At 34.3% G+C, this 72,089-nt stretch overlaps 2 protein-coding genes across 2 annotated transcripts; both read left to right on the top strand.

The window, feature by feature from the left end:
• The first annotated feature begins 18,779 nt into the window (after positions 1-18,779).
• LOC139897769 (uridine kinase-like protein 4) lies at positions 18,780-23,600 on the top strand. Its single transcript, XM_071880463.1, has 9 exons — positions 18,780-18,876; positions 20,968-21,134; positions 21,650-21,741; positions 21,914-21,983; positions 22,195-22,307; positions 22,757-22,861; positions 22,940-23,012; positions 23,095-23,177; positions 23,256-23,600. The coding sequence occupies exons 2-9, from the start codon at positions 20,981-20,983 to the stop codon at positions 23,403-23,405; spliced, it is 840 nt and encodes a 279-aa protein (XP_071736564.1). The 5' UTR covers positions 18,780-18,876; positions 20,968-20,980; the 3' UTR covers positions 23,406-23,600.
• Positions 23,601-38,620: 15,020 nt separating this feature from the next.
• On the top strand, positions 38,621-43,738 carry LOC139901390 (uncharacterized). Its single transcript, XM_071884111.1, has 3 exons — positions 38,621-38,893; positions 39,075-39,473; positions 43,061-43,738. The coding sequence occupies exons 1-3, from the start codon at positions 38,621-38,623 to the stop codon at positions 43,736-43,738; spliced, it is 1,350 nt and encodes a 449-aa protein (XP_071740212.1).
• The last annotated feature ends 28,351 nt before the right edge of the window (positions 43,739-72,089 follow it).

Below are 72,089 nucleotides of genomic sequence, written 5' to 3'. Positions count from 1 at the left end.
CTGCGAAATATTAATTATTATTTTATAATAATAATTACCTGGGTTTTTGGATGCTTAATTTTATTTAATTATTTACTAGATCACAATAGTTAGTCTTGTTGGACTTTCTACCTTGTTGGACTTAAGCCCACCCTACACTAACTAGTGGCCCAATTAATTAGCCCAAGTATTATTACTAGTGACCCATAATAAATAAAATAAATTAATTAGTGAGTCATACAAGCATTTGGATAAGGATTATCCATATTGTTACATGGGATTCTAGCATAAGTACATGCTTTAGACAACTACTAACCAAAAAGCAAAATGGTGTCTCCCCCTCCCCCCTTTGAAAATCACGGCCAAGAGGCCCTTCTACCTCATCAATCCATGTCAAAATTTTGCTTATAAATACTAGCCATTTACCTCTCATTCAACCATTTGCTCATTTGATTTTCACACACACTTGCGCTCTTCTTTCTTTCCTTTCTAGTATTCTTGTAAGTTTTCTTTTCTTCCTCTTTTTCTTTTTAAATTCGTGGCACATCATCATCATTATATGGAGATCAAGTTCCTTTAACTTTGATCTTGATTATATCTTGTTGATTCAAACATGAATCCTTCAAGAACATGGAAGATTCAAGCTTTCTAGCTTTGAATCTTCACCAACTTTGTAGATCTATATTTTTCTTACTTTAATCTTGTTGTTTTGTTAAAAAGATTCAAACTTTTGTTTGTTATCTTCATATATCTTAAAGATCCAAGCTTTATGCTTCAAGATCTTCAAGAACAACCAAGATGCAAGCTTTCTAACTTGAATCTTCATATCTTGTTGTTGGATCTAAGTTTTCTAGCTTATGATCTTGATGTTTTGTTATAAAGATCAAAACTTGTGTTTATGGTCTTCATGAAACTTAAAGATCAAAGCTTTATGCTTCAAGATCTTCAAGAATAATAAAGGTTCAAGCTTTCTAGCTTTGCAACCTTGTAACTTGTGTGAATAGGATCCAAGCTCTCTAGCTTAGGGTTCCATCACTTCATTTGACTTAGATCATATTCTTACTTGTTTGATTGATGTAAAGTTTGTAACTTTGTTGTAAATAGGACTTGTAATTGTGTTAAGACTAAGGATATGATGTAACCTTGGTTCATCATCCATCTAAGACTCTTAAATGAGTTGTGTTACCACTTGGTCTTAACATATTGTGTATTGATGGTAGAATCTTGGTCAAAAGTGATGCTAAACCATCAACGAGTTGTACACTTGAAGCTACAAGCATCAAGGATGAGAACCGTGATGAGCATCAAGCACCAAGAACCCCACCGGAGCACTTGTCCACTGATTTTCGTATCTGATCAGGCCACCTGGGCTACTGGAAAGTTTATTTTAAGTTACTTCGGTTCGAGTAGATGATTTTACATTTAGGCCTCGTCTTAACCCGAGTTACGGTTTAGGATTTATGGCCCTCCGAGAGTCACTACACCCTATTAACGTTGTGCTGAAATTTCTGACCTACTCGCACTTAAACCATCGCCACGGTCAAACGAAGACGAGTTAGGTTCTGAAAATTTGTCAGCTGTTAGGGAACTCATATACGGAACCATAGCCACTGACTATGCATCCTTTCGATTTACGTAGAGGTCGTAACAGCTGACCGAAGTCAGCCTATTGTTTCGATCTCTATTCTTGTCGAACTTACTTAGCTTTTATGATGATGAATGATGATGATGATCACACTTAAACTTATTTTATACACTATTAGAATTTATAAAAACAACCTACTGACCTAGTAACCCTTGATTTAGGTTGAAGACCTTTCGGACCGACTTACTACTTGCGTACTTTCATTACCGACTTTACCGCTTTTATCACTGTGAGTTATAGCATCCCTTTTTACTTTAACTATTTTGGGACTGAGAATACATGCGCTTTTACGTTTTACATACTAGGCATGAGTACTTAAACTTTATATGTGTGTGGGTTATACAACGGCATAAACATTCCCCTTAGCACGGTAACGTTTAGTCATTGGTTTTTGAACCGGTGAACGCGAATCTTGGATATGGATCCATAGGGTTTGACATCCCCACTCGGGCTAGTCGCGCTAGCATTTATTGGGTGTTTAATACTTCGTGAACATACGCACTCGCTAAGTGTACTTTCAGGGGGTTATAAACGTTAAATCTAGTTACCGGGTGCCCACGATTATACATATACTTTTCATACTGTTTGTTACACTGAAATCTCGTGGCCTACCTTACGTTACTGTTACAACTTAAACTATAGCTCACCAACATTCGTGTTGACTTTTAAGCGTGTATTTCTCAGGTGCCTAGAGGTTTCTTGCTTCCACTGTTAGATTTGCTGTCTTGCTGTTAAGGACCTGCTGTATTAGTTATCCGCTGCATTACTAGAGATGTCTCATTCATGGAACTTTTCTGTTGCATTCGTAGTTTATGTTAATTTCAAACAATGTCTTTGTAACGACCTTAGGGTCAAATACTTATGTTTATGCTCCTATTCGTAGGATGCACGTTATCTTTTGTAAAACGCTATCTTTTTATGAATGTAAACTGGTTTTCAAACAGCATGTAGTATTCAACCGTGTAAAGATCCTGTTGTTTACGAATCGTACACGATGGTTTTGTACGGGGCGTCACAAATTACATCATTTAAAATGACCAAATCCTCGTCGAATGATCGTTAAAAGTTCATCACTAAAGTTTCAAGTTTGTAAAACGTATTTCATGATTCGGGAATCCAATTTGCGCATACGATATGCCGTTTCGAAGGTAATTAAACATACAATACAACTAAATACTTACAAATAATGTCTCATAGAATTCCATGCATCAAAAGTTCGCTTTAAAATCTATCAAACCCTAACCAAGAATCACAAAATCAATAATCATGTTAATGCAAGGTTTTCATGTCATCCAACATACCAAAACGAAGCTAACGATGCTAGTAACACTTTTAACACACAAGGTTTAACATCTAAACGCATTTCATCATCCAAAATCAAAGAGTTAACTAACCCATTTCAAGTGTTCATGCTAGTTACACCAAATAACAAGATCGAGCATACAAATTACATACACGACATCACAATGAGCCATAGACACTAACTAACACTATTTCAAGTCAAAAACACTAAGAACATGAAATCTAGAGTTTTAGCAAAGTTACCCAAACGAGATGAATTTAGTATCAAGTTGTAGAGGAAGATGCAAGTATTCCAAATATGCAATTTGTTTTGATGTTAGCTTCTTGATTTGGATTTAGATGATGAATTAAAGATTTGGGTGAAATGGGTGTTCTTGCAACTAGAGAGAAAAGAGATAAAGATGGGTGAATGGAATGAGTGGTGGTGGTGGTGGGTTGACTAGTTGACCTAGTCAACTAGTTTGCCCACTTGGCAAGTTTAGTCCCTCGAGTTCAAAAACGGGTGCGTGAATTAACCAAACGAAATATTTTAAATACGCTAGGGTAACGAGAGATGTTACAATTAAATAACGGAAAAATATTAAAACGCTAGTCAACAGAAGATACGAATTTAAATAACGAAGGTATTATCTAAAAAAAAGACGGCGTTAAAATAAATTAACGGAAAAATGCGGGATGCTACAATAATTCAACAACATAAAAAAGTAGCCCATAGATAGACACATTAGTGGATAAATATATTGTCTATAAATGATTAATAGTGAAAGTAACATTACAACGATATTGAAGACGAATTCCACCTGATAAATTAGGTACACGAACAATATTTTCAGGCAAAATATATCCATTATTTCCCAAATAACAAAATAATTCAGATAACAAACCAACTTAATAAATGAAGCCACACAGTTCTGTATAGCCAAAAAAAATAAAAAAAAATAAAGTCAACATGATTCGTAAAGTAGTAACATTTTAATGCTATAAAAAATAATACTATTAGTACTTTAACATAATTTGAATATATATATATATATATATATATATATATATATATATATATATATATATATATATATATATATTAACAAAGAACAATTTGATCATTACCAGACATCACGCTCTTTTCTCAAAGCTTTTAGAAGCAAGCTAATTAGAATCACCTTATTAAGATCACCTTATTTAAAATATAACCTTAACATTTACAGAATATATAACAATGTATGTAAAATCAAAAATTAATGAATTCATAACTCTCATGTGACTAACACATCACTTACAGAACACTAAAAAATTCATCCACCATACCCAATATGTAATCCTAACAAAAAAAAAAGCATGAATACTTAGCAGACCAAATATATAGTGCATTGAGAATGTCTAGAGTCATAAACATAAATACCAAACATCAACAATAATATGTTAAAAAAGAGTACCAGTAGCTACAAAGGCTGGAGAGGCAGCACCAGTAAACCATGTTTGCATTGCCAATTTTGCTTGTATATTTCGCCTACTTACGTCTTTTTATCACTCGATCTAATATAATGCCAAATCACAACACTTTTATCAGTACCTAATGATCGTAGTAAGCTGTTAAAAACGGAATAAATGTGTGTTTAAATGAAATATATTTACTGAATTACTTGCTAGCTTTAAACAAAAGACTAAAGCTCATTGACACCTGTTAAAAAAATGATGCAGTAAACATTAGTTTTTGTTGCTAAGAAAAAAGAAATTCAAAAAATATAAGGACTCATGTAATGCAGGAAGATAAAATAGACCGATAGAAGATTACAATAACAAAAAAGATATTCATAAATTACGTGAGACACGTAAGAAAAAGCAAGTCGATTTAATGTGACAAACACCTTGTGACGACCCGGAAATTTCCGAACAAATTTAAACATTAATCTTTATATGTTTCCGACACGATAAGCAAAGTTTGTTGAGTTGAATCTCAAGGATTTTAAAAGATGTTCATACATTCATTTAACCTCGACCAAATTCCAATGATTCGCGAACCATTATATGAACGGATATGATTTTATATGTATATGTGTATATATTATAACTTGAAAACGTTAACAAAGTATTAGACGTATAATACTTTACAAGAACGTAATTGTTTTAAAATATATTCAAATGATTATCGATGGAATTAGAAGATGATATCAAATGATTGATTTATCAGATACATTGATTACGAGTCTCTGTTAAGAGGTCCACTTTGATTTAGAAAACCTTTCTTTTTTAACGATATTCGGAATAAATGGTAAAGTGATCTTCGAGTAAGGACAAAGTGTCAAGTAGTGAGAGCAAGTCAGATTGGTGGAAATTTCTGTTAAATTCCAATACATGCCTTACAATAATTGCCGCATGACTTTTGATAAGATAAATTAATTAACCTTCATATTAAGTATTGTGTAAGTGAAATTAGAGAATAGATATTGACAAGTTAAATAGATCAACATTTTACATTAAGATGATTCCTTACGTTTGATTTTCCTTTAGACTTAATTCTACGAGTCATGATTAAATTGGAAGTTAAAACCTTGAAACCTGATATGATTTATATATTATTTTTACTTTCATAAACGAAAACGTCATTTCGATATAATAGACTTTTTAAGAACGTCTTATGACATAACAACTTCTACTAATATAACCTTTGTGTTAAAATGATTTGGAATATTAAGTAATTGGAATATTAAAATGTCTTTGTAAACATTTTTTTATATAAATAAAGTATAACAATTTTAAACTTTAAAAATACAAATGTTACGAAATAATATTTCTTATTACTTAAATGATTTCAAGATATATAAATTTGAATATTATTAGTTTTGAAAAACTATATATTATATATTGTCCCAAATTTATATTTCGAAATGAAAATATAAAAATATATATATATTTTAAATTAGTCATAAAACGTCCTGATTTAAAATAATATATTTTGATAAACAACGAGTCACTGATTTATAGAAGCAAATGACCACAACGCTCAATTTTATAAATTACATTTTTATAAGGTAATTTATTGATGAGTACGTCAAATTATTAATAAGGGTACACGTTGAAATGTCCCGTTCTTATTAATTAAAAATGTTCCATATTAATTAATTTCGTTGCGAGGTTTTGACCTCTATATGAGACGTTTTTCAAAGACTGCATTCATTTTAAAACAAACCATAACCTTTATTTCATCAATAAAGGTTTAAAAAGCTTTACGTAGATTATCAAATAATGATAATCTAAAATATCCTGTTTACACACAACCATTACATAATGGTTTACAATACAAATATGTTACAACAAAATAAGTTTCTTGAATGCAGTTTTTACACAATATCATACAAGCATGGACTCCAAATCTCGTCCTTATTTAAGTATGCGACAGCGGAAGCTCTTAATAATCACCTGAGAATAAACATGCTTAAAACGTCAACAAAAATGTTGGTGAGTTATAGGTTTAACCTATATATATCAAATCATAATAATAGACCACAAGATTTCATATTTCAATACACATCCCATACATAGAGATAAAAATCATTCATATGGTGAACACCTGGTAACCGACATTAACAAGATGCATATATAAGAATATCCCCATCATTCCGGGACACCCTTCGGATATGATATAAATTTCGAAGTACTAAAGCATCCGGTACTTTGGATGGGGTTTGTTAAGCCCAATAGATCTATCTTTAGGATTCGCGTCAATTAGGGTGTCTGTTCCCTAATTCTTAGATTACCAGACTTAATAAAAAGGGGCATATTCGATTTCGATAATTCAACCATAGAATGTAGTTTCACGTACTTGTGTCTATTTTGTAAATCATTTATAAAACCTGCATGTATTCTCATCCCAAAAATATTAGATTTTAAAAGTGGGACTATAACTCACTTTCACAGATTTTTACTTCGTCGGGAAGTAATACTTGGCCACTGGTTGATTCACGAACCTATAACAATATATACATATATATCAAAGTATGTTCAAAATATATTTACAACACTTTTAATATATTTTGATGTTTTAAGTTTATTAAGTCAGCTGTCCTCGTTAGTAACCTACAACTAGTTGTCGACAGTTAGATGTACAGAAATAAATCAATAAATATTATCTTGAATCAATCCACGACCCAGTGTATGCGTATCTCAGTATTGATCACAACTCAAACTATATATATTAATCAACCTCAACCTTGTATAGCTAACTCCAACATTCACATATAGAGTGTCTATGGTTGTTCTGAAATATATATAGATGTGTCGACATGATAGGTCGAAACATTGTATACGTGTCTATGGTATCTCAAGATTACATAATATACAATACAAGTTGATTAAGTTATGGTTGGAATAGATTTGTTACCAATTTTCACGTAGCTAAAATGAGAAAAATTATCCAATCTTGTTTTACCCATAACTTCTTCATTTTAAATCCGTTTTGAGTGAATCAAATTGCTATGGTTTCATATTTAACTCTATTTTATGAATCTAAACAGAAAAAGTATAGGTTTATAGTCGGAAAAATAAGTTACAAGTCATTTTTGTAAAGGTAGTCATTTCAGTCGAAAGAACGATGTCTAGATGACCATTTTAGAAAACATACTTCCACTTTGAGTTTAACCATAATTTTTGGATATAGTTTCATGTTCATAATAAAAATCATTTTCTCAGAATAACAACTTTTAAATCAAAGTTTATCATAGTTTTTAATTAACTAACCCAAAACAGCCCGCGGTGTTACTACGACGGCGTAAATCCAATTTTACGGTGTTTTTCGTGTTTCCAGGTTTTAAATCATTAAGTTAGCATATCATATAGATATAGAACATGTGTTTAGTTGATTTTAAAAGTCAAGTTAGAAAGATTAACTTTTGTTTGCGAACAAGTTTAGAATTAACTAAACTTTGTTCTAGTGATTACAAGTTTAAACCTTCGAATAAGATAGCTTTATATGTATGAATCGAATGATGTTATGAACATCATTACTACCTTAAGTTCCTTGGATAAACCTACTGGAAAAGAGAAAAATGGATCTAGCTTCAACGGATCCTTGGATGGCTCGAAGTTCTTGAAGCAGAATCATGACACGAAAACAAGTTCAAGTAAGATCATCACTTGAAATAAGATTGTTATAGTTATAGAAATTGAACCAAAGTTTGAATATGATTATTACCTTGTATTAGAATGATAACCTACTGTAAGAAACAAAGATTTCTTGAGGTTGGATGATCACCTTACAAGATTGGAAGTGAGCTAGCAAACTTGAAAGTATTCTTGATTTTATGTAACTAGAACTTGTAGAATATATGAAGAACACTTAGAACTTGAAGATAGAACTTGAGAGAGATCAATTAGATGAATAAAATTGAAGAATGAAAGTGTTTGTAGGTGTTTTTGGTCGTTGGTGTATGGATTAGATATAAAGGATATGTAATTTTGTTTTCATGTAAATAAGTCATGAATGATTACTCATATTTTTGTAATTTTATGAGATATTTCATGCTAGTTGCCAAATGATGGTTCCCACATGTGTTAGGTGACTCACATGGGCTGCTAAGAGCTGATCATTGGAGTGTATATACCAATAGTACATACATCTAAAAGCTGTGTATTGTACGAGTACGAATACGGGTGCATACGAGTAGAATTGTTGATGAAACTGAACGAGGATGTAATTGTAAGCATTTTTGTTAAGTAGAAGTATTTTTATAAGTGTATTGAAGTCTTTCAAAAGTGTATAAATACATATTAAAACACTACATGTATATACATTTTAACTGAGTCGTTAAGTCATCGTTAGTCGTTACATGTAAGTGTTGTTTTGAAACCAACGATCTTGTTAAATGTTGTTAACCCAATGTTTATAATATCAAATGAGATTTTAAATTATTATATTATCATGATATTATCATGTATGAATATTTCTTAATATGATATATATCCATTAAATGTCTTTACAACGATAATCGTTACATATATGTCTCGTTTAAAAATCATTAAGTTAGTAGTCTTGTTTTTACATATGTAGTTCATTGTTAATATACTTAATGATATGTTTACTTATCATAGTATCATGTTAAATATATATATATCCATATATATGTCATCATATAGTTTTTACAAGTTTTAACTTTCGTGAATCACCGGTCAACTTGGGTGGTCAATTGTCTATATGAAACATATTTCAATTAATCAAGTCTTAACAAGTTTGATTGCTTAACATGTTGGAAACATTTAATCATGTAAATATCAATCTCAATTAATATATATAAACATGGAAAAGTTCGGGTCACTACACACGTCGCGTAACGTAAAAGGCTAGTTTTCTAAACGTACGAAAGTGCGTTCGAAAAACCGAAAGTGGTACATAAGTCGAGTGACAACATACGACTCATTGGAACTAAAATTACAAATTAACTATGTACGAGAATATAATATAATAATATTTAATTAATTCTAAAGATTAAATATATTATTTATTAAATAATATATATATTAAACATAAGAGAGTGTCGGAATACATGATTGATCGATGTGAGCTGTAGAAGACTCTCATACGATCGCATAGTATCTTCTACACCAAGCCATGCAATCGCATGATGAACAGGTACCAGAATTATTGAGTTCATTTCGCACGATGCAGTGTTTGTGTGTGTGTGTGTGTGTGTGTGTGTATATATATATATATATATATATATATATATATATATATATATATCCTTCTGCTATCGAATTCTCACACACATACATAGATAATCAATTACTCTGTAATACATATTATCATTGATCATTCCTTTTATTATTTTTAGTACTAGTATTATTAATGAGTGTTATTATTAGTATTATACATAAAATATTACGACGGAGTGCTGACCGAGTGATTTCAAAAAATGGTTTTTTGAGTGGGATAGGGCTAAGGAAATTATGGGTTATAGCTATGGAGGTTATGGGTAATGTTCGAGGGCATGCTCGTGAGGTCAACCTAGTGTTTATCATCTCCGTTGCGGTTACATACCTTTCCTGCAATATTGAATCTCAATATTGATACGTGAGTACTCATAATTTAATTTTTACATACTAATAGTGTATCCCTGACTAGTGCTCGAGTATATAGGATTATGCATGCTTGTACTTTTGATATTGCCATTAGATGTGACGACCCGGAAATTTCCGACCAAATTTAAACTTAATCTTTATATGATTTCGATACGATAAGCAAAGTATGTAATGTTGAGTCTAGTAAATTTTGAAACGAGGTTCATAGATTCAGGTAACCTTTGACTATCCCCAACGATTCACGAACAATTTATTTGTAAATAAATATGTAATTAAACATATATATATATATATATATATATATATATATATATATATATATATATATATATATATATATATATATATATATATATGTAAGTATATATGTTAATTTAAAATGAATCTATGTAAAATGACATATGAGATCTATGTATAATATATATATATATATATATATATATATATATATATATATATATATATATATATATATATATATATATAACTAAATAATAAAGAATCAGTAATAGTATTTTAGTTATTTTTGCTAGTGCTTTTTACTTGGTTAAAATTTCATTAATGTTATCTCTGTCCATTTTATTAGTACTATTAAATTCGAATCATGATTCATCTTTTTTACATCATATAATAATTTAATGAATACGGATTTCTACATTTATGTCTATTCTAGATGAAGATAATAATAATTTAAAATACATTTACATATATGATGATATGCATGACCATCATACAATGACACCACACTTCTTAACTTACTACTACTACTACTACTCGTTCCTCTTTATTTTTAGTGGCCATCCATTCAATTATTGTCATAAATTATAACCCATCATCACCTACAACTTGCAAATTCATATTCATATATATAAGTATATATAATACTCCTTTCCAGTTTAATTAAATCCTGGTGGGTCAATGAAGGAAATAATGCACATAAAAAATATCATCATCTCACCACTTGTTTTGCTACTTTAACTTGTATTAACTTGTATTTCCACTTTCCCTGATTCAATTATTCTTAGTCCGTGATTTTAATTATAGAGATTGATGATTGATTGTATTACTGTGGATAATGTTGTTTTGTCTCGCAACATGATAAGTATATATTATATATATATACACATGAAATGTGTATTAACACTCACAAACCTAAACCATCATTGATGAACATCACTAACGATCTTCACCACGAACGATCACACCTCTTTCACCGTAAACCACCATCATAAGTCACCCTCCTTGAAACCCACAACAACCCATTGCTTTTCTCTTCATCACTACAAACACCATCAAATTTCTTACGCTTCTGCCACTAGTGCAATTTTGTTTAAAACCATTAACAACATGCTGCTTGTTTGCTTCGTTTTAAACCCACCAACACGCACACACTTGTTTAGGTTCGATTTATTTCGGTTCAGTTGTTACTTTGTTTGAGGACCATCAAACATCACCACAACCTGTTATCAAACCCACCAAGAACAAACCCAAACCTCCACTTATTTCTGTTACTGTTCCGGCTACAAGATAATGATGATACTGTGTATAATGATCATATTATGATGTCGATGGTGATGATGAACATACGAAAATGATGATGATAATCATGACACTCCTGCTGTAACTACTACTGTTTGACGAGAAGAAGGTAATTACGAATTATGATGATGATGAGCGGAGTAGATGATGATCATGGGATCATGATGATACTGAATGTTTGAGAAGATAGGATGCCGGCCTGTGTATTTATTTTCCTTTTGATTGCTGCTCTTAATTTCGTTCCAAGGAAATCAAACCAAACCCAATTGCAGGTTGTTGCTATACCTGCGTTTACTTTTCTTTCTTTCTTCTGTTTCTATTAGAATCTCAAACAACACCATCATTGAATCACCTTCCTGCTACATATGTCGATCTTTCTGTTTCACAATAAACAAAACCCGGGCCCTTTTTTATTTTTGCCATTCCCGTTTTCAACAACCCAAGTGGTAGAGTCAATCAAACTACCAAAAACTAGTGCTTCCTTTTCTTTTCTTTTTGTTTTATTGTCGTGTGTACCAGACAAAAAGAAACCGACACCTTTTGTATTATAAAATGGATCGACTGATTTGATTTCTTGGATCGTTTTATTTTTTTTTCCCTTCTGGCTGAACCTCTTTCAATTGATTGGGCCACCATTCTCCTTTTCCTTTAATTAAGCAGTGATTGTGGAGCCACTATTGGATATCATGAATCATATATTTTTTTATTTTATCGAGCACCATATCGATTAGGAGGATCATGGTTATGATTTTATTATGAAAACTGTGAGATCATTTATGATGATGATAAGAAGTAATGATGATGATGACATAATGAGTATGATGAATCAAAGTCGGATTGGTGGCTCTTCGCTGTTACAGTAGCGGTTCGATGATGTATGATCAAATATATAAATCAATTAACGAAACCCTTATGGATCGCTAGTGGGCTATGTTTTGATGTAATTGTACTTGGGTATTAAACAGACTGGGTCAGGCTAGATAAGTAGAAGATGGGCCGAGACCCAACAGATTAATGGTTGGGCCGAAACAGTTAAAGTTTAATTTTATGGGATAAATAAATAAGGGGTATAGAATGAATCAGAAAAGTAGCGAGCAGAGGGTGGGATTAGGGGTGTTTCGTGTAAGCGAGGGGTCCTGGGTTCCAGCCCAGGCAGTGGCGTTTTGTTTTTAAGAGCTTGTCTTCAAAGGTTGTACTTTGTTATTTTATTACCAATACTATTATTGTTATTATTATTAGTTATCATTTATTATTATTAACATGATTATAATTACAATTATGATTATTATTATTATTATTATTATTATTATTATTATTATTATTATTATTATTATTATTATTATTATTATTATTATTATTATTATTATTATTATTATTATTATTATTATTATTATTATGACTAATATTATTATCATTACTAGTAATATCATGTTTATTGATATTATTATTATTATCACGTCATTATTATTAATATAAGTATTGTTATAATTAATATTATCATTATTAGGGATTTAATCATTATTATTATTATTATTATTATTAGGAGTATCATTATTAGAAAAATTATCATTTGTATTAAAAGTAACATTAATATTTAAAATCATCATTTTTATTATTATTATTAATATTATTAAAGTTAGTATTATTATTAAAATTATCATTTTCATTAAGTTTATCATTTTTATTAAAATTATCATTATTTTATCATTATTATTATTATTATCATTATTTTATTAATATCATAATAAACAAATGGTATTTATATAAAAAAATATATTTTTACATATATCCTAACTATATTAATATTACATATTGATTTAAATAAAATGTTATTATTATAAAATATTAACTAAGTTATATATAATAGATAAATACCTTTTAATATAATCATATATATAATTATCTAAAATATATAAAATAGGTATAATTAAACTATTTATTAATATAACATACAAATTATAAAGTATATTAATATTAATATATAAAACTTATTTAATTGTTATTATATGTGTTAATATATATATATATATATATATATATATATATATATATATATATATATATATATATATATATATATATATATATATATATATATATATATATATATATATATATATATATATATATATATATATATATATATATATATATATATAAATGATATAGGTTCGTGAATCCAAGGCCAACCCTGCATTGTTCAATATAGTCATATGTATTTTTACTACAAAATACATTATGTGAGTTTCATTTGCTCCCTTTTTAAATGCTTTTTCAATATATATTTTTGAGACTGAGAATACATGCGCTGCTTTATAAATGTTTGACGAAATAGACACAAGTACTTAAAACTACATTCTATGGCTGGATTATTAAACCGAATATGCCCCTTTTTAGTCTGGTAATCTAAGAATTAGAGAACAGACACCCTAATTGACGCGAATCCTAGAGATAGATCTATTGGGCCCAACAAGCCCCATCCAAAGTACCGGATGCTTTAGTACTTCGAATTTATCATGTCCGAAGGGAGTCCCGGAATGATGGGGATATTCTATATGCATCTTGTTAAGGTCGGCTACCAGGTGTTCAATCCATATGAATGATTTTTGTCTCTATGCATGGGATGTATATTTATGAGTATCTTGTGGTCTATTATATTATTAAAAATGAATGATTATGATAAACTAATGAACTCACCAACTTTTTGGTTGACACTTGAAAGTATGTTTATTCTCAGGTATGAAAGAAATCTTCTGCTGTGCATTTGCTCATTTTAGAGACATTACTTGGAGTCATTCATGACATATTTTAAAAGACGTTGCATTCGAGTCGTTGAGTTCATCAAGATTATTATTAAGTCAATTATAGTTGGATATATTATGAAATGGTATGCATTCCGTCAACTTTCAATGAAATGAAAGTTTGTCTTTTAAAAACGAATGCAGTGTTTGTAAAATGTATCATATAGAGGTCAAGTACCTCGCGATGTAACCAATTGTAATGTATTCGTCCAAATGGATTAGGACGGGTCGTTAAATTAGATAGGTTATGTTGAATCCTGAATTAGTTACATATGCGGTTAAGATAAGGTATAAGATATGCATGTTGTTGGAAAGCTAGCGAAAAATTAAGAACTTTTCATTTAGATATCGAATGGTTTCGATGAACGAATTAGAAGTTATAGTCAATTGAATTTTTGTATTATTATTAAAAATGATTATTATTATTGTCGTTATTATCGTCGTTTATAGTTTTTATCTAATTATTATTATTATTATTATTATTATTATTATTATTATTATTATTATTATTATTATTATTATCATCATTATCCATAAAAAGTATTATCATTAAAAATTGTTATTTTATTATTATTACTATCGTTATTATCGTTAAAGTTATAATTAATATTATCATCGTAATATTTATTACCATTAGTACTATTATAACTAGAAACTAATATTATTAACACCTAATTATTATAATTACCATTATTATCATTAATATAAACGTGATATAAAAGACGATTAAAAGTTATTAAATGAATCAATTAGGAAATAGTGAGTATGAGTATCATGATGAAATTAAAATATTGTAGGATATGAAATTAGATAAAATTATCGTTCTTAATATTTTTATCATTACTATTATTATTAAAAGTATCGTTAGTATTAAAACTATCATTTAACAAAAATTATCATTTTAATAAAAATATCATTGTTATTATTATTATCATTTTAAATAAAATTATTATTTTAAAGTCAATATTAAAAATTATCGTAAATATTAAAGTTATCATAATTAGAATTATCATTTTATCATAATATCCTTTTTAGTAAATATTGATATTCTTATTAATAGAATAATAATAATTATTATTAAAAAATAATACAACCTTTACTTATTATTATTATCAATGTTATTTTATCAAATAAATATGTAATACAAATAATATAATTACCTTAATAAAACCTATCATAATATATTATGATATTAAATGAACTTTATAAATTTTATTACTTAAGATATATAAAAGTATATTTTTATATAAAGTTTTATTTATCAATAAATGAATTGTATTATTTACTCTAATAAATCTTTTAAAAATAATTAAAGATATATAATGACGATATTTAAACTATATAATAATCATGTATAAATTTTGAAAATCATTTTGAGTCAAATTAACTTTTGTTGACTTTTGCATATTAGTCTCGAGCATTAGGATTGTGGTACACTATGACTTGACCTAATTTTTTAAGACAAATATTGACCAACATATAAATATATATACTTAATTTAGGTTCGTGAATCCGAGGCCAACCTTGCACTTGTTCAGTGCCGTCATATGCATTATTGCTACGAAATACAGTTTTATGAGTTTCATTTGCTCCCTTTTTAAATGTTTTTGCAATATATATTTTTGGGACTGAGAATATATGCGCTGCTTTTATAAATGTTTTACGAAATAGATACAAGTAATCGAAACTACATTATATGGTTGAATGGATTGAAGCCGAATATCGCCCTTTTTAGCTTGGTAACCAAAGAATTAGGGAACAGTACCCCTAATTGACGCGAATCCTAAAGATAGATCTATGGGCCTAACAAACCCCATCTGAGGTACAGATGCTTTAGTTCTTCAATTTTTATACAGACGAGAGGATTCTGTTATACAGACGAGAGGATTCTGTTTTGGGGATATTCTATATGCATCTTGTTAATGTCGGTTACCGGGTGTTCACCATATGAATGATTTTACCTTAATGCAGACGAGAGGATTCTGCTTGAGGATTATGTTTATAAAAAATGAAAATCTTGTGGTCTATTATATTATTGAAAATGATTTTACCTTTATGCGGACTAGATGATTCTGCTATTGGAATTATGTTTAATAAAAATCTTGTGGTTTATTAAAATAATAGAAATGAATGATTATGATAAACTAATGAACTCACCAACCTTTTGGTTGACACTTGAAAGCATGTCTATTCTCAGGATTGAAAGAAATCTTTCGCTGTACATTTGCTCAATTTAAAGATATTACTTGGAGTCATTCATGACATATTTCAAAAGACGTTGCATTCAAGTCGTTGAATTCAGTAAAGATTATGATTAAGTAAATGACAGATTAAATCAATTATAGATGGATATTATGAAATGGTATGCATTTTGTCAACTTTCGATGTAATGAAAGTTGGCCTTTCAAAAAGAATGCAATGTTTGTAAAATGTATCATATAGAGGTCAAATACCTCGCAATGTAATCATATGTTATTGTATTTGTTCTTATGGATTAGGACGGGTCTTTACACACCTCAGCATCAATTTCTCTAGCTTCCATTTAAACCTGCGTTTTTTTGTCCCAAAATGGCTGGCTGCGGCTGCGGCTGTAGCTTATGTCTGTTTGAACACAAATACACGAATATCATTCGTGTATATTTTTTTATAATTAGAGTTAACTAAAAACCCTGACAACAATATGATTTAGGTTCCGAAATTAAAACCTACAAATCGTAAAACAATAAATCCCTAAATTAAAGTAGAAAAAAAAAATCTGACTTTACCGATTCTAGGAAAAAGGACCCGATCAAAAGAGTTTGGCGTAAGCCGGTGAACGTTTTCAGTGGTAGCAACAACGGTGAACGTTGTCGCTGGTAGAAGCAGCTTCAAAGGTGGAGGAGGAGGAGACGGTAGCTACGGTGTTGAAGGCAGGAGCAGAAGAGACGACGAAATTGGTGGTTGCAGCAACGACAATTGGCGCCGTTGATGGTCTCTCCGCAAAGCATTTATGTGATGAGTAAATCAACCGGCGGGAAAAATCACGGAGGCGATGGAGATAGGGAAAAATCGCCAGAAGCTTCTAATTGAAGCTGGTGATGGAGAAATGAAAAGATAAGAAGAAACCTGGGGTGATAAAAATCTAATGGTGTCAATTGACTAAAATACCCTTTTTATTGAAAAAATGGAGTCTACAGTTAAAGGTTTGGTCTCAATTGTAATAATAATAATAAGACCATTGGTTAATAGTTGTTAAGGACTAGTGACGCAAAGTTAAATTTAGGACTTCCATTATGATAGTTATGGTGGGGAGGGATTGATTGTGTTAAGTGGGGAAAGAGGACCCATACTTAGACTAAATAATGTAACACATTTTAGTTCACCTTTAAAACAAAGAAAACACAGCTAGTGTGTGTATGTGTGTGTGTAAAAATAGACCAAGGAGAAGATGAGAGAGATTCAAGCCTTAAGATACATACAATAGTTGAATCTAAGACCTTGCTATCTCCAATTTTCAAGGGTGCGAAGTTATTCCATCAAATTTCATTCTTTCTAGCTAAAGTTAGGGTTTTTGAAAGAAAATTAAGGTATGAACTCTATACTTGAAGTTGGCTTAAATTTATGTTGTAAATGTGTATAGAACATGATTTAACACAAAGTGCATGCTTATTGGAAATTTAATTTCGAATTTAAGAGTTCATGTGCAAGTTCTAGTTGATTTTGGATATATGTTATTATGGGGTTTTGTTCTAACATGAATTTTGGTTAGATTACACTTAAATTAGATTTGTATGATGGGTGATGTATAGATTATGCACAAACTTGTGCAAGAAGAAGACTTGTGAATTCAACTTTTAAGTTGAGATCCAATGGACCAATCAGAGTGCGACATGTGGCGCGACAATCACATGTGATTGAATTTATTTTTTCAATTTTTTTTTCAATCACATGTGATTGAATTTGACATGTTAAATTTTTTAAAAATATTATTTTCAATCACATGTAATTATCGCGTCACATGTCACGCTCTGATTGATCCGTTAAATTTCAAGCAAATTGCTGGTTCTAAGGGATTACACTATATAGATTAGAGAGATTATTTAATTAATTATTTATAGAAAATGATAAACGTAGCTCTAAGGGCTACGTTTAAACATACCATAGATAGTATAAATTTCTTTTTATAATTCAGACCTGTCATGATTAATATTATTGCTAAAATTATATAAGAAAAGTTGATATTAAAAAGAATAATTATACTTTGTAATTAGTTAATAGAGTTTACAAATCTAATTATAATTATAGTAAGCTAAAAGTAGCCCTCTTTAGCATTGTTCATTATTTATTTATTAAATATTATTAGGTTCATCACTGTAATTACATCCAACTTTATGCCCTAATTTCAATTCACTCCAAAACTCCCCCTTCTGTAAATTCAATGTTTCCGTATCTCGCGTAAGAAACTGTGTTGTTTACATTTCTATATTTCATTTTGTTTTTCTCAATTATTAAATCAAATCGAGAATCTCAAAAGTATCTAATCGAGATATACATATATAGGTAGGTATATTCGTGAATCTACACATTATTGAATCTTACTTATAGATTAATATGTTTTGTGTTTCTGTATTTCGCATTTTATGTTATTGTTTGTTTTTTTGCATGTTTTGATCCTTGAATCTAAATTTACTTAGATATTGTTTGTGTAGTTTTTAAATTGTTGCTGAATAGATCAAGATTAAAAGTTTGATTATGTTTAGCTCGTTAATATATTATGTACCAGACTCATGTTTTTATTACATTTCGATATCAAGAATAATGTAATGTAATTGTTGTTTTGTTAGCAGTGGATATAGTGCTGGATCATTGAATTTTTTTTCACCGGGGCGAAATTTTTTTGGCAAAATATAGAGTTTTGGGGCAAAATATAGAGTTTTTTAGCAAAATTTGGAGGTTTTTTGGGCAAAATATGTTGGAGGTTTTATAAGATTTCGTGTAGGGTAATATAATCGATGACCGGATAAATCACTGAATCGTGGTATCACTTTCTGAAAGTAATTATTCGACCCTTATTGCCTGGGTTACACGAATATCACTTTGAGATAAGACAGAGATTAATTCTTGTTTTTGGCACAAAACAAGAATCCTTTTTGCTTAAGAGTATTAAGGTGTTTTCTTTGTATGTGTGTATTACTTCTTCTCTTCACCCCTTCTCATGAATGATAATCATCTATATATATAGGCACCCACAATTATTGGTAAAGATATATACAATATCAATTGGCCTATTGATAATATATATTTTTCATAACTTTAACAAGTGGTTTCATGAACAATAATATCATTTCCATTATCAAAGAAAAGGTTGTCACTATTACATAAGATATGTTATACTTTTCATTATCAAACAAGAGTGATTACAAGTATTATCCATTTCACTTATTAAAGCAAAAGTGGTTACATGAATAATACTTTCATGATATGATTACAAGTATTATTCATTCCACTTATTAAAGCAAAAGTAGTTAGAAGAATAATACTTCCATGAATCACTCAACCTTTTAGATAACACACCAAATCATAAATTTCATGCTAAATGTTTTATGTAGCTTCTTGTGCTTCCTCTTCAAAGGTAGCACCAAAACACTTAGTGAAATTTAACATGAAAATGTCGTGCTGCCTCTTCATGTGTAGCACGAAAATGTCGTGCTGCCTCTTCATGGTTAGCATGAGAACACTTAGTCAAATCTCGTGCTGACTAAGAAGACATAGCACGAGAACACTTAGTCAAATCTCGTGCTGACTAAGAATACCTAGCACGAAAACATTTCGTGCTTACTAAGAAGACTAAGCACCACAACTCGTGCTTACTAAGAAGACTAAGCACGAAAACACTTAGTCAAATTTCGAGCTGACTAAGTCATTATAGTGACTAAAGGAAAACCACTTGGGTCCGGGTAATCTATCACTTAATGGGTGTACACTCCGTACCTCCTAACCCATTTACAAGTGTAGACTAAATCCCTCAATTACACTAAATTTCCAACAAAATACGGAGTCTTTGGGGCAAAATACGAAGGTTTTGGGCAATATATGAAGGGCTTGGGTAAAAAAAAATTCCACCGAGGGCAAAATCGAAAAACTGAAAAAATTTGCACTCAAAATTGAAAATCCACTGGGGGCGGGTGCCCCACCCTGCCCCTTCTTTGGTCAGCCCCTGGCAGTGTGAGTTGATTTTAGATAAATTGGATTATGATTGAATCAAAGGTTGAACTTAATTAGGATTTTCAAAGTGAATTTTGAACCTGGTAGGGTTGATTTGCTAGATTCATATATGGAATGGAGCCTGATCTGTACTTATTTATTTATTTATTTTCTTACTGAAGATTATTAGATGAACTTGCATCAACTTTTGGCTTTGTGCTATAGTTGCAGCATAAGGTTGAGCTGCATTGCTTAATAAAGGTCTAAAAGTTGCCATTAATTTAGGATTTACAAATTTTTAGGATTACAAATGTCTAAAAGCTGTACAATGGCAATTTAACTACGAAGCCATGCACAACTAACATGGATCCTTTATATTATTATTGGTATTATGATATGATTAGTTTATCGCGTGGATTCATATTTCTTCTCAACTTGGCATTGCAGACTGTAATTGCAAATGGGGTCAAAGCCAGTAGAGTATTTGATAGAGGCTTCATCAGGGGCCCATTTTTCTGGCTTCCACATGGATGGGATGCAGGGAAGAAATTCAGAGGCCGGACAGGCAACGACGTCAGTGACTGAAAATGTGCATAAGCAACCCTTTATCATTGGTATGTATTGCAGCATGAACACATTCAAATTGCACTTGATCAATTGTATATTGTACAGTATCTGCAAAACTAGGAACATATTGTTGTTAGGCTCAATTTAGTATATTGATTATGTTCTTTTTGCATCAAAATATAGCTGTAAGCAAGCAACAGTTGTGCATGTTGCTAGTGCCTCTACTAAATATACATATTATATATGTATATTTATATGCAAGTTTTCATTCAGGTTCATCTCTTTGTCATGAGGTATATGCAACTCAAACAAGATTATTAATTGTTTGGCTGTATTGCTTTTCACGTGTATGAGAAGGATGTTTTGGTTTACTGCCTAATAAGTGGCTATTTTTCTTTGTTATGGAATTCGGTTGCTCCTTTTCTTAAATATATTTCATGCATGTATGCATTGTATGTATAGTCTCTTTGTTCTTTGAAAGGCTTGATATGGTCATTTTGTATATGTTATGCTTTACGATTATAAGTTTACATTATTATTAAGTGTTTCGTTCAACAACCAGGGGTTGCTGGAGGTGCAGCTTCAGGAAAGACAACTGTTTGTGATATGATTATTGAGCAGCTTCATGATCAGCGTGTCGTACTTGTCAATCAGGTATCTTTTTCTTTCTTGACAATATTCATAATTTAATCATTTTTTTAATCTTCTTGTTTATTGTTATATGTTATATTGTTATTCCATAACTTAGTCTATTGATACAGCTATCCTATTTACCATTTTTATAACACAAAACCTGAATTTTTAGCTGATATGGTTGTGTTTGCAGGACTCATTCTATCATAGTTTGACAAATGAAGAACTTACAAGGGTTCATGAGTACAACTTCGATCATCCTGGCGAGTTTTGTTACTTTACCTTTCTATTTTTAAAATAGTTTTTGAAATCAAAAGGGTTTATTTGTCTCTCTTTTGGTTTTAGGCAAGTATCATTTGGTACCTCATACATGTAAAGCTTTTGCTATTTGCATTTTGACATCTGTTGTAAATTTTGTTTCAATTCTTGCAACCGTTTGTTTTCGTTTTTCTTATGGCCTTTCCCAATTTTCAGATGCTTTCGAAAATGAAAAGTTATTGTCAGTTGTAGAGATGTTGAGGCAGGGGAAAGCTGTGGATATTCCAAAATATGATTTCAGAAGTTATAAAAACAGCATTTCTCGAAGGGTTAGTTTCTATATCATAGTTTAAAAAGGTCTAAATGTGAATCTTACAATAAACATTTTTATGGTTATAGTTTTTTAGGGTACATTGGTACATTTTTATGGTTGTAGTTTTTTAGTTTCTATATCAATCTGGGTCATCAAACCATCATACAAAAGAGAAAACAAAAAGAAAAAAATATATTAGTTTGACCTGTGTAAATGGTTTAGTGCCTTTATCAGTTGATAAACCACTATAAAACTTTTAATCATAAATTTATTGTACTATTAAAATATGATTTCAGTGTCCAGTAATAATTCCGTTGTCAAGCAGATATGTTGAACACAAACCACTGTGTTGATTTAGATGCATCAAAATGTTTCTGATGTGACAATATTGTTGTCTCCTGTTGTTTGTGTAATTAAGAGTATTACATGACTGAACACTACGAAACCTATGTCATGATTTGTAAGTCTGTTTACAGTGGTGAGAGTATGGAAAATGCATTGCGCGCATGTTGTAAAGGTATCAAGATCGGAAAGATTTTAATTCATAGAGAAGGTGATAACGGTCAACAGGTGTGTGATTACTTAAAAAACTTTAAATGTACGGTTTAAACTAAATATTCAATTATTCTCACACTTTATCGGGTGCAGTTAATATACGAAAAGTTGCCACAACACATGTCTGATAGGCATGTATTGTTATTAGATCCAATACTTGGAACAGGTGAGTTTAAGAGATTTTTCACAAATCACTTGTTGGAATATGTGAACATGCTATTAATTGCAAGTAATTTGAATATGTTCAGGCAATTCAGCTGTTCAAGCTATTTCGTTGCTTCTAAAGAAAGGCGTACCAGAGGCTAATATCATATTCCTGAATCTGATCTCTGTAAGCTATTCATAATTGGTCAATGTTTCTACCAAATAAATTTGACTAACTATGAGCCAAATTATGACGTTTAACCAGGCACCACAAGGAGTCCATGTAGTCTGCAAACGGTTCCCGAGAATTAAGATAGTAACATCAGAAATAGAAACAGGTTTAAACCAAGAGTATCGTGTTCTTCCTGGGATGGGAGAGTTCGGAGATAGGTATTTTGGGACAGATGACGAATGAAGTCAACCCAAGTACAAAAAGATGGAATCAAGTTATTGCTCATGAAATTGTTAACAATTTTGAGTTGAGTTGAGACTTGTTAGTCGTGTTCTTTGTGGACTTGTATGGGACTCGAGTCATGGATGAATTGGAGTAATATACACATGATAATAATGATGATGATGATGATGATGATATGTTATTTTAACAGGCTATATGATGTGTTTAATGGTAGAGCTTTTTCTTGACATACTTCTATATTTTTCTGCTTGGTAATCTATTCATCAACAGATTAGTTTCTTGTTTTGCTTTAAAAAACAAAAGCTTTTCCAGTCTACCAAAATTTGGTGTGTTTTTCGTGTAACAGTATATTACTTGTTAGCATGGATCCAAACTTTTTATCACACTACTCTGTCTCAAATTTTGCTTACTAACACCCAAACTTTTAATCACACTACTCTGTCTCGAATCTTGATTAATAACACACAATTTTAAGTAATATATAAACATGTAAAGGAAAGCAACCTTGTCTATTTCCTTTGATGTACGAGCATGCAGTCGAGCTAGGAATAGTTAAGCTAGCTTGACTTTGTAATTGACCGAGGTTTATGGGTTTCAAGATCACTATTCTTGCTCTGATTTCTGAACACCGTTAATTGTAGCTGACGTTTCTTTCGTACTATGTATTGTGGCAAATTCCTCCGAAGTAAACTGCGAAGCTGGTAAACGAACCGGGGGTGGGGGTACACTATCAACTAACACACAATTTTAAGTAATATATAAACCTGTAAAGATTCAAATATGTATTTTACTCTTTGTATTCGATATAAATTTTAAGAGAAACTAATCACACCAAATCCCGATTGGTCCCAAGTAATTCAGCATTGCTAAGCAAGAGACTTCGGCCCAAATTCTACCGAAGGAACAGAATCCAAAATCAACCTACAAGATACTACTTTATTAGACCCACATACTTTATTAGACCCATCCAATGAAACAACAGTCAATACCTCCTACTCACGTGAGACTTCAACATAATTAATGACCGAGAATCTGAATTTGAGTTCCCAACTTTGCCCTTATTGTCCACCTAATGCAAAGAGAAGATTACCTCTTTTTCATGTGATAATATTTTGACAGGACCACCATTAGCTTTGCAAACATTTATCCTACACGCTAATTGTCAAGCAAAATTTTGCCGTTTTGCCATTCCAAGTTACCTCCTCAATTGAGACTTGCCACAGTAACACATGAATCAAAGCAACAAAACCCTGATCTTCCCAATATCTTCAATCCATCAACAACCGATCCATCAACAACCGATCCAGGCAACTGATTCTCGACCATCACATGTTTTCTGGTGGACTGATATCCAGTGACTGGATCATTCCCATTTTGACTAAAATCAGACGTGTAATTTGTAACACAATGTAACCCAGTGAGTATTATGCTTTATTCATTCAATATTTATAGCATATATAAAACCCTAATAACTTTAACCCTAACGGACACAAGCCTACGTATTGAACTTGAGCCTAACCTATTATCTAACACTCCCCGCAGTCCGAACGGCGAATTCAAAATCTATATTCTATATATCTATCTATATCTATCTATATTCTACTCTATATTATTATTATTATTATTATATTATATTATATTATTATATATAATAACAAAGTCACTTTTACCTAATCATCCTAATAAATAGCTTAGGTGGCAAAGAAATAACCATTAGATGTATATCCTACTTTTAATCTCAGCCCTTAGATTAGTTGATTAGTGAACAATTGTATCTCTCATCTTATTTTTACATCAAACTCCTAAAATACCCTTGAAAATACATTGGAGTCTTACGGAAGTACCCATCAAAACCAATTAGGGTTCCTTACATAAAAACCAATTAGCGATTGGGATCACTCGAGGGGGACTAAACCACCTGTTGCGATCATCTCCCGTTTCGACTATGCCGATTCAGTGATAATAACCCCGCCCCATCGCTGACGGGAGCGTTCCTAAACAATAATTAGCGTTCCATCAAATCGAATCTATACCCTTTTTCAGGAATCCTTATCAACAGCAATTTAAACAATGTCAATTTCAATAACGAAAAAATTAGAGCTCAAACCTATTCAACAACGAATTATGCTCCAACAACGAATTAGGGTTCCAAAACTCATAATCGTCTGAATAGGGTTCAAGCCTAATCGTCTATGCGAAAATATAATATGTAAGTCACGATATATTCTTGTGTTAACTGATTGTGATTAGATATAATATAAATACAATTCCATAGTCAATATTATGTACATAAATCTTGAATTTGAATTTATACTTTCCACTAATTCAATGGATTTTTTTAGTATTTCAAATAATTATGTTAATATGAATAATTGGAGGGTTTGATCAGTTCAAATCAATAGGTTTGACATATGTTTACATCAAGTATCAAGCGTATAAACTACATAATTTGAAGTGAAGACTATTTTCTTGCTTAATTCAATTTATTTATACCAAATTCTATATGCTGCTCCTAATTGTGTTTGTTCAAGAAGCATAATAGAAGTTGCATCAATAGGTAAAAGATAACAAATGGAGCTAACAATGTTAAGGCCCATGTAATATATATACATCAATTTCAAATTAGGGTTCTTTATTGTCGAAGCATTCATCCAAATACAATTAGGGTTCATGTAATATGTATACATCAATTTCTTCCCATTCAGTTCCATCTCTAAGGAAGAAAAAAATTCAATCTTTTTTCGTTTTTGATTTCAATTTTACGGTTTCTTGACTTCTTGCTTATCTTAATTGTGTTATGAGTTTCAGAAGAAATTTATGGTGACGATGAATACAGGTATAATTTCGATCGACCTAGATGGTTAATGATTTAATAATGTGGAGTGATGATGCAAAATCAACACTTTGGTTTGGGTTTGGTTCACTTTGTTTCATATCTTCCTGTTTCACAAAAGGCATTCACTTTAGGTGTATGGTGATGATTATTACACTCTTTCAATTTCTACTAAATATCATGATTATATATTTAAATTAAAGGTTTGATCTTTTTATTCAGCATGATTTCTTTGATATCTCAACTCCCTCTTCTATGTTTGGGTGTTTCGTTCTTCTCAAACATAATCCCTCGGAGGTAAGAAACAAACCTTGCTGACTTTAAAATCGTGTGATGTCATAATATACAATTACTGGTTTTTGTTTAACTTGTAGGAGTCACAAATTTACAGAAATGGTATTCAGAGCAACGGATAAATTATGCTTCAAGAAGATGACATATCAAAGGATATAAGAGTTGTACTTCCTACACTAAATTTTGCAATCTCGAAATCTCGATAATTGTTTCAGGCCAACCGGCGATGATTAATTTGGTACTTATCTTGCATTTCGATTAAAATGTGTAGGTACATGTTGAAAGTAGGGTCTTTCGTCAACACAAATATTTGATATTACATCTGAAAGTATGATTGTGTTTGTGACAAGAAAGAGTACACTTTTGAAGTATTCTTTTTCTACACGAAGTACAACTGTAATAATTTTGGTTGTATACTTGTATGGTATAACTTAAAAAAGTTTTAATTGCTTTTCCTTGTCTATAAATGTGTTAAGTTAATAGAATATAAGATCAAAAGTTCTAATTTCTTTTCACTTTCTCTTATTTAAATTGGTTGATGGTGCAAGATGCTAGATTACCTCTATCGTAACCATATTCAGTTTGCAAATACGATAAAAGGTAACATACTTATATTTACAATAATGATTTGGCGCAATTTGTGGTTTCATATGTATCTTCTGAGTTGATTGATCATAATGAAGTAACACTACCCTCTTTAGTACGTATTTTTTACTAGGCTTCCTACATTTACAATTTGAATCGCATTTACAAAAATGCTGATATCACCGTTTCTTCGTATTCCTATCCTTCATCGGGTGCTTTGGGTTGTATTCACTAATAAACTTTAACAGACGATACCATATATTAGGTGCTTTGGGTGCACTTATTGCACGTAAAAACACATTATGCTGTCAATAACTTGGATGTGATAATGGGTCGAAATGAGTAATTTTTATTTTCAGGTTAACTGGTTAATATGGGTTGGGTTTGGTTCAGCTTATCCACCACTAGTATTTTAGTAGTTGTAATGTGTGATCTTTGTAATCCTATCCTTCATCTATCTCGATCTATCTTGATGTATATTGGCTTGAGTCGCGTTAATTTTGTTTCATATTTCTATGATTAGTAGCTTTTAGTTTCATATTTACAATAGCTATTCTATGACCCTAATTTTTTTTGAAGGTACCCATTTAATTGCCTACCAAAAATATTTTTGAAGGTACGATCATGGCAACTATTTTTTTTATGTGTAGCACTAGGATTGCCATGTCACTGTTAGCATTTCTAAGGATGACAGGCCAAAGCGAATATTTTTTGGGTAATAAAGATATGTGTTGTTCTTTTGACTTTTTTGAATAAACATTTAAGATATATTGTTGTTTTTAAATTTCAAATTGTCTAAGTTTTGCAGACCGAAAGTTATTCATCATGTTGAGGTAGCTGCATCTGCACTGGCCCATGCTGAGCAAATGGACATCATGACTACATTGCAACTTGTGTTGAATAAGAGATCAAAATCTAATTAATGAAACACAGTTGGTATGTACTTTCTTGGTCTAATGTGTAAATTTCAAACTTATTTTGATTGCATTAGTATCAGAACTTGAGAGCATATAATCAGGAAAAAAATAATAGCACCACCAATTTACTCTCCAAATATGTCCTCTTGACTATTCGAACACAACCCTTCGTTAGCATAGTTAATTAGTAAAATACATGCCAATTAAGCATTTAAATATTTCCACTGCATTTTTAATAAGTTCGGTTTAAATGTTGGTAGTCCATGTTACTCTGCAAATGTTTGAGTAGTTCTACTAAACATGCGCTAATATCAGTGACCTTATTGGGACTTTATTGTTTGATAGAGCCTTGTCATTGTACAGATATTAAATTGACATGAAATTTTAAACCAATATTTTGTTAAGTAATATATTAATTTTTATTAGCGGCAACCAGAAGTGATTGTAGAATGAGCCGAATAGAAACGAGAAGTGATACGAAAAATATGTTTTTCACTCGCTCATTACCGATATGGATGTCAAATGTTGAGACAAGCTTTCTTGGGTTATAATAAACGGCGCATCAAGTCATGACGTTATAGAAGATAGATACTAAATGGGTCAAAGAAGCAATGACAGATCATAATAAGGAACACCAGTTGAAAATGGGTATCGAGTGCATCATTGTTTTATCGTTTTGTGTTGTTAAACATGGTTACTTTTTGATTTTGCAAGTAAATGATTGAATGTTTGATGTATCCTAATAGAAACCACTGGTCTGTAGTATATCTCATCTTTATCTTTAATTTATACGTTCTCTTGTATGCTTTCCTTTTTTATTATTATTATTATTATTTTTTTTTTTTACTATTTTTCGTGCAAGAATGAAATAAGGAATGAAAATGGAAATCAACTTTTAGCCTATAATAAGTTACATTTTCATAAGATTCAAGTTTTAACATCCTTTGATATCTCTTCTTTTATATGTGACATTAATCGAGCTAACCAAAAGATTAGTTAGTTACCCTTTTACCCCTTTTTAGATGCTTGAAAGAAATACACACAGAAAAGGTTTTGGTAGTCAAATCATGGGTTCAACATGTAACTAACATCTATAAGTTAACTTTTATTTTATAACCCTCCGAATTCGCGGGTTATAAGCTAGTTTATTTATAATTTTAGCATTAATAAAGTCATTATTGACTTGAACATATCTAATTGGTTCAAGATTTAACAACAGGTTCCGATATTTAGAACAAGTTTGAAGTCGAGAACTATGTCAATCGAGTCTGTCGAAGATTCTTTGCTGGTAATTTCTTTGTAATTTTCTTCATTATTTCATACAATTTGAGTTATTTTGTTCCTTCCAAAAGTTATATCTTATAAAAAAATCCCGGGTGCATATATGTTGAACTGTCATTTATAAAAGTGTTTTCAAATAATAAGATCATACACCTTTTTTTTTTTTTTTTTTTTTGAAAAGCAAGTAAAACTTTCATTGATAAATGGAATATTTACAAAGCCCTATAAACTATACATTATGATGTGTCATAAATATGGATAAAAAAGAAAAAAATGAACCTCGAATCATAAAAACATGAACGATGAGACACTAAACCCCGCGGCACTTGAGTGAATTCGAGCTGAGCTGGAGCGGCCAGACAGTACCGCTGATGCGATGACAAAGTTGACCACTACAGCCCATTTAACCAAGTGAATAGTGTGATCTACGACATGACTTCATGACCGGTTTCGAGACCGTACGAGAGCTTTGTATCCAATTAGCCGATGCCCGTGCTATGAGTGTTCAAGGATGTGTAGAACGAGGGATTGATGAGCCACTGATGCCATTCGATTGTTGATTTCTTTGATCTTTTAGATATCCATGAAAATGATTGTGTTTGGATCTCGGAAAGTATAGTGGCAGGACACCAATCTTTCTTACTAAATACTTTGGCATTTCGGTATTTCCATAATATGTAAATTGTGGTCCATTTTGTTGCTTGCCAAATGTATTTACCAGAGGATGATGTGGTGAATGTTTGATCCGCTGAAGTAATGTCTTGGAGGTTGGAAAGCGAGTTTGTGGAAAGATTCCACCAAGATAAGATTGCGTTCCAGATCGTTTGGGTTGAAGTGCATTGGAGTAGAATATGTTCTATGGTTTCGACATGTGAGTTACATAGTGGGCAAAGAACGGTATCGAGATCAATGCTTCGCTTATCTAATTCTACTCTAGTTGGGATTCAACCAAGTAAGATCCTCCAAATGAAGATGTTAATCTTTTGTGGTATGAGTTTGTTTCTGGGCGTATTGAAGGTGTTGGAAGGTATTTCGAGTTTGAGGTTGTCTAAAATGGTTGAGAGGGATTTTGTAGTGAAGAATCCGGAATTATCTAAGTTCCATATCCAAGTATCGGGTTTTTCAGAAAGGTTAATGGAAGAAAGCAGGTTGTTTAGTTCCGATAGTTCATTAAGTGTTCGTCCGTATGGTTCACGAGACCAATTCCAAGTTCCGAAAGTGAGCGAATTGGTGGAAGAAATGCGTTCCGATACTAATGCATTTTTATTTGATTCAAGCATGTAGAGTCTTCTGAATTGGTTGCTAAGAGCTTCTGTTCCGAACCATTTTTCCAGCCAAAATTTAGTGTTGTTGCCATTCCCTATTCTTTTTGTTATTGAGGTGGTGAAATTAGCTCCAAGATTGTCAGCAATTTTTCCGGCCTTGATGATTTCATTCCATATTGTGGTACCTGAAACATTTCTAGAGAAGACATTAGTATTAACCCCCCCTCCCTCCCCGTAAATGCTCGATATGACTTTGGTCCACAGTGCGTTTTTTTCATTATAAAATCGCCACCACCATTTACATAGTAGGGAAATATTTTTGCAGAAAAGAGACCCGATGTTCAACCCGCCTTTGTCGTAAGGTAAGAGGATGTGTTCCCATTTAATCCAGTTTATTTTATTTTCTGTGTCCGAACCTCCCCAAAAAAATTTTCTTCTTTTTGATTCAAGTACGTTGATTATTTTTACGGGTGCATGGAATAAGGAAAAGTAGTATAAAGGTATACTGGATAAGACGGATTTAATTAAGGTGAGGCGGCCGCCTTATGACATGGACTTGGCTTTCCAGTCGGAAAGACGTTTGTCGAACTTATCAATAATCGGTTGCCAAGATGAAGCCCGATTGGAAGGGACCCCAATCGGAAGTCCAATGTATGTGAAGGGTGTTGATCCGGCCGAGCAATCGATATATTTGGCCATCTCCTCGACGTCGTTTTTTGACACACCAATCCCGTAAAGATTGCTTTTTTTGAGATTTACTTTTAGGCCAGATATGTTTTCGAAGCATTTTAATAGTTTAGATATGTTTTTCGCATTACGTTTGCTCCATTCGCCAAAGAAGATTGTATCATCCGCATATTGGAGATGAGATACTACAATCTTGTCATGACCGACACAAATACCACGAAATTGGTCATTTGCAATGGCCCGTTTGGCGAGAATGTTGAGGCCTTCCGCCGCGATTATGAATAGGAAAGGTGATATTGGGTCACCTTGGCGGATGCCTCTACCAGGGGAGAACTCCGTGGTCGGGGAACCATTGATGAGGATGGAAATTGAAGAGGAGGAGAGGCATGCGTGGATGAAACTGATCCATTTGGGGCCGAATCCCATACTTTTCATGGTATCAAAAAGGAAATCCCACTCGATGCAATCGAATGCCTTTTCGAAATCCACTTTGAATATGAGACCCTTTTGTTTTTTTCTTTTTAGTTCATCAATTAGTTCGTTTGCTATAAGGACATTGTCAAGGATATATCTACCTTTGAGGAAGGCGGTCTGATCTATTCCAATAATTTTGTGGATAACTTTTGAAAGTCTATTGGACAAGATTTTTGTGAGTATTTTGTAGTAGCTTCCGATTAGGCAGATAGGACGATATTCGTTAAAACCGATAGGATTGGATTTTTTGGGATTAGTGTGAAGAAGGAAGCATTGCAGCCCTTAGAGATTTCGGAATTGGTCCAAAACCAGTCGAGAGCTTTAATGAGATCCTCTTTTATCAACCACCAATATTTTTTGAAAAATTTCATATTGAAGCCATCTGGACCAGGAGCTTTAGAGCTGTCGCAGTCAAGGAGTGCATCCCGCACTTCGTTTTCAGCAAATCGGGCTTCAAGTATGAGATTGTCGGTATCGTTTATATAATTATGATTAGGCTCGTTTTCGAATGGACAATTACCTTTGCGTTTTTTGGATCATACACCTTACTAATCGTACCTTCAGGATACAGTCGCAAGTCTGGATAAATAATACATATGTTTGGGACAATACTAATCATGATTTGTATAACGAGTTTGATGTAAACTAGTATTTGTGTCATGGTATGTATGAGCTTCTTCATGTCGAAGTAATGCGAGTTTGAAAGTCCTTAAAATTTGGTCCGTGATTCGTTTCTTAATCTGTTAACAAGGTACTGACATCAACTTATCTCCTTTTATTCTTTTTATATATGTAAACATCGATAACTCTTGCAGGAAATCCCAAGTTAACAAAGGCTGCGATGATCGGTTCTATTATCTTGGAAAGGCAACACCCGGATGGCATGGAATCTGTACAAACGTGTGTGTTTGCAGCCATGGCGGATTTCAGATCTTTTCTCCCTAATCATGTATTCGTATTCGAGATATGAGCCTTTATATCTGTTCTGAAAAATACTGCTTTAAATATAACTGAAAGTCACAGGTTTTCATGTAAGCTTTCGATTAAGCTGATCTCCTAAACTCCGGGAGTAAATTGATGAGTTATTAGGCAAAACGGATAAGAAATCCTTAAGAGAGGAGTACCGAGGTTCAGAATATGCGTTAAAGGATTTGGAATATGGCTAGAAAAAAGGCCAGTTAGTTAATTTAACATTTATTTTAATGTTAAGCATATGACCCAATAGAGTGTGTTGAAGTCCTTTATGTTAATCTAATAACCTTTGCATCCGTTTGTTGACTATTACTTTAATTGATGTGCTACATAATGATTCAATATTTTGATGATATGTTTCAGAGTTTAATTTTGTTCATGGCACTGACAAGCGAGTCTAGAGGTGTGAATAAATGGTATTCTGATTATGTTGACATCTCCCCGAGTAAAAGTGTGGCTAATAAATCGAGACGTGAGTTTAGCTTATTTAGTGAATCGTTTTCCTTTTCATGAATGATAGTGCACCCCATCTTCGACCTACGCTTGAAGATACTTCATAGAATATAATGCTCCACGAAGCAGGTAGAAGCTTTGGGCCACACACGAAGAATCCTCTTTGGAGATAATGCTCCACGAAGCAGGTACGAAGCTTTGGGCCACACACGAAGATACCTCTTCGGAGATAATTCTCCACAAAGCGATCTCCCCTAGCTTTGAGCCATATCTTTGTTTACCAAAATACCAAAGAAAGGAACAACCTTACTTTCCCTAGCTCAGTAGATAGAAAGAGAAAGTCTACTAATGCTTCCAAGACTTCCTTGAAATATGCTATAGGAGGAAAGAAACATTATTGCTTTCCAAAAGCATAATAGACATTTTTAGAATGTCAATGCTCTCTTTACAAAGCATTTTTACAGAGCACATTTTTTAGAGCCTTGGGAACTGATGTTTCAGAGCGTTAGGAATATGATATACAGAGAAAGGAACAGCTTTACTTTCTTAAAGTAAGTATGCAATTTGGGAAGTCCACTAATACTTTCAAGACTACCTCGGGAACATGTTAAACCCAAAAGGAGCCTTTCCGTCCTATAAATAAGCAAGTATAAGCTCTAAAGAAGGGGCTCTCATACTATGCATCACTCTCACTCCATACTCAATCACATATAACTCTCTATGTTGTACCTTCGTATCTTGGTGGCGTAAAGTATGATACCTTCGTACTACCTTCGGGGAAACGCCAACAAGAACACACACATCACAAATTTCCTAAAATACCTTGGTGGCGTAAAGCAAGTCCTCTTGTTACCTTCGGGGAATCGCCAACAAGAGTATAATCCACTCTCATTTACCTTTCTCATTCACACTTTTGTTTAGAGCTAATCGGTATCATCTCTTCAACAAGAATTCACCGGAAAGTGTACAAACAATGAACATAATAAAGTAGGTGTCCCGGTTATGCTAAAATTTTTGTGAATTTTTTAGTTAATGTAGGCATGAACAACAAGTTATTGAACTGAAATTTTAGTGTTAGAACCAAAATTTTAGGGGTTGGCTCAAAAAGTTATTGAACTGAAATTTTAGTGTTGATTATGCATAAAGTTGAAATTTTAGGGGTTAAGTATACATGTTCATATTTCGGCCCATCAACATTTTACAATGCTGTGATTTTTCAAGCGTAAACACTTGTTATATTAATATGTAGCCAATACAGAACGTATCTACAATGCACCAAATACCTTAACTTGAAATAAATCAAACATTATTCAAACTAATTTAGTAAGCATTCACCCAATATTATTGGGCACCACTAAATTAACTATCTAAAATGTGCAGGCTAACAATTTGCATATCAATGAGCAGAGCACGAACACAACAAATTCACAGATGTTAATTGGTTGTGATAGTGTATCTCCCCGTCAAGATAATAAACGAAGATAAGCTAACGGAGATATCGCGCTTAACGAGGGTAGATGACATGAGATTGGATCACAAGAACACATATGTCAAGTAGTACAAACCATGAGCGGGATATCCTCAAACTCAAATAATGGCTCCCAAATGATAAAAGAAGAATGCTCCCAAAGTATAATCCTAATATTCAGAATTGGTAAGAAACCACATCCGTTATACGAAGCAATGGTAACGAAGGAACGTGGTGACGAAGGTATCACGGTTACCAATGGACAAAGACTCATCCTAAAGTCACAAGATTGCCTAGACTGAAGGAGAGAAGTAAGCGGGTTGACCAAACTCGCTTCCACTAGCATCCAAATGACAAAAGAGGAACGTTGCAGGATAACTTTCTTGAACCAGCAGGAATTGCAGTCGGCCGAAGGGAAAGTCCCATTTCTCTCATCAGAGATCGCCTTGGAGACTGATCCCACCTAGAAAGCTGGTGATAGAGCTATTGCCTAACCCTATAAAAGGAGAACATGATCTCTGGAGTTGGCATTCACTCTAAGTCACAATTACTCACACATAATACTCTCTATGAGTTACCTTCGTTCTTGGTGGCGTAAAATTCGATACCTTCATACTACCTTCAGGGAATCGCCAACAAGCATACATTCATTATCATACCTTATAATATCATCCGCTTAGTGATCAGATCTCAATATCCTTGTTCCCTTAACAAGGGTTGCCAAGAATTGTACAAACAGTTGGCGCCATCCGTGGAACTCCACATCAATATTCACTTTGTTTGAGAAAAAACACAAGATCATGGCAGATCCTGATCACCCACCACCCGGTTTATCATTACCATCTGAGGTAAACCAAGACAAAACTGGGACACGAACGCCTATCACTCCTGCTATGCCAATAACCGCAGATCGGAGTGATTCTGAACCACCACCATTAATCGACAAAACCTTCATACTCAATAACTATGATAACATACGCGCCGTCATAAAAAAGTTACGAGAAGAGGGGCATCCGCACAGTCGACGAATCCTCACGTACGACAGCGAGGATGTCGACGAAGAAATGGAAATGGAGGCGAGGCCAACGAGAAGTCTCCCACTTACCAGCCAGCCCCCAATATCACAACCATCAATCCCTCCAAATATCATTCCTCAGCCGGTGCTCTCTCAGCCGGTTCATTCAATGATTACTACCAGCATCCCGTTGAGCAACTCCGGAGGACCGATTACACAGCAGTATGCCTTCGGGAGTCCCTTCCCCGTTGTTTCACAGAACATGCCGAACACCAGCGCTGTCTTACCAGCCACGGGGATAATCCCTATGATAAATCATCAAAACGCTTCGTTGCCTGCGGGGTCACAAGTATGGAACAGATGGAATCAGTGGGTTGGCTTACCCTATCAGAATGTGTATGCCGGAGGTATCCCTGCAGTAAACAACCTTCACCACGAAGCTAATGTAAACGCTAGCGGATGCGCAGACCAGTCCTAGTCCTGAAAGAGCCAGAAGACTCCCTTCATATCTTCGATACAAAACCACCCGCTACCCATCGGGATGAAGATACCTTCCCACCTGGGATACTATGAGGGAAAGGATGACCCAGACGATTTTATAAATATCTTCGAAGGTGCAGCTCAAATGTCGAGATGGGACATGGCCGTAGCCTGCCATGCATTCTCATGTGTGCTTATAAGCGATGCAAGGATCTGGTTTGACTCTTTGGCAAAGGATTCCATCTCGAGTTTTGAGGATCTTAAACGATTTTTTTGGTCAAAATTCAGTCAGCAAAAGAAACACAAGAAGAATCATGTCGCTGCCCACAGCATCAAGCAAAAAGATAACGAAGCTTCGAGAGCTTCTCTTGGCCGGTATACGGATGAGACCCAACAGATCCCAGGACTCTCGGAGTCACAAAGAATCTCGGGACTCCTGTACGGCTGTAGGACCCGAGCGCTAGTGGAGCATCTTAGCCGAGATCTCCCAGACACTTACGAAGCTTTGCTAGACAAGGCGTATGTTTGGTTAGACGCGAAAGACACCGCCAACAGCTTCGTATACGAAGAATCGCAGAGCTTCAAACAAAAGGAAAAAGTAAGTCACCACGAAGATAAATCTGGAAGAAAGAACGAGCGGAACAGATTCTCCACCTACAGGAGAGAAAAAACCTCCGGTATCCTCGGGACTTTGATAAAGTCACCTAAGGAAATTCTCGCTCCGAAAGGGCTGCCCAAGCTTTTAAAGCTCCACCAAAGCTGAACAACAAAGGGAAGCTGAGGGATACGAGCAATTTTGTGACTTCCACAATGATTTCGGGCACGAGACAGACGACTGCATACAGCTGAGGCAAGCCATAGAGGAGGTCGTTAGATCTGGGAAATTGTCACATCTAGCAAAAGGCATACACAACCTGAAGGTATCAAATCAAGAGGACAAGCCCGAAGAAAAAAGGCCAAACACAGACAATGCCATATTGACGGTCACAGAATGCTTCGCCGTCGAGAAGCTAAGAACCTACAAAAGGGAGAGAAAAATTAGGGTGATAGATTGGGAAGAGATCTCTTTCCCAGCACTCGATACCATCACTCCCTCTGATAAGCCTGTCACAGTCAATGGTCGAATCTTTGATACGTGCACCGAGTTTACTTAGATAGCGGGAGTGCATGTGACATCATGTACGAACATTGCTTCGATCAACTTAGCCCTTCCATCAAAGCTCGCCTAAGTCCACCAAGGGTACCTCTAGTCGGATTCTCCAGAGAAAGATGTTGGCCTATCAGAGAGATAGACCTTGATTTCACCATCGGAGAGCCTCCGTTATCCAGGACTGAAACACTTGACTTCGTAGTAGTGCGATCCACCTTGTAGCATAACATTTTGCTAGGAAGAGTGGCTATGATGAAAATGGGAATAATTGTATCTACTGTACATCAACTGGTAAAGTTCTACACACCCGAAGGGATCGGTACCCTAGCATCAACTTGTGATCGGGAGAAGGTGATCATGGATATTAGGAAAACGGAGGAAAGGCCATAGGAATGTATCCTCGAAACTAGAGAGGAAGATTCGAGTGAATAGAAAATCTCCATCAACCCTCTATTCCCCGAGCAACAAGTAACTATCGGAGGTTCCCTACCTACGAAAATGAAGAGGAGGCTTCGTAAGTTGCTACAGGCCAACATCGATAATGTCACTTGAGAATACAGAGATATGACTGGCATCCCTCGAACACTCAGTATCGATGGAACAATGTTCTCTACAGAGCATAAGCTTAATGAATACAAGCACCTAGAGCCAATACATCAGAAGAAAAGAAACCTCGTTAATGAAAGGGATGAAGCTGCTTGTAAAGAGGTAGAGGAATTACTCCAAGATGGTATAATCCGAGAAGCAAAATACCCTACTTAGGTTGCGAATCCTGTCATGGTAAAAAAGTCAGACGGAGGCTGGAGAATGTGTGTTGATTTTACGAATATCAACAAAGCTTGCCCGAAGGATTACTACCCTCTGCCAGAAATTGATTGGAAGGTGGAATCCCTAACCGGATACAAATATAAGTGTTTTCTTGATGCTTACAAAGGTTACCATCAGATTCAAATGGCCAAAGAGGACGAAGAAAATACATCATTCTTCATAAGCAAGGGGATCTATCGCTATAAGAAGATGCCCTTCGGACTAAAAAATGCCGGAGCTACATACCAAAGGCTGGTAGACAAAGTGTTCCGTAAGCAGCTTGGAAGAAACCTAGAATCCTATGTCGACGATATGGTAATCAAAAGCGTCGAGGAAAGCACTTTATTGAAAGAAATTTAAGAAACCTTCGACACCCTAAGGACAGTCAACATGAAGCTTAATCTTAAGAAGTGCTCGTTCGGGGTAGAAGAAGGAAGGTTCCTGGGGTACTACATCACAAAGAAAGGAATCTTAGCAAACTCATAGAAAGTGGACAAGCTACAGCAACTCAAAACTCTAACCACGGTCAAAGAAATGCAGAGCTTAAATGGGAAGCTAGCGTCATTGAGCCGTTTTCTTTCCAGGGGTGCTGAGAAGCAGTTACCTTTCCTTAAAGTTTTAAAAGGATGTTTAGGAGCGAAAAAGATAGTATGGACAGAAGAAGCGGAACAAGCTTTTGCAGATATGAAGGCACACATAGCTAATCTGCCAACCCTCACGTCTCCGAAGGTAGGGGAAACACTCTATCTCTACCTACCAACCTCCAAAGAATGCATCAGCGCGGTACTTGTAGCAGAACGAGAAAGGGTACATGTCCACATATACTTCGTAAGTCGGGTTCTACAAGGTGCGGAAGTTAACTACCCAGAGCTATAAAAGCTCACACTCGCCTTAGTTCACACTGCCAGGAAACTACGAAGGTACTTTCAAGCTCATCCTGTCATTGTGTTAACTAATAAGCAAATCAGGCAGGTACTTATGAAGTCAGAAAAGTTGGGTCGAATGGGCCATAGAACTAGGAGAACATGACATAGATTTCCAAGCCCGTCATTCAATCAAGGCCCAAGTGCTAGCAGACTTCATGGCAGAAATGACAGAGACAAACGAAGAGAGTGACTCCACCTTCGCACAAATTATCACTCCGTCTGTCGAAACGGAGGAATGGAAATTGTTCACTGACGGAGCTACTAGCTCTGACGGCTCAGGGGCAGGGCTTATGTTAATTAACCCAGAGGGACAAGAGTTCACATACGCGCTACGCTTCGAATTCAACACGACCAACAACGAAGCAGAATATGAAGCTCTGCTCGCCGGACTTAGGATAGCCAAAGAAATGAAAATTGAGCATTTGCAAGCCTTTGTGGATTCCCAACTCATTGCCAACCAGGTTCTAGGTGTCTTCGATGTAGTGACCCGAACTTTTCCGAACTTTTCCATGATTATATATTAAATGAAAACTATATTTGCATGATTAAATGTTTTCAACATGTTAAGCAATCAAACTTGTTAAGACTTGGTTAATTGAAACAGGAATTATATAGACGTTTGACCACCCAGTTTGACCGATGATTCACGAACGTTATAATTTGTATATGACATGTTGATATATATTTGGATATATATATATATATATATATATATATATATATATATATATATATATATATATATATATATATATATATATATATATATATATATATATATATATATATATATATATATATATATATATATATATGTTTAACATGATAAAATGATAATCAAGTATCTCATTAAGTATATTAACAATGAGTGTATACATAAAAATGAGACTATTGACGTAAGAAACTCGAAATGATATATATAACGATTATCGTTATAACAACGTCTTATTAAATATATATGAAACATATTAAGATATTGTTACACTATTTTTAAAATGATAAAATGATAATTAAATATATCATTAAGTGTGTTAACAATGAACTACATAAGTAAAAACAAGACTACTAACTCAAGGATTTCGAAACGAGACATATACGTAACGATTATCGTTGTAACGACATTTTAATGTATATATATCATATTAAGATATATTCATACATCATGTTAGCATGATAATATAATAATTTAACATCTCATTAGATATAATAAACAATGGATTAACAACATTAAATGAGATCGTTAACTTAAAGGTTTCAAAACAACACTTATATGTAACGACTATCGATGACTAAACGACTTCATTAAAATGTATATACATGTAATGTATTTAAATGTATTTGAACACTTTTTTAAGACTTCAAGACACATATCAAAGTACTTCCAGTTAACAAAAATACTTACAATTACATTCTCATTCAGTTTCATCAACAATTCTAATCGTATGCACCCGTATACGTACTCGTACAATACATAGCTTCTAGATGTATTTACTATTGGTATATACACATAAAAATCTGCTCCTTAACAGCCCATGTGAGTTACCTAACCATGTGGGAACCATCATTTGGCAAACAGTATGAATGATTACACAAAATTACAAACTAATGGTGGCTATATGATTGACTCCTAAATCACGTTTTTGGAGACTCTTCATAACACTTTCATTTTTCAATTTTTATGCATCAAATTACTCTCTCTCATTGTTCTAAGTGTTCTTCATCATCCTCATCAAAAACTAGCTCAATCTAGCTCATAAATCCATACTTAAAACAACTTACAAAACAACAACTGAAGAACACACCAAGAATACTTTCAAGTTTGCTAGCTTACTTCCAATCTTGCAAATCCATTCCAAGTAATCATACAAGATCAAGAAACCTTTGTTACTTACAGTAGGTTATCTTTCTAATTCAAGGTATTACTCATATTCAAACTTTGATTAAATTTATATAACTATAACAATCTTATTTCGAGTAGAAATCTTACTTGAATTAGTTTTCGTGTCATGATTCTGCTTCAAGAACTTTCAAGCCATCCAAGGATCCTTTGAAGCTAGATCCATTTTTCTCATTTCCAGTAGGTTTAACTACTAAAATTAAGGTAGTAATGATGTTCATAATATCATTCGATTCATATATATAAAACTATCTTATTCGAAGATTATAACTTGTAATCACTAGAACATAGTTTAGTTAATTCTAAACTTGTTCGCAAACAAAGTTAATCCTTCTAACTCAACTTTTAAAATCAACTAAACACATGTTCTATATCTATATGATATGCTAACTTAATGATTTAAAACTTGGAAACACGATGAACACCGTGAAACCGGACATACGCCGTCGTAGTAACACCGGGGGCTGTTTTGGTTTGGATAATTAAAAGCTATGAAAAACTTTGATTTAAAAGCTATACTTCTGGAGAAATTATTTTTCTTATGAACATGAAACTATATCCAAAAATCATGGTTAAACTCAAAGTGAAAGTATGTTTTTCAAAATAGTCATCAAGATGTCGTTCTTTCGACGGAAATGACTACCTCTTTCAAATATGACTTGTAACCTGTATTTACGACTATAAAACTATACTTATTATGTTTATTTTCATAAATTTTAGTTCATTATGAAACCATAGCAACTTGAATCACTCAAAACGGATTTGAAACGAAGAAATGACGGGTAAAACAAAATTGGTAAAAATTACTCATTTTAGCTACGTGAAAAATTGTAACAAATCTATTCCAACCATAACTTAATCAACTTATATTGTATATTATGTAATCTTGAGATACCATAGACACGTATACAATGTTTCGACATATCATATCGACCCATCTATATATATGTTTTGGAACAACCATAGGCACTCTATATGCAAATGATGGAGTTAGCTATACAGGGTTGAGGTTGATTCCAATATATATATATAGTTTGAGTCGTGATCAATACTGAGATATGTATACACTGGTTTGTGGATTGATTCAAGATATATATATTAAATTATTCATGTACAATTAATTGTGGACTACTAACTGGACAACTTAAATCATCAACACGTAATAAAGAAAATGTTGCGAATATATTTCGATCATACTTTGATATATATGTATATATTTGTTATAGGTTCGTAAATAAACCCGTGACCAAGTCTAATTCTCGACGAATTGATAATCGGTTAAAGTGAGTTATAGTCCCACTTTTAAAATCTAATATTTTTGGGATGAGAATACATGCAGTTTTATAAATGTTTTACAAAATAGACACAAGTACATGAAACTACATTCTATGGATGAATTATTAAACCGAATATGCCCCTTTTAGTCTGGTAATCTAAGAATTAGGGAACAGACACCCTAATTGACGCGAATCCTAAAGATAGATCTATTGGGCCCAACAAGCCCCATCCAAAGTACCAGATGCTTTAGTACTTCGAATTTATCATGTTCGAAGGGAGTCCCGGAATGATGGGAATATTCTATATGCATCTTGTTAAGGTCGGTTACCAGGTGTTCACCATATGAATGATTTTTGTCTCTATGTATGGGACGTATGTTTATGAGAAATGGAAATATGAAATCTTGTGGTCTATTAATTTGATATATATAGATTAAACCTATAACTCACCAACATTTTTGTTGACGTTTAAAGCATGTTTATTCTCAGGTGATTATTAAGAGCTTCCGCTATTGCATATTAAAATAAGGACAAGATTTGGAGTCCATGCTTGTATGATATTGTGTAAAAACTGCATTCAAGAAACTTAATTCGATGTAACATATTTTTATTGTAAACCATTATGTAATGGTCATGTGTAAATGGAATATTTTAGATTATCATTATTTGATAATCTACATAATGCTTTTTAAACCTTTATTTATAAAATAAAGGTTATGGTTGTTTTAAAAATGAATGCAGTCTTTGAAAAATGTCTCATATAGAGGTCAAAACCTCGCGACGAAATCAATTAATATGGAACGTTTATAATCAATATGAACGGGACATTTCATTCGAAGCAAGACAACCCACCATACAACTCTACTTGTCAAAGGTCAGGGAATTAGTGGAAAGCTTCAGAAGCTTCACCATCGAACATGTGAGAAGAAGTCAGAACACGAAAGCAGATGCTTTGAGCAAGCTAACCTCCATCACCTTCGCACACTTAGCAAAAGAAGCATTGGTCGAAGTGTTAGAAAAAAGGTCCATTGAAGTACAGGAGGTTCATGACTTAATCACAGAAGAAGAAAACACATGGATGAAGCCACTAAAGGAATACTTGGAACTCGGAATCCAATCCGAAGACAAGAAGGAAGCACGAAAGGTCCGGATCAAAGCACCGTCATACAAAATAATGAACGGAGACCTGTATAGAAAATCTTCCCTTACCCATTGGCTCCGATGTGTCGGACCAAATCAAGCTTCGATGATCATAAGAGAAATGCATGAAGGTATATGTGGGCGTCATTCCGGACCAAGGTCAATCGTGGCAAAAATACTAAGGATGGGGTACTATTGGCCAACCATGCTCGAAGATACGGTCACACTCTTAAGAACCTGTGAGCCATGTCAAATCCATGCTAAAGTTCAAAAGCAGCCAAAGCAAGAGTTGATATCGGTGCTTTCAGCATGGCCTTTCTCAAAATGGGGCATAGATATAGTAGGTCCGCTCACTGAAGCACCAGGAGGCTATAAATGGTTGGTAGTCGTAATAGACTACTTCACAAAGTGAGCGGAAGCAAAACCACTGAGCACCTTGACTGGGAAACATATAGAAAAGTTTGTCTGGGAGCATATCATATGTTGGTTCGGGATACCCTAAGAGATCGTTTCGAACAATGGGAAATAATTCACCGAAGGCATCTTCCCAGGGTTTTGTGAGAAACTACAGATAAAGCAAACCTTCACCTCCGTTTACCACCTACAAGGGAACGGACAGGTTGAAGTGACCAACAGGGATATCTTGAAAGGCCTCGAGAAGCGGTTGGGTAAATGCCACCAAGGATGGATGGAAGAACTCCCCCTAGTTCTATGGGCTCACCGAACCACACCAAAAAGGAGTAACGGAGAAACCCCTATAGCTTGGTTTACGGCACTGAGGCGGTTCTGCCCGCTGAAATACAGGTATTAACCAACAGAACCGCGAACCTTGAGGAGAACGAGGAAAACCTTCGTCTTAACCATGACCTCATGGAGGAGAGAAGGGAAGTTGCACTAATTCGAGAAGCAACCTACAAGAAAACCATTGAGAAGTATTACAACAAGCGAGTCAAACCATCGGTGTACAAGGTCGGCGACTATGTCCTGAGGCTCAACAGCACTAGCAAGGTGGAATACAAAGGGAAGATGGGTCCAACTTGGGAAGGCCCATACATAATCTTAGAAGCTTTTGGAAATGGCTCATACAAACTTGAAACTACAGAAGGAAAACAAGTCCCAAGAACCTGGAACAGGGTAAACCTACGAAAGTTCTACTTCTAGATTTTTAGTTGTATTGTAATGGGTAGTTGAAACTTATACGTTTCCTACCACAAGAAATTTGAAATGCAATCCTACTATCTTTTGGAAACACTAAGATTAATGTCGTAATACTTCCTATACTTAAGCAATATGCAAGAGGTAACCCAAGATGTATACCAAAGCTATTGCAGAGTATTCCCAAGAGCATACTTCCTATACTCAAGCAATATGCAAGAGGTAACCCAAAAGGTATACCGAAGCTATTGCGAAGTATTCCCAAGAGGAATACTTCTTATACTTAAGCAATATGCAAGAGGTAACCTCTTTGCAAGAGGTAACCCAATAGGTATACCGAAGTATTGCAGAGTATTCCCAAGAGGAATACTTCTTATACTTAAGCAATATGCAAGAGGTAATTCAAGAGATATACCAAAGCTATTGCAGAATATTCCCAAGAGGAATACTTCTTATACTTAAGCAATATGCAAGAGGTAACCCAAAAGGTATACCGAAGCTATTGCGGAATATTCCCAAGAGAAATACTCCTTATACTTAAGCAATATGCAAGAGGTAACCCAAGAGGTATACCAAAGCTATTGCAGAGTATTCCCAAGAAGAATACTTCTTATACTTAAGCAATATGCAAGAGGTAACCCAAGAGGTATACTGAAGCTATTGCAGAGTATTCCCAAGAGGAATACTTCTTATACTTAAGCAATATGAGAGAGGTAACCCAAGAGGTATACCGAATATATTGCGGAATATTCCCAAGAGGAATACTCCTTATACCAAAATAGTATACAATAGGTAACCCAATGGGTGTACCGAAGCTACTATAAAAGCATCTCTAAGGGCAATGCTACTTGTAATAGGTAAAGGGTGTCCCAAGAGGCATACCTTAGCTATTTCAAAAAAAAAAAAAATCCATAGAAAATAGTGCACATATATTGGCACATCAGGGTCACACCTAGACGATCAAAAGATAACCAAAGAGTTCAAGGCGTGACCTGCTTTGTCTTAAAAGCTAACATAAGATACAGAGTAACAATACATAGATGGGCGTGATAACCCAGAAAATATAGAATACGAATTGTTTTCATGCAACAAAGCCTCAAATCAACAGGCACACAGGCCTGGTAAAAGGGTATCAAACATAAGATAGCTAGCATAAAGATCACCACAACAAAAAAAAAAGGATCAAAAGATAAATCACCCACAAAGATCATTCCTCTGCAACCAAGGCAAGAAGTTCCACAGGCTTAGCGTCAGAGTGAGCAGTGACAGAGGCAATGATATCGGTTAAAAAGTCACGTTTTCACCCCAGTATTAAGGCCCAAAAACAAGAAAGATTCGAACTTTGTCAGAAAAATACCCACTTCATTAGTTAGAATTGAAGAACAATTAATTACGAAGGTGGTGCAAAAAGAATCAGGAGAATCGGAGCTAAAACGAAGATTCTAGAGCGAAAACGGTGAAAGACAAGAAATTAAGTTACGATCCAGTGAATCAAGGCTGACCAGGCACAAAAACGGCCTGTCATATGGCTTGCCAGTATGGCAAATGGCCTGCCAAACGGTCAAGTAAACGGGCTCGATAAACGGCTTGCCTAGCAAACGGCTTGCCAAATACGGCCTGCCAAACGGCTTGCCAGCCGTTTGCAGGAAAATTCTTGTTTATTTAAATGGTCTTTGTCATTCATTCCAACACACACTTCAATTCACATCTTTCTCTCTCTTGTACAATATTAGTTATACTCTCAAGGCCTTCGACTCCGTGCGGGAAACCTAGTACCCGGAGAAGAACGCCGAAGATTGTATTAGGAGCGGTCTGGAGTCTTGAAGTTGTCACTTTTGTATTCGGAACTCGTTTAATCTACTGGTACTTCTATCCTTTATCTTTATATAATGTCTTCTATCATTATGTTATGTGATATTGTTTCCATGATTAGCGAGTAGTTATCTTTAGTGTATGCTATGATGTAAGCAGTTATAATATTATGGTCTGTGTATGCTGTTGAAATGCTTTCCGATTATGCTTTAAACTCAATCGCTTTTCCAACTAATAGAACGTAGTTATAGGCTCTGTTATTGGGAAGTCGTGAACTGAAATGTCCCGTTCTTATTGATTAAAAACGTTCCATATTAATTGATTTCGTTGCGAGGTTTTGACCTCTATATGAGACGTTTTTCAAAGACTGCATTCATTTTAAAACAAACCATAACCTTTATTTCATCAATAAAGGTTTAAAAAGCTTTACGTAGATTATCAAATAATGATAATCTAAAATATCCTATTTACACACGACTATTACATAATGGTTTACAATACAAATATGTTACAACAAAATAAGTTTCTTGAATGCAGTTTTTACACAATATCATACAAGCATGGACTCCAAATCTCGTCCTTATTTAAGTATGCGACAGCAGAAGCTCTTAATAATCACCTGAGAATAAACATGCTTAAAACGTCAACAAAAATGTTGGTGAGTTATAGGTTTAACCTATATATATCAAATCATAATAATAGACCACAAGATTTCATATTTCAATACACATCCCGTATATAGAGATAAAAATCATTCATATGGTGAACACCTGGTAACCGACATTAACAAGATGCATATATAAGAATATCCCCATCATTCCGGGACACCCTTCGGATATGATATAAATTTCGAAGTACTAAAGCATCCGGTACTTTGGATGGGGTTTGTTAGGCCCAATAGATCTATCTTTAGGATTCGCGTCAATTAGGGTGTCTGTTCCCTAATTCTTAGATTACCAGACTTAATAAAAAGGGGCATATTCGATTTCGATAATTCAACCATAGAATGTAGTTTCACATACTTGTGTCTATTTTGTAAATCATTTATAAAACCTGCATGTATTCTCATCCCAAAAATATTAGATTTTAAAAGTGGGACTATAACTCACTTTCACAGATTTTTACTTCGTCGGGAAGTAAGACTTGGCCACTGGTTGATTCACGAACCTATAACAATATATACATATATATCAAAGTATGTTCAAAATATATTTACAACACTTTTAATATATTTTGATGTTTTAAGTTTATTAAGTCAGCTGTCCTCGTTAGTAACCTACAACTAGTTGTCCACAGTTAGATGTACAGAAATAAATCGATAAATATTATCTTGAATCAATCCACGACCCAGTGTATACGTATCTCATTATTGATCACAACTTAAACTATATATATTTTGGAATCAACCTCAACCCTGTATAGCTAACTCCAACATTCACATATAGAGCGTCTATGGTTGTTCCGAAATATATATAGATGTGTCGACATGATAGGTCGAAACATTGTATACGTGTCTATGGTATCTCAAGATTACATAATATACAATACAAGTTGATTAAGTTATGGTTGGAATAGATTTGTTACCAATTTTCACGTAGCTAAAATGAGAAAAATTATCCAATCTTGTTTTACCCATAACTTCTTCATTTTAAATCCGTTTTGAGTGAATCAAATTGATATGGTTTCATATTGAACTCTATTTTATAAATCTAAACAGAAAAAGTATAGGTTTATAGTCGGAAAAATAAGTTACAAGTCAGTTTTGTAAAAGTAGTCATTTCAGTCGAAAGAACGACGTCTAGATGACCATTTTAGAAAACATACTTCCACTTTGAGTTTAACCATAATTTTTGGATATAGTTTCATGTTCATAATAAAAATCATTTTCTCAGAATAACAACTTTTAAATCAAAGTTTATCATAGTTTTTAATTAACTAACCCAAAACAGCCCGCTGTGTTACTACGACGGCGTAAATCCGGTTTTACGGTGTTTTTCGTGTTTCCAGGTTTTAAATCATTAAGTTAGCATATCATATAGATATAGAACATGTGTTTAGTTGATTTTAAAAGTCAAGTTAGAAGGATTAACTTTTGTTTGCGAACAAGTTTAGAATTAACTAAACTATGTTCTAGTGATTACAAGTTTAAAACTTCGAATAAGATAGCTTTATATGTATGAATCGAATGATGTTATGAACATCATTACTACCTTAAGTTCCTTGGATAAACCTACTGGAAAATAGAAAAATGGATCTAGCTTCAACGGATCCTTGGATGGCTCGAAGTTCTTGAAGCAGAATCATGATACGAAAACAAGTTCAAGTAAGATCATCACTTGAAATAAGATTGTTATAGTTATAGAAATTGAACCAAAGTTTGAATATGATTATTACCTTGTATTAGAATGATAACTTACTGTAAGAAACAAAGATTTCTTGAGGTTGGATGATCACCTTACAAGATTGGAAGTGAGCTAGCAAACTTGAAAGTACTCTTGATTTTATGTAACTAGAACTTGTAGAATATATGAAGAACACTTAGAACTTGAAGATAGAACTTGAGAGAGATCAATTAGATGAAGAAAATTGAAGAATGAAAGTGTTTGTAGGTGTTTTTGGTCGTTGGTGTATGGATTAGATATAAAGGATATGTAATTTTGTTTTCATGTAAATAAGTCATGAATGATTACTCATATTTTTGTAATTTTATGAGATATTTCATGCTAGTTGCCAAATGATGGTTCCCACATGCATTAGGTGACTCACATGGGCTGCTAAGAGCTGATCATTGGAGTGTATATACCAATAGTACATACATCTAAAAGCTGTGTATTGTACGAGTACGAATACGGGTGCATACGAGTAGAATTGTTGATGAAACTGAACGAGGATGTAATTGTAAGCATTTTTTTTAAGTAGAAGTATTTTGATAAGTGTATTGAAGTCTTTCAAAAGTGTATAAATACATATTAAAACACTATATGTATATACATTTTAACTGAGTCGTTAAGTCATCGTTAGTCGTTACATGTAAGTGTTGTTTTGAAACCTTTAGGTTAACGATCTTGTTAAATGTTGTTAACCCAATGTTTATAATATCAAATGAGATTTTAAATTATTATATTATCATGATATTATCATGTATGAATATCTCTTAATATGATATATATACATTAAATGTCTTTACAACGATAATCGTTACATATATGTCTCGTTTAAAAATCATTAAGTTAGTAGTCTTGTTTTTACATATGTAGTTCATTGTTAATATACTTAATGATATGTTTACTTATCATAGTGTCATGTTAACTATATATATATCCATATATATGTCATCATATAGTTTTTACAAGTTTTAACGTTCGTGAATCACCGGTCAACTTGGGTGGTCAATTGTCTATATGAAACATATTTCAATTAATCAAGTCTTAACAAGTTTGATTGCTTAACATGTTAGAAACATTTAATCATGTAAATATCAATCTCAATTAATATATATAAACATGGAAAAGTTCGGGTCACTACAGTACCTACCCGTTAAATAAATTTCGTCCCGAAATTTTAAGCTGTTGAAGGTGTTGACGAATCTTCTGGAAATAGATGCGGGTATCTTGTTTTGAAGCTATTAAGATGAAATCGGGTCCTCTACGAGCATTCCATCGAACCTTAACAATTGGTATCTTGTTTTACTTAAGTCTTTTAACCTCACGATCCATTATTTCGACGGGTTCTTCGATGATTTGAAGTTTTTCGTTGATTTGGATTTCATCTAACGGAATAGTGAGATCTTCTTTAGCAAAACATTTATTCAAATTCGAGACGTGGAAAGTGTTATGTACAGCCGCGAGTTGTTGAGGTAACTCAAGTCGGTAAACTACTGGTCCGACACGATCAATAATCTTGAATGGTCCAATATACCTTGGATTTAATTTCCCTCGTTTACCAAATCGAACAACGCCTTTCCAAGGTGCAACTTTAAGCATGACCATCTCTCCAATTTCAAATTCTATATCTTTTCTTTTAATGTCAGCGTAGCTCTTTTGTCGACTTTGGGCGGTTTTCAACTGTTGTTGAATTTGGATGATCTTCTCGGTAGTTTCTTGTATAATCTCCGGACCCGTAATCTGTCTATCCCCCACTTCACTCCAATAAATCAGAGACCTGCACTTTCTACCATAAAGTGCTTCAAACGGCGCCATCTGAATGCTTGAATGGTAGCTGTTGTTGTAGGAAAATTCTGCTAACGGTAGATGTCGATCCCAACTGTTTCCGAAATCAATAACACATGCTCGTAGCATGTCTTCAAGTGTTTGTATCGTCCTTTCGCTCTGCCCATCAGTTTGTGGATGATAGGCAGTACTCATGTCTAGACGAGTTCCTAATGCTTGCTGTAATGTCTGCCAGAATCTTGAAATAAATCTGCCATCCCTATCAGAGATAATAGAGATTGGTATTCCATGTCTGGAGACGACCTCCTTCAAATACAGTCGTGCTAACTTCTCCATCATGTCATCTTCTCTTATAGGCAGGAAGTGTGCTGATTTGGTGAGACGATCAGCTATTACCCAAATAGTATCAAAACCACTTGCAGTCCTTGGCAATTTAGTGATGAAATCCATGGTAATGTTTTCCCATTTCCATTCCGGGATTTCGGGTTATTGAAGTAGACCTGATGGTTTATGATGCTCAGCTTTGACCTTAGAACACGTCAAACATTCTCCTACGTATTTAGCAACATCGGCTTTCATACCCGGCCACCAAAAATGTTTCTTGAGATCCTTGTACATCTTCCCCGTTCCAGGATGTATTGAGTATCTGGTTTTATGAGCTTCTCTAAGTACCATTTCTCTCATATCTCCAAATTTTGGTACCCAAATCCTTTCAGCCCTATACCGGGTTCCGTCTTCCCGAATATTAAGATGCTTCTCCGATCCTTTGGGTATTTCATCCTTTAAATTTCCCTCTTTTAAAACTCCTTGTTGCGCCTCCTTTATTTGAGTAGTAAGGTTATTATGAATCATTATATTCATAGATTTTACTCGAATGGGTTCTCTGTCCTTCCTGCTCAAGGCATCGGCTACCACATTTGCCTTCCCCGGGTGGTAACGAATCTCAAAGTCGTAATCATTCAATAATTCAATCCACCTACGCTGCCTCATATTCAGTTGTTTCTGATTAAATATGTGTTGAAGACTTTTGTGGTCGGTATATATAATACTTTTGACCCCATATAAGTAGTGCCTCCAAGTCTTTAATGTAAAAACAACCGCGCCTAATTCCAAATCATGCGTCGTATAATTTTGTTCGTGAATCTTCAATTGTCTAGACGCATAAGAAATCACCTTCGTTCGTTGCATTAATACACAACCGAGACCTTGCTTTGATGCATCACAATAAATCACAAAATCATCATTCCCTTCAGGCAATGACAATATAGGTGCCGTAGTTAGCTTTTTCTTCAATAACAGAAACGCTTTCTCTTGTTCATCATTCCATTCAAATTTCTTCCCTTTATGCGTTAATGCAGTCAAGGGTTTTGCTATTCTGGAAAAGTCTTGGATGAACCTTCTGTAGTAACCAGCTAGTCCTAAAAACTGGCGTATGTGTTTCGGAGTTTTCGGGGTTTCCCAATTTTCAACAGTTTCTATCTTTGCCGGATCCACCTTAATACCTTCTTTGTTCACTATGTGACCGAGGAATTGAACTTCTTCCAACCAAAATGCACACTTTGAAAACTTAGCGTACAATTCTTCCTTCCTCAATACTTCTAACACCTTTCTCAAATGTTCACCGTGTTCTTGGTCATTCTTTGAGTAAATAAGTATGTCATCAATGAAAACAATGACAAACTTGTCAAGGTATGGTCCACACACTCGGTTCATAAGGTCCATGAACACAGCTGGTGCATTAGTTAAACCAAACGGCATGACCATAAACTCGTAATGACCGTAACGTGTTCTAAAAGCAGTCTTTGGAATATCATCTTCTTTCACCCGCATTTGATGATACCCGAAACGTAAGTCAATCTTTGAATAAACAGACGAGCCTTGTAGTTGATCAAATAAGTCGTCGATTCTCGGTAGTGGGTAGCGGTTCTTGATGGTAAGTTTGTTCAACTCTCGGTAGTCGATACACAACCTGAATGTACCATCTTTCTTCTTGACAAACAAAACAGGAGCTCCCCACGGTGATGTGCTTGGTCGAATGAAACCACGCTCTAAAAGTTCTTGTAATTGGCTTTGCAGTTCTTTCATCTCGCTGGGTGCGAGTCTGTAAGGAGCACGAGCTATTGGTGCAGCTCCTGGTACAAGATCTATTTGAAATTCAACGGATCGATGTGGGGGTAATCCCGGTAATTCTTTCGGAAATACATCGGGAAATTCTTTTGCGACGGGAACATCATTGATGCTCTTTTCTTCAGTTTGTACTTTCTCGACGTGTGCTAGAACAGCATAGCAACCTTTTCTTATTAGTTTTTGTGCCTTCAAATTACTAATAAGATGTAGCTTCGTGTTGCCCTTTTCTCCGTACACCATTAAGGGTTTTCCTTTTTCTCGTATAATGCGAATTGCATTTTTGTAACAAACGATCTCTGCTTTCACTTCTTTCAACCAGTCCATACCGATTATCACATCAAAACTCCCTAACTCTACTGGTATCAAATCAATCTTAAATGTTCGCTAACCAGTTTAATTTCTCGATTCCGACATATATTATCTGCTGAAATTAATTTACCATTTGCTAATTCGAGTAAAAATTTACTATCCAAAGGCGTCAATGGACAACTTAATTTAGCACAAAAATCTCTACTCATATAGCTTCTATCCGCACCCAAATCAAATAAAACGTAAGCAGATTTATTGTCAATAAGAAACGTACCCGTAACAAGCTCCGGGTCTTCCTGTGCCTCTGCCGCATTAATATTGAAAACTCTTCCGCGGCCTTGTCCATTCGTGTTCTCCTGGTTCGGGCAATTTCTAATAATGTGGCCCGGTTTTCCACATTTATAACAAACTACATTGGCATAACTTGCTCCGACACTACTTGTTCCGCCATTACTCGTTCCGACACCATTTGTTCCTTTCGTTCTATTAACCCCTGGTCCGTAAACCTCACACTTCGCCGCGCTATGACCATTTCTTTTACACTTGTTGCAAAATTTGGTGCAGAACCCCGAGTGATACTTTTCACACCTTTGGCATAGCTGCTTCTGATTGTTGTTGTTGTTGCGGTTATTATTGTTGTTGGGATGATTGTTGTAGTTGCTGTTGTTGTTGTTGTTATTGTTGTTGTTGTTGTTGTTGGGCCGTTTGTTGTAGTTGCGATTGATGTTGCGATTGTTGGGATAATTGTTGCGATTATTGTTGTAATTGCTGTTGTTGTTGTATTGGTGATTCTTATCACCGTTTTCCTCCCACTTTCTTTTGACTTGCTTCACATTGGCCTCTTCAGTAGTCTGTTCTTTAATTCTTTCTTCAATATGGTTCACTAGTTTGTGAGCCATTCTACATGCCTGTTGTATGGAGGCGGGCTCGTGTGAACTTATATCTTCTTGGATTCTTTCCGGTAATCCTTTCACAAACGCATCGATCTTCTCTTCCTCATCTTCGAATGCTCCCGGACACAATAGGCACAATTCTGTGAATCGTCTTTCGTACGTGGTAATATCAAATCCTTGGGTTCGTAACCCTCTAAGTTCTGTCTTGAGCTTATTGACCTCGGTTCTGGGACGGTACTTCTCGTTCATCAAGTGCTTGAATGCTGACCACGGTAGTGCGTACGCATCGTCTTGTCCCACTTGCTCTAGATAGGTATTCCACCATGTTAACGCAGAACCTGTGAAGGTATGCGTAGCATACTTCACTTTGTCCTCTTCAGTACACTTACTTATGGCAAACACCAATTCGACCTTCTCGGTCCACCGTTTCAATCCGATCGGTCCTTCGGTTCCATCAAATTCCAAAGGTTTGCAGGCAGTGAATTCTTTGTAGGTGCATCCTACACGATTTCATGTACTGCTAGATCTAAGGTTATTGTTGGTATGTAGCGCAGCCTGTACTGCGGCTATGTTTGAAGCTAGAAAAGTACGGAATTCCTCTTCATTCATATTCACGGTGTGTCGAGTAGTCGGTGCCATTTCCTTCAAAATAGTCAAATGGAACAAGTTAATCATACAGAATATTAAGAGTAGTTAATAGTATTTCGTAGCATAATATGAACTCATTTATAAAAGCTTTTTCTTCATATTAGCGTTTTATAAGTTTAAATTCGGGTAGTACCTACCCGTTAAGTTCATACTTAGTAGCTAATATACAATTCAACTACTACAATTCTATATGAAAAACTGATTATAATAATATTTCGCGTTCAAACTTTTACACAATATTTTACAAACTTACAATACAGCTTATTTTACATATAGCATGAAATATAGCACACAATAAATTTGATACAAGATGGTTGTGAAGATAATTCTAGCTAGTACACAAGTCGTTCAGCAAAGGCAATAAAGACAAGTAATTCATACGTCCAGAAACAAGTCATGCATTCTGGTTTTACTAGGATTACTTCCCATCCTTGGTCTTGTGGAACATAACCGTTATGGCGGTTGATAAGACAGAGTGTTGTAACGTCGTCAAAGGGACGAGGGTTACGTAATGTCCAACAGTCACGTAACAATCTAAAAACCTCATTTCTTACCCCAATTACCGACTCCGTCACTTGTGGGAACGTTTTGTTTAATAGTTGTAGCCCGATGTTCTTGTTCTCACTTTGGTGAGATGCGAACATTACTAATCCGTAAGCATAACATGCTTCTTTATGTTGCATGTTAGCCGCTTTTTCTAAATCACGAAGTCTAATATTCGGATATATTGAGTCAAAATAATTTCTTAACCCATTGCGTAAAATAGCATTTGGGTTCCCCGCAATATATGCGTCAAAGTAAACACATTGTAACTTATGGATTTCCCAATGTGATATCCCCCATCTTTCGAACGAAAGCCTTTTATAAACCAAGGAATTCTTGGAACGTTCTTCGAATGTCTTACAAACTGATCTCGCCTTAAATAGTTGTGCCGAAGAATTCTGACCGACTCTAGACAAGATTTCATCAATCATGTCTCCGGGTAGGTCTCTTAAAATATTGGGTTGTCTATCCATTTTGTGTTTTTATACTGTAAAATAGACAAGAGTTAGATTCATAAAAAAAATACCTATTAATACAAGCAATTTTTACATATATCATAAAGCATAAGCACACTATATTACATATATTACACCACACGAATACAACTATCTTATTCCAACTCGCTTGTTTCTTCTTCTTCTTCGGTTTTGGTTCGTTTTGCCAAGTTTCTAGGGATATATGATGTTCCCCTAATACGAGCCATCGTTTTCCACATTGGTTTAGAAAAACCTGGTGGTTTAGAGGTTCCCGGGTCATTGTTACAACTTAAGGACTTCGGGAGTTGACGATACATATAAAGTTCATCAGGGTTGGAATTAGATTTCTCTATTTTATGCCCTTTCCCTTATTATTTTCTTTTGCCTTTTTAAATTCAGTTGGGGTAATTTCTATAACATCATCGGAATTCTCGTCGGAATCCGATTCATCGGAGAATTGGTAATCCTCCCAATATTTTGCTTCCTTGGCGGAAACACCATTGACCATAATTAATCTTGGTTGGTTGGTTGAGGATTTTCTTTTACTTAACCGTTTTATTATTTCCCCCACCGGTTCTATTTCTTCATCCGGTTCCGATTCTTCATCCGGTTCCGATTCTTCTTCCGGTTCCGACTCTTCTTCCGGTTCCTCTTCGGGAACTTGTGAATCAGTTCACGAATCATTCCAATTTACATTTGACTCTTCATTATTATTAGGTGAGTCAATGGGACTTGTTCTAGAGGTAGACATCTATCACATAATATCAAACGCGTTAAGAGATTAATATATCACATAATATTCACATGTTAAAAATATATAGTTTCCAACAAAATTTGTTAAGCAATCATTTTTCAAGTAAACACGGTCGAAGTCCAGACTCACTAATGCATCCTAACAAACTCGATAAGACACACTAATGCAAAATTCTGGTTCTCTAAGACCAACGCTCGGATACCAACTGAAATGTCCCGTTCTTATTGATTAAAAACGTTCCATATTAATTGATTTCGTTGCGAGGTTTTGACCTCTATATGAGACGTTTTTCAAAGACTGCATTCATTTTAAAACAAACCATAACCTTTATTTCATCAATAAAGGTTTAAAAAGCTTTACGTAGATGATCAAATAATGATAATCTAAAATATCCTGTTTACACACGACCATTACATAATGGTTTACAATACAAATATGTTACAACAAAATAAGTTTCTTGAATGCAGTTTTTACACAATATCATACAAGCATGGACTCCAAATCTCGTCCTTATTTAAGTATGCGACAGCGGAAGCTCTTAATAATCACCTGAGAATAAACATGCTTAAAACGTCAACAAAAATGTTGGTGAGTTATAGGTTTAAGCTATATATATATCAAATCATAATAATAGACCACAAGATTTCATATTTCAATACACATCCCGTACATAGAGATAAAAATTATTCATATGGTGAACACCTGGTAACCGACATTAACAAGATGCATATATAAGAATATCCCCATCATTCCGGGACACCCTTCGGATATGATATAAATTTCGAAGTACTAAAGCATCCGGTACTTTGGATGAGGTTTGTTAGGCCCAATAGATCTATCTTTAGGATTCGCGTCAATTAGGGTGTCTGTTCCCTAATTCTTAGATTACCAGACTTAATAAAAAGGGGCATATTCGATTTTGATAATTCAACCATAGAATGTAGTTTCACGTACTTGTGCCTATTTTGTAAATCATTTATAAAACCTGCATGTATTCTCATCCCAAAAATATTAGATTTTAAAAGTGGGACTATAACTCACTTTCACAGATTTTTACTTCGTCGGGAAGTAAGACTTGGCCACTGGTTGATTCACGAACCTATAACAATATATACATATATATCAAAGTATGTTCAAAATATATTTACAACACTTTTAATATATTTTGATGTTTTAAGTTTATTAAGTCAGCTATCCTCGTTAGTAACCTACAACTAGTTGTCCACAGTTAGATGTACAGAAATAAATCGATAAATATTATCTTGAATCAATCCACGACCCAGTGTATACGTATCTCAGTATTGATCACAACTTAAACTATATATATTTTGGAATCAACCTCAACCCTGTATAGCTAACTCCAACATTCACATATAGAGTGTCTATGGTTGTTCCGAAATATATATAGATGTGTCGACATGATAGGTCAAAACATTGTATACGTGTCTATGGTATCTCAAGATTACATAATATACAATACAAGTTGATTAAGTTATGGTTGGAATAGATTTGTTACCAATTTTCACGTAGCTAAAATGAGAAAAATTGTCCAATCTTGTTTTACCCATAACTTCTTCATTTTAAATCCGTTTTGAGTGAATCAAATTGCTATGGTTTCATATTGAACTCTATTTTATGAATCTAAACAGAAAAAGTATAGGTTTATAGTCGGAAAAATAAGTTACAAGTCAGTTTTGTAAAGGTAGTCATTTCAGTCGAAAGAACGACGTCTAGATGACCATTTTAGAAAACATACTTCCACTTTGAGTTTAATCATAATTTTTGGATATAGTTTCATGTTCATAATAAAAATAATTTTCACAGAATAACAACTTTTAAATCAAAGTTTATCATAGTTTTTAATTAACTAACCCAAAACAGCCCGCGGTGTTACTACGACGGCGTAAATCCGATTTTACGGTGTTTTTCGTGTTTCCAGGTTTTAAATCATTAAGTTAGCATATCATATAGATATAGAACATGTGTTTATTTGATTTTAAAAGTCAAGTTAGAAGGATTAACTTTTGTTTGCGAACAAGTTTAGAATTAACTAAACTATGTTCTAGTGATTACAAGTTTAAACCTTCGAATAAGATAGCTTTATATGTATGAATCGAATGATGTTATGAACATCATTACTACCTTAAGTTCCTTGGATAAACCTACTAGAAAAGAGAAAAATGGATCTAGCTTCAACGGATCCTTGGATGGCTCGAAGTTCTTGAAGCAGAATCATGACACGAAAACAAGTTCAAGTAAGATCATCACTTGAAATAAGATTGTTATAGTTATAGAAATTGAACCAAAGTTTGAATATGATTATTACCTTGTATTAGAATAATAACCTACTGTAAGAAACAAAGATTTCTTGAGGTTGGATGATCACCTTACAAGATTGGAAGTGAGCTAGCAAACTTGAAAGTATTCTTGATTTTATGTAACTAGAACTTGTAGAATATATGAAGAACACTTAGAACTTGAAGATAGAACTTGAGAGAGATCAATTAGATGAAGAAAATTGAAGAATGAAAGTGTTTGTAGGTGTTTTTGTTCATTGGTGTATGGATTAGATATAAAGGATATGTAATTTTGTTTTCATGTAAATAAGTCATGAATGATTACTCATATTTTTGTAATTTTATGAGATATTTCATGCTAGTTGCCAAATGATGGTTCCCACATGTGTTAGGTGACTCACATGGGCTGCTAAGATCTGATAATTGGAGTGTATATACCAATAGTACATACATCTAAAAGCTGTGTATTGTACGAGTACGAATACGGGTGCATATGAGTAGAATTGTTGATGAAACTGAACGAGGATGTAATTGTAAGCATTTTTTTAAGTAGAAGTATTTTGATAAGTGTATTGAAGTCTTTCAAAAGTGTATAAATACATATTAAAGCACTACATGTATATACATTTTAACTGAGTTGTTAAGTCATCGTTAGTCGTTACATGTAAGTGTTGTTTTGAAACCTTTAGGTTAACGATCTTGTTAAATGTTGTTAACCCAATGTTTATAATATCAAATGAGATTTTAAATTATTATATTATCATGATATTATCATGTATGAATATCTCTTAATATGATATATATACATTAAATGTCTTTACAACGATAATCGTTACATATATGTCTCGTTTAAAAATCATTAAGTTAGTAGTCTTGTTTTTACATATGTAGTTCATTGTTAATATACTTAATGATATGTTTACTTATCATAGTGTCATGTTAACTATATATATATCCATATATATGTCATCATATAGTTTTTACAAGTTTTAACGTTTGTGAATCACCGGTCAACTTGGGTGGTCAATTGTCTATATGAAACATATTTCAATTAATCAAGTCTTAACAAGTTTGATTGCTTAACATGTTGGAAACATTTAATCATGTAAATATCAATCTCAATTAATATATATAAACATGGAAAAGTTCGGGTCACTACATGAACCCTGATTCAGAGTACACTATCTGTGTCACCCCTTGGTAAGAGAAGTCTATCGGATACAACGTAAGATCGACCGAGGCACACCGGTTGTAGTAAGTCTATCAAGCTTTGGATTCTGACTGAGGACTCTTTTGTAGTGAAACATTTGACTAGACCCTTAGTACATTGTCGGTCCCAGACCATGCTAGTGTAGTCACCAAGCATATAAACTTCGTACGTGCATGCTAAAGCACAACGGTTGTTGTAAGCTGTACCTCTGCTAAGTAAGGCCATGGAACCCAGTTAGTGTTGACCAGTACACTGCACCATAACGTGGTCTCAAGCATTGCACCCCGCTTGAGGGATTCTTAGTTAATTAGAGAACTGTTTGTTTAGACACATAAAGGATTGGACCGTTAGGATAACCGAACGTGTTCATGGAAGTCAGCTTAACTTGGCCATGGTGTTCTTTATGGTTGAACTCTTTTCTAAAGGGCCTAACTATCTTTTAAAACCAATCATTAATGAAAGCATTCAAACACATCACGTCTCTCAGATATGGTAAACCATGTATTCTATTATGCTTAATAAAGTTTAGACCATTGTGGAATGTTAATACGTCACCCAACCGAGTCGCTCAATTGGATGAGCCGTCTGAACATGTATGCCTGTAGTCAGACTGCACGGGCGTTGGGGGTAAGGGACGTTGCTGTCTATTCAGAATCTTCAAGCCTAACGCAGTACCCAGTGACATGTCTTATGACAGGGGCGTTTAATACCAGTGTAATGAATACAAGGCCTCTGCCTATTCATGAGCCAGCATTCCATAATCTCGGCCGAATAATTGATGAAGTCATAGTATGAACTCACTTTAACCTTATCTGAATTACGAATTTTATCGCATTTACTTTATCTGTCTTATAAATTAGAAAATACAAAAAATAAGTAACCACTACTCCTTCCTAACTATCTTAGGCTTAAATATAGCTTTGATTCTACTGATATCTCAAAAATACGACTCTAGGTCATACTTCCCTTACTCATACTAAGGAGTAGTATGATTTAGGCCCCGCTAAATATAAATTTAAAATAGTACTCCTCCCTCGAGTGGCTGATCCTGGCGCGCCGCGGCCCGACGACACCGCGCGAATAAAAACCGTCTGTTTCGGCCATATCACGGGAGAAAGCTAGTTTTTGGTGCCGCTGCCGGGGAACTGGTATCATGTAATACTACTCTCTATCAAACTTATTTACAAGCATTTAGTGGTGTCTAAGAAAGACAATTATACACGGACTTGGTTGTTGGATTTTCCGAACATTCACCAATTATATTGGGACTAAAAGGATCCTGCCTCTCTGTAGTCGGCCTGGCCACTTGGTTTGTTGAATAGTTCGTGCGGAACTCTGTTACCGAAATACCAGGGAATCAGTAGCCAGAACCAAAAACAAATTCAACCATAGGATAGTTAGTTAATTAAATTAGATTACCTTAGATTACTTTAGACTACATTAGATTACCTTAGATTAAATTAGATTACCTTAGAATTAGACTACCTTAGACTAGTTTAGCTTACTTTAGATTATCTTAGTTTATTTGCTAAAATTAAAAACAAAAAGGCATACCCAGTGTATGACCCAAACCCGATCTAGACCAGGGCCGTTGTTATTCGTACCTGATCCAGACGCAATAATCTCTAAAGCACGCAAGGAAGTACGAATCAGAAATCAAAAGGCGTTACGCGTTACTTTAGCAGAAAATACCAAACCCTCGATTGAAGGTCGAGGAGGACCGATCAGATTTCTAGAGATTCAAGGACACTCGTTCGAGTTAAAACATCACATCATCCAGCTCATCCAGAATAACTGCCAATTTCATGGATTACCGAATGATGATCCTAATTCTCACCTTGATAAATTCATATCTCTTTCGAACTCCTACAAATAGCCAGGGATTGGACAAGACCACATGTAAAGACCCGTCCCAATCCATCAGGATGAATACAATAACATATGATTACATCGCGAGGTATTTGACCTCTATATGATACATTTTACAAACATTGCATTTGTTTTTAAAAGACAAACTTTCATTTCATCGAAAGTTGACAGGTATGCATACCATTTCATAATATCCAAACTATAAATGATCTAATCTGTCATTTACTTAATAATAATCTCTATTGAACATCAATGACTCGAATGCAATGTCTTTTGAAATATGTCATGAATGACTCCAAGTACTATCTTTAAAATGAGCAAATGCACAGAGGAAGATTTCTTTCAAACCTGAGAATAAACATGCTTTCAAGTGTCAACCAAAAGGTTGGTGAGTTCATTAGTTTATCAAAATTCATAAATCTCATATTTTTAATAGACCACAAGATTTAAATTCCATTTTTCATAAACATAATCTCGTATCAGGCATTTCGCAAACTGCATAGAGATAAAAATCATTTTTCATAAACATAATCTCGTATCAGGCATTTCGCAAACTGTATAGAGATAAAAGTCATTTTTCATAAACATAATCTCGTATCAGGCATTTCGCAAACTGCATAGAGATAAAAATCATTTTTCATAAACATTATCTCGTATCAGGCATTTCGCAAACTGCATAGAGATAAAAGTCATTTATACGAACTACAAACTCCTGGTAATCGTGAAATGTCCCGCTCATATTGATTATAAACGTTCCATATTAATTGATTTCGTTGCGAGGTTTTGACCTCTATATGAGACGTTTTCCAAAGACTGCATTAATTTTTAAAACAACCATAACCTTTATTTTATCGATAAAGGTTTAAAAAGTATTATGTAGATTACCAAATAATGATAATCTAAAATATACCATTTACACACGACCATTACATAATGGTTTACAATAAGAATATATACATCAAAAATAAGTTTCTTGAATACAGTTTTTATATAATATCATACAATCATGGACTCCAAATCTTGTCCTTATTTTAGTATGCAACAGCGAAAGCTCTTAATAATCACCTGAGAATAAACATGCTTTAAACGTCAACAAAAATGTTGGTGAGTTATTGGTTTAACCTATATATTTATCAATCGAAATAATATACCACAAGATTTCATATTTCAATACATCCCATACATAGAGATAAAAATCATTCATACGGTGAACACCTAGTAACCGACATTAACAAGATGCATATATAATATCCCCATCATTCCGGGACACCCATTGGACATGATAATTTCCAAGTACTAAAGCATTCCAAATTCCAGAATGGGGCTTGTTAGGCCCGATAGATCTATCTTTAGGATTCGCGTCAATTTGGGGGTCTGTTCCCAAATTCTTAGGCTACCAAGCTAAAAAGGGGCATATTCGGCTTCGATCATTCACCCATATAAAGTAGTTTCATTTACTTGTGTCTATTTCGTAAAAAAATTATAAATTTGCATGTATTCTCATCCCAAAATATTATATTTTAAAAGTGAGACTATAACTCACTTTCACAGATTTTTACTTCGTCGGGAAGTAAGACTTGACCACTGGTCGATTCACAAACATATAACAAATACGTACATATATATCAAAGTATGTTCAAAATATAATTACAACATTTTTAATACGTTTTAATGTTTTAAGTTTATTAAGTCAGCTGTCCTCATTAGTAACCTACAACTAGTTGTCCATAGTTAGATGTACAGAAAATAAATTGATATATATTATCTTGACCCAATCCACGACCCAGTGTATACACATCTCAGGCTAGATCACAACTCAAAGTATATATATTTTTGGAATCAACCTCAACCCTGTATAGTTAACTCCAACATTACTGCATATAGAGTGTCTATGGTTGTTCCAAATAATATATATACATGGGTCGATATGATATGTCAAAACATTTGCATACGTGTCTATGGTATCTCAAGATTACATAATATATTAGAATACATCTATAATATAATATAAGTTATCTAGGATATGATTTGTATAGAATTGTTACAATATTTCCCGTAGCTACAACAATCAAAAATATCCAATCTTGTTTTACCCATAACTTCTTCGTTTTAAATCCGTTTTTAGTGAATCAAATTGCTATGGTTTCATATTGAACTCTATTTTATGAATCTAAACATAAAAAGTATAGGTTTATAATCATAAATACGGATTACAAGTCATTTTTTTAAAGGTTGTCATTTCAGTCGAAAGAACGACGTCTAGATGACCATTTTGGAAAACATACTTCCACTTTGAGTTTAACCACGATTTTTGGATATAGTTTCATGTTCATAAGAAAAATCATTTTTCCAGAAGAACAACTTTTAAATCAAAGTTTATCATAGTTTTTAATTAACTAACCCAAAACATCCCGCGGTGTTACTACGACGGCGCATATCCGGTTTTACGGTGTTTTTCGTGTTTTCAGGTTTTAAATCATTAAGTTAGCATATCATATAGATATAGAACATGTGTCTATTTGATTTTAAAAGTCAAGTTAGAAGGATTAACTTCTGTTTACGAACAAGTTTAGAATTAACTAAACTATGTTCTAGTGATTACAAGTTTAAACCTTCGAATAAGGTACTTATATATATATGAATCGAATGATGTTATGAACATCATTACTACCTCAGGTTTTGTGGATAAACCTACTGAAAATGAAAAAAATAGATCTAGCTTCAAAGGATCCTTGGATGGCTTGAAATTTCTTGAAGCAGAATCATGACACGAAAACAAGTTCAAGTAAGATTTTCACTCGAAATAAGATTGTTATAGTTATAGAAATTGAATCAAAGCTTGAATATGAGTATTACCTTGTATTATAAAGATATCTTACTGTAAATAAGAAAGATTTCTTGAGGTTGGATGATCACTTTACAAGATTGGAAGTAAGCTAGCAAACTTGGAAGTATTCTTGATTTTATGAAACTAGAACTTATAGAATTTATGAAGAACACTTAGAACTTGAAGATAGAACTTGAGAGAGATCAATTAGATGAAAAAAATTGAAGAATGAAAGTGTTTTTAGGTGTTTTTGGTCATTGGTATATGGATTAGATATAAAGGATGTGTAATTTTGTTTACATGTAAATAAGTCATGAATGATTACTAATATTTTTGTAATTTTATGAGATATTTCATGCTAGTTGCCAAATGATGGTTCCCACAAGTGTTAGGTGACTCACATGGGCTGCTAAGAGCTGATCATTGGAGTGTATATACCAATTGTACATACATGTAAAAGCTGTGTATTGTACGAGTACGAATACGGGTGCATACGAGTAGAATTGTTGATGAAACTGAACGAGGATGTAATTGTAAGAATTTTTGTTAAGTAGAAGTATTTTGATAAGTGTCTTGAAGTCTTTCAAAAGTGTATGAATACATATTAAAACACTACATGTATATACATTTTAACTGAGTCGTTAAGTCATCGTTAGTCGTTACATGTAAGTGTTGTTTTGAAACCTTTAGGTTAACGATCTTGTTAAGTGTTGTTAACCCATTGTTTATTATATCAAATGAGATGTTAAATTATTACATTAACATGATATTATGATGTATTAATATATCCTAATATGATATATATACAATTAAATGTCGTTACAACGATAATCGTTACATATATGCCTCGTTTCGAAATCATTAAGTTAGTAGTCTTGTTTTTACATATGTAGTTCATTGTTAATATACTTAATGATATGTTTACTTATCATAATACCATGTTAACTATATATATATCCATATATATTACATCATATAGTTTTTACAAGTTTTAACGTTCGTAAATCACCGGTCAACTTGGGTGGTCAATTGTCTATATAAAACCTATTTCAATTAATCAAGTCTTAATAAGTTTGATTGCTTAACATGTTGGAAACACTTAATCATATAAATATCAATTTCATTTAATATATATGAACATGGAAAAGTTCGGGTCACTACAGTAGCTACCCGTTAAATAAATTTCGTCTCGAAATTTTAAGCAGTTGGAGGTGTTGATGTATCTTCTGGAAATAAGTGCGGGTATTTCTTCTTTATCTGATCTTCTCATTCCCAAGTGAACTTGGGTCCTCTACGAGCATTCCATCAAACCTTAACAATTGGTATCTTGTTTTTCTTAAGTCTTTTAACCTCACGATCTATTATTTCGACGGGTTCTTCGATGTATTGAAGTTTTTCGTTGATTTAGATTTCGTCTAACGGAATAGTGAGATCTTCTTTAGAAAAACATTTCTTCAAATTCGAGACATGGAAAGTGTTATGTACAGCCGCGAGTTGTTGAGGTAACTCAAGTCGGTAAGCTACTGGTCCGACACGATCAATAGTCTTGAATGGTCCAATATACCTTGGATTTAATTTCCCTCGTTTACCAAATCGAACAACGCCTTTCCAAGGTGCAACTTTAAGCATGACCATCTCTCCAATTTCAAATTCTATATCTTTTCTTTTAATGTCTGCGTAGCTCTTTTTGTCGACTTTAGGCGGTTTTCAACCGCTGTTGAATTTGGATAATCTTCTCGGTAGTTTCTTGTATTATCTCTGGACTCGTAATCTGTCTATCCCCCACTTCACTCCAACAAATCGGAGACCTGCACTTTCTACCATAAAGTGCTTCAAACGACGCCATCTCAATGCTTGAATGGTAGATGTTGTTGTAGGATAATTCTGCTAACGGAAGGTGTCTATCCCAACTGTTTCTGAAATCAATAACACATGCTCGTAGCATGTCTTTAAGAGTTTGTATCGTCCTTTCGCTCTACCCATCTGTTTGTGGATGATAGGCAGTACTCATGTCTAGATGAGTTCCTAATGCTTGCTGTAATGTCTGCCAGAATCTTGAAATAAATCTGCCAGCCCTATCAGAGATAATAGAGATTGATATTCCATGTCTGGAGACGACTTCCTTCAAATACAGTCGTGCTAACTTCTTCATCTTGTCATCTTCTCTTATTGGCAGGAAGTGTGCCGATTTGGTGAGACGATCAACTATTACCCAAATAGTATCAAAACCACTTCCAGTCCTTGGCAATTTCGTGATGAAATCCATGGTAATGTTTTCCCATTTCCATTCCAGGATTTTGGGTTGTTGAAGTAGACCTGATGGTTTCTGATGCTCAGCTTTGACCTTAGAACACGTCAAACATTCTCCTACATATTTAGCAACATCGGCTTTCATACCCGGCCACCAAAAATGCTTCTTAAGATCTTTGTACATCTTTCCCGTTCCAGGATGTATTGAGTATCTGGTTTTATGAGCTTCTCTAAGTACCATTTCTCTCATATCTCCAAATTTTGGTACCCAAATTCTTTCAGCCCTATACCGGGTTCCGTCTTCCCGTATATTAAGATGCTTCTCCGATCCTTTGGGTATTTCATCCCTTAAGTTTCCCTCTTTTAAAACTCCTTGTTGCGCCTCCTTTATTTGAGTAGTAAGGTTAGTGTGAATCATTATATTCATAGCTTTTACTCGAATAGGTTCTCCGTCCTTTCTGCTCAAGGCGTCGGCTACCACATTTACCTTTCCTGGGTAGCAATTCAATCTACCTGCGCTGCCTCATGTTCAGTTGTTTCTGATTAAATATGTGTTGAAGACTTTTGTGGTCGGTATATATAATAATTTTTACCCCATATAAGTAGTGCCTCCAAGTCTTTAATGCAAAAACAACCGCGCCTAATTCCAAATCATGCATCGTATAATTCTGCTCGTGAATCTTCAATTATCTAGACGCATAAGCAATTACCTTCGTTCGTTGCATTAATACACAACCGAGACCTTGCTTTGAGGCGTCACAATATATCACAAAATCATCATTCCCTTCAGGTAATGACAATATAGGTGCCGTAGTTAACTTTTTCTTCAACAATTGAAACGCTTTTTCTTGTTCATCCTTCCATTCAAATTTCCTCCCTTTATGCGTTAATGCAGTCAAGGCTTTTTCTATTTTGGAAAAATCTTTGATGAATCTCCTGTAATAACCAGCTAGCCCTAAAAATTGGCGTATGTACTTTAGAGTTTTTGGGGTTTCCCACTTTTCAACGATTTTAATTTTTGCTGGATCCACCTGAATACCTTCTTTGTTCACTATATGACCGAGGAATTGAACTTCTTCCAACCAAAATGCACACTTTGAAAACTTAGCGTACAGTTTTTCTTTTCTTAACAACTCTAGCACTTTTCTCAAATGTTCTTCATGCTCTTGGTCATTCTTTGAGTAAATAAGTATGTCATCGATGAAAAAAATGACAAACTTGTCAAGATATGGTCCACACACTCGGTTCATGAGGTTCATGAACACAGCTGGTGCGTTAGTCAACCCAAACGGCATAACCATAAACTCGTAATGATCGTAACGCGTCCTAAAAGTAGTCTTTGGAATATCATCCTCCTTCACCCGCATTTGATGATACCCAGAATGTAAATCAATCTTCGAATAAACCGACGAGCCTTGTAGTTGATCAAATAAGTCGTTGATTCTCGGTAGTGGGTAACGGTTCTTGATGGTAAGTTTGTTCAACTCTCGGTAGTCGATACACAACCTGAATATACCATCTTTCTTCTTGACAAACAGAACAGGAGCTCCCCATGGTGATGTACTTGGTCGAATGTAACCACGCTCTAACAGTTCCTGTAATTGACTTTGTAATTCTTTCATTTCGCTGGGTGCTAGTCTGTATGGAGCACGAGCTATTGGTGCAGCTCCTGATACAAGGTCTATTTGAAATTCAACGGATCGATGTGGGGGTAATCCCGGAAATTCTTTCGGAAATACATCGGGAAATTCTTTTGCGACGGGAACATCACTGATGTTCTTTTCTTCAGGTTTAACTTCCTTGATGTGTGCTAGAATGACGTAACAACCTTTTCTTATTAGTTTCTGCACCTTCAAACTACTAATAAGATTTAATTTTGCGTTGTTCTTTTCTCCGTACACCATTAAAGGTTTTCCTTTTTCACGCACAATGCGAATCGCATTTTTGTAACAAACGACCTCTGCTCTCACCTTTTTCAACCAGTCCATACCAATTATTACATCAAAACTCCCTAACTCGACTGGTATTAAATCAATTTTAAACGTTTCATCCCCCAGTTTAATTTCTCTATCCCGACATATATTATCTGCTGAAATTAATTTACCGTTTGCTAATTAGAGTAAAAATTTACTATCGAAAGGCGTCAATGGGCAACTTAACTTAGCACAAAAATCTCTACTCATATAGCTTCTATCCGCACCCGAATCAAATAAAACATAAGCATATTTATTATCAATAAGAAACGTACCCGTAACAAGCTCCGGATCTTCCTGTGCTTCTGCCGTATTAATATTGAAAACTCTTCCGCGACCCTGCCCATTAGTATTCCCCTGATTCGGGCAATTACTTCTAATGTGGCCCGATTTTCCACATCCATAACAAACAAAGGCGGCATTACTTGTTTCGCAACTATTTGTTCCTTTAGTTCTGTTAAACTTTGGTCCGTAGACCTCACACTTTTTCGTACCATGGCCAGTTCTTTTACACTTGGTGCAAAATGTCGTGCAGAACCCATTCTGGTGGTATTCTTCACACCTTTGGCATTTTTGATTTATGTTGCCGTTGTTGTTATTGATGTTGTTGTTGGGATTGTTATTGTTGTTGGAACGGTTGTTGTTGTAGTTGTTGTTGTTGTTGTTGTTGTTGTTGTTGTTGGGACGTTTGTTGTAGTTATTGTTGGGACTGTGGTTATTGTTGCGATTGTTATTGCGGTTATGGTTGTAATTGTTGTTATTGTATTGGTGACCCTTGTCACTGATTTCCTTCCACTTTCTCTTGAGTTGTTTCGTGTGGGCTTCTTTGGCTGCCTGCTCTTTAATTCTTCGCTCAATCTGATTTATGAGTTTATGAGCCATTCGACTTGCCTTTTGTACGGAAGTGGGCTCGTGTGAACTCACATCTTTTTGAATCCTTACTGGTAACCCTTTTATAAACGCGTCGATCTTCTCTTCTTCATCTTCGAACGTTCCTGGACATAATAGGCACAACTCTGTGAATCGTCGTTCATATGTGGTAATGTCGAACCCTTGTGTTCGTAACTCTCTAAGCTCTACTTTGAGCTTATTGACTTCGTTTCTAGGATGGTACTACTCGTTTATCAATTGCTTGAATGCCGACCACGGTAGTGCGTAAGTAGCATTTTGTCCTACCTGTTCAAGATAGGTGTTCCACCACGTTAACGCAGTACTTGTGAAGGTATGCGTAGCGTACTTAACTTTGTCCTCTTCAGTACACTTACTTATGGCAAACACCGATTCGACTTTCTCGGTCTACCGTTTCAATCCAATTGGTCCTTCAGTTCCATCAAATTCTAAAGGTTTGCAGGCAGTGAATTCTTTGTAGGAGCATCCTACACGATTTCTTGTGGAATTAGTTCCACTGCTAGATCCAGATTTATTGTTATTTTGCATCGCAGCCTGAAATGCGGCTATGTTTGCTGCAAGGAAAACACGGAAGTCTTCCTCGCTCATGTTCAAATTCTGACGAGTCGCTGGTGCCATTTCCTTCAAAAATAGCCAAAAGAATTGAGTTAATCATATAGAGTATTAAGAGTAGTCAATAGTATTTTGTAGCATAATATGAACTCATTTATAAAAGCTTTTTCTTCATATTAGCGTTTTATAAGTTTAAATTCGGGTACTACCTACCCGTTAAGTTCATACTTAGTAGCTAATATACAATTCAACTACTACAATTCCATATGAAAAACTGATTATAATAATATATCACATACAAATATTCTTCAAACTTACAACTTCGCTATACTACATATAACATGAAATATAGTACACTTTGATACAGGACAGTTTTGAAGAAAAATCTAGTTAATACGCAAGTTGTTCAGCAAAGGAAATAAAGACACGTAATTCATAAGTCCAGAAACAAGTCATGCATTCTGGTTTTACTAAGACGACTTCCCATCCTTGGTCTTGTGGAAAATAACCGTTATGGCCATTGGCTAGGCAGTATGTTGTAATGTTGTCAAAAGGACGAGGGTTTCGTAATGTCCAACAGCCCCGTAATAATCTAAAAACCTTATTTCTCACCTCAACTACTGAATCCGTCACTTGTGGGAAGGTTTTATTTAAAAGTTGCAATCCGATGTTCTTTTTCTCACTTTGGTAAGAAGCGAACATCACTAACCCGTAAGCATAACATGCTTCTTTATGTTGCATGTTAGAAGCTCTTTCTAAATAACGGAGTCCTATGTTGGGATATGTTGAGTCAAAATAGGTTCATAACCCGTAGCGTAAAATTGCATCTGGGTTTCCCGCACTAAATGGCTTAAAGAAAACTTGGTGTAACTTAAAGTCTCCCCAATGTGATATACCCCATCTTTCAAAGGAAAGCCTTTTATATACTAAGGCATGCCTGGAATGTCTTTCAAACATTTGACAAACTAATTTTGCCATAATTAATTGTGCTGATGAATTCTGCCCGACTCTAGACAAGATTTCATCAATCATATCTCCTGGTAGGTCTTCTAAAATTTTTGGTTGTCTATCCTTAACGTCCATTTTGTATTTTTATACTGTAAAATAGACAATGATTAGATTCGTAAAAGATAATTAACAAACAATACAAGCAATTTTTACATAGAACATAAAAGTACAAGCACACTACAATACATATAATACACAACATGATTACAACCCTCTAATCTGAATCACTGGTTTCTTCTTCTTCGGACTTGGTTCGTTTTCCTAACTTTCTAGGGATATATGATGTTCCTCGAATACGAGCCGTCATTTTCCACAATGGTTTAGAAAAACCTGGTGGTTTAGAGGTTCCTGGGTTATTGTTACAATTTAGGAAATACGAACGTTGTCGATGTAACACCCTAGGCAAATCCCACATCGCCCACGAACATGAGTGATCATGGGATTATAAGGTAATACTCACGCTTAAATGACACAACGCGTTTTGGGATCACATGCTGAGTAGAAGTGCGAGTACGTTGTGGTTAAGCGTGCTCGGGCGAGAGCACTATCAGGATGGGTGACCTCCTGGGAAAGTGCTTCTCGTGTGTGGTCGCCAAGAAAAAGCCGTGCGCCTGCGGGCAAAGCGGACAATATTGTGGTCATGTTAAGCTGGGGTGTTACAGAATGGTATCAGAGCTACTCATGTGCCGTTGGGGGTGGTGGGGCAAACCTCATCGAGGACGATGAGTCCCTAAGGGGGGTGAATGTAACACCCTAGGCAAATCCCACATCGCCCACGAACATGAGTGATCATGGGATTATAAGGTAATACTCACGCTTAAATGACACAACGCGTTTTGGGATCACATGCTGAGTAGAAGTGCGAGTACGTTGTGGTTAAGCGTGCTCGGGCGAGAGCACTATCAGGATGGGTGACCTCCTGGGAAAGTGCTTCTCGTGTGTGGTCGCCAAGAAAAAGCCGTGCGCCTGCGGGCAAAGCGGA

Source organism: Rutidosis leptorrhynchoides, chromosome 3 (assembly GCF_046630445.1).
Source record: "Rutidosis leptorrhynchoides isolate AG116_Rl617_1_P2 chromosome 3, CSIRO_AGI_Rlap_v1, whole genome shotgun sequence".
Classification (NCBI taxonomy): Eukaryota; Viridiplantae; Streptophyta; class Magnoliopsida; order Asterales; family Asteraceae; genus Rutidosis; species Rutidosis leptorrhynchoides.
Note: the sequence above shows the minus strand (reverse complement) of the source record. Positions and strands in the feature narration are given on the sequence as shown.

Coding starts and splice junctions, on each gene's coding strand:
- LOC139897769 (XM_071880463.1), top strand. CDS start 20,981: ATGGGGTCAAAGCCAGTAGAGTATTTGATAGAGGCTTCATCAGGGGCC. Junction 21,135..21,649: donor TAAGCAACCCTTTATCATTG/GTATGTATTGCA, acceptor TTCAACAACCAG/GGGTTGCTGGAGGTGCAGCT. Junction 23,178..23,255: donor TATTCCTGAATCTGATCTCT/GTAAGCTATTCA, acceptor ACGTTTAACCAG/GCACCACAAGGAGTCCATGT.
- LOC139901390 (XM_071884111.1), top strand. CDS start 38,621: ATGCAGAGCTTAAATGGGAAGCTAGCGTCATTGAGCCGTTTTCTTTCC. Junction 38,894..39,074: donor TTGTAGCAGAACGAGAAAGG/GTACATGTCCAC, acceptor TTATGAAGTCAG/AAAAGTTGGGTCGAATGGGC. Junction 39,474..43,060: donor CCCAACTCATTGCCAACCAG/GTTCTAGGTGTC, acceptor TACTTGTCAAAG/GTCAGGGAATTAGTGGAAAG.